Source organism: Leguminivora glycinivorella, chromosome 2 (assembly GCF_023078275.1).
Source record: "Leguminivora glycinivorella isolate SPB_JAAS2020 chromosome 2, LegGlyc_1.1, whole genome shotgun sequence".
NCBI lineage: Eukaryota > Metazoa > Arthropoda > Insecta > Lepidoptera > Tortricidae > Leguminivora > Leguminivora glycinivorella.
In genome coordinates this window covers 32,347,413-32,419,501 of record NC_062972.1, presented here as the reverse complement: position 1 = coordinate 32,419,501, position 72,089 = coordinate 32,347,413, and the positions used below count along the sequence as shown (strand labels likewise).

Below are 72,089 nucleotides of genomic sequence, written 5' to 3'. Positions count from 1 at the left end.
CGTAAATAAATAGTACCTACGCGAGTCAGTCCTGATTTTAAAGGTATTATTACTATGAATGTGTAATAATGGTGAAAGTTTAAATTAAATCCTTCCGCTTCCGTTGATTTCAAATTATTAATTTCCGTTTATTTCCGTTGAGTTAAGTGCGTAGAATAAGAAATATACATGCGATATACGAGCGCTTTATCCGCCAACAAACTGTCCTCAGTTTGACGGATTGTTTCTTGTAAAATAGTTGTAAGTTTCTTGTTATAAAAATAAAAAATAAACAAAAATATAACAAAAGCCTAATGTATTACAAAACAAAAGCAACATTTACATTAAAACTAACGCGAAGCAGACTTCAATCAGGGAACACATTCTAAAATAGGAATCGCATATTAAATGAGAAACTGGAAATAGCCTACGATCAATATTGTGTCCAGGGTGGCTAGCCGAATGGCACAATCGCTCACGAAACGCTCACGAAACGAAGCGCTAGTAGATATCTATCTCTATCGCGCTTGCGTATTGGCGCGACAGAGCCAGCGGCGTATCGCTTTCGTTTGGCGTCGGAGAAATGCTAGCGCTTCGTTTCGTGAGCCTTTCGTGAGCGATTGTGCCATTCGGCTAGCCACCCAGGCCCGTAGCCGAATGGCATTTCTACGAACCGAAACGCCACCGAAACACCGCAGAAATGCAGTCTAGCTCTGTCGCGCCAATACTCAAGAGCGATAGAGATAGATAGCCACGAAAGATATATTATCGTGAGCGTTGCATGCGTGAGTGTCATGTGCATTCGGCACATAGTACAGATACTATTATTACACTTTGCCTATGGTCAGGAAAATGCATTCTGTCTCGAGCTCGTCTATGCCAAAGTTTCATGTCTAAGTGAAACTTCCGTGCAAAATTTGCTCTCCTTACAAAATAAGGATCGTCAAAGCGTTACACATAGTAGAGTGTAAGATGTACTGCAAACAAACTGAATTTATAAAGACTAAAGTCGCCGTCAATAGAACTTGTGAATAATGTAAACAAACCTTGCAGTCAAAATGTCTTTAATTTCCATTCTAACTCATCAGATACTGGCTAAATCCATGTGTTATTTAATCAATTCATATCACATTATGATCCTCAACCTTTAAAATAATAAAATTGTGCTAGAATATGGATATTTTATATAATGGTTGGTTTACATTGGTGACAATTTCTATTGACAGCGATTTTATATTAATTAACGGAATACTATACATACAAATCATATTATAATGCAATTGGATCAACACAGGTTTAATTAACTAATGAAGTTAACTCAACTCTGCTAGAATTCGCAAACAACGACCCAACATATCTTAAATGGAAGGATTTTTAAATATATTCAGTGGCCTGTGGCGACAGGTGTATTAAATATATTGTTAATAAATAATAAATATTATGTTTTAAAATGCTGTTACGCTTCGCGCGACGCAAGCGCGGCGTTAAGGTACTGCCTTATCGCTCGGGCCGCTCCGCCGCAGATCGGCGGGCGAGCGCGCTTTCGTGTGCGCTCGGAAATCCCAGCCAGTCGGCAATTTATCACTCTCGAGGCTGGATGCATGCGCTCGCGCCGCCCGAGCTAACGGTTAATGCTTACGCGCCGACTCGCTTGCATTATAATATTCGGTTTGCTTGTGCGCCGCTTAATGCTTTAAGCTTACGCTTTTAATGTGTGCTTTCTTTATGTACTTTTCCTATCTTCTGTGCTATTTCTGACTTCCTCTTTTTCTATGCTGTGCTGTGCTTTGTACTCTTATTTTCTCTACTTGTGCTTGTGACTCTTGTGTGCCGTTATTTGACAATATAACTTATTAATGTGGAACTAGCTTGTTTTACTACGGCCTAGCCACGACAATGGTCTAAGGCGTCTTGCGGCAGCGGCAAGCGGTAAGTCACAAAAACAAAAACGCAGCGCGCGCGAGGCATGCCACGACCTTGCCGCTGTTCGAAATCGCGCGCGGGTTTTTACGGGCCTACCCGCGGGAGCGGCGCGCGGGGCGGCGCGCGACGAGAACAACTGTAGCGCGCCGCGCCCGCACCGCCACGACATTACAGCGGCGCGACCGGCCTAGGCGGCTAGATGGGGCTAGCGATTCCGCGCGAAACAAAACATTTTGTTTTTATTATGAGCGTCTTGAACCCGAAACCTTTACGGCCTAGCCACGACAATGGTCTAAGGCGGCGAGCGGGGCGGCTGGGCTGCGCGGGAAACGCGCGCGGGCGCTAGCCATGCCACGTACTTTTAGAATCGGCGGCTAGGCCTAGGAGCGGCTCATATTTTTAAAAACATGTTTTTGACTGTTGAATATGACTCTAAGTGCATAGAATGCTTTAATTAGTCAATTACGTCTTGTACAAGAGAATACGTGTGATGACTAAGTACATGGAATTTATTTTATGGCTAGTTAAATGATACTTAACCTCTCGTATGCTTAGGAGCAGATCTGCTCCATATTGTTTCAACTTTAACATGTAGTTATTATGACTAATATATTAATGACAATTTTTTGACAGACGCATACGAAAGGTTAATATAAATAAACACTTAGAAAAAAATTAAGAGTAAATACGAATAAATACTATACAAAAATATGTTTGAAAACATTATTACATACTACATACGCGAAAGTACAATTCAATTTTCATTGAATAAAGGTTTCGGGTTCAAGACGCTCATAATAAAAACAAAATCTTTTGTTTCGCGTGGAATCGCTAGACCCATCTAGCCGCCTAGGCCGGCCGCGCCGCTCCAATGTCGTGGCGGTGCGGGCGCGGCGCGCTACAGTTGTTCGAGTCGCGCGCCGCCCCGCGCGCCGCTCCCGCGGGTAGGCCCGTGAAACCCGCGCGCGTTTTCGAACAGCGGCGCGTGTCGTGGCATGCCTCGCGCGCGCTGCGTTTTTGTTTTTGTGACTTACCGCTTGCCGCTGCCGCAAAACGCCTTAGACCATTGTCGTGGCTAGGCCGTTATTTAATGAAAATTGAATTGTACTTTCGCGTATGTAGTATGTAATAATGTTTTCAAACATATTTTGGTATAGTATATATTCGTATTTACTCTTAATTTTTTTCTAGTGTTTATTTATATTAAGTATCATTTAACTAGCCATAAAATAAATTCCATGTACTTAGTCATCACACATATTCTCTTTACAAGACGTAATTGACTAATTAAAGCATTCTATGCACTTTAGAGTCATATTCGACAGTAAAAAACATGTTTTTAAATATGAAAACGTTCTGGCCGCTCCTAGGCCCTGCCGCCGCTTCTAAAAGTACGTGGCATGGCTAGCGCCCGCGCGCGTTTCCCGCGCAGCCCAGCCGCCCCGCTCGTCGTGGCTAGCCGTTAGACCATTGTCGTTAAGGTTTGAGGTGTTGTATGCACGCCATTTTTTAACTCTCTCATTCATAAACTTTTACTAAAGTTGAGAAGCTGATAATAATATTTTGTCCCTTTCTGTCATATGAATAGGTTGGAAAGGGAGAACGATTATAATTATCAAAACGATTAATAAGGTTGTACGTGTTTCAATGTAGTGCCGTGACCAGGATTTTTTTAGTATACATTAGATAGTGAAACTATTTAAGTATTTATCACACTGATTGATCATTGAGAAACGGGTTCTTTTACACTTATCTACCATCTTCTTTACTGATATTATATTATATATTACAGACGACCGGTCTGGCTCGGTCGGTAGTGACCCTGCCTGCTGAGCCGCGGTCCTGGGTTCGAATCCCGGTAAATTAAAAAATAAATAAAATAAATAAATATTGGGGAACACCTTACACAGATCAACTTAGCCCCAAACTAAGCAAAGCTTGTACTATGGGTGCTAAGCAATATACATACTTAAATAGATAAATTCATATATTTTTATACATAGATAAGGTAAGGTAAGGTAAGGGTATATACACCGTGTCCAATAAGTTTGAATACAGCACAAATAGCCAATAAAACAAAATGAACAAATAGTTACTACATTATTATTATATTTTATGAATGGCACTCTTATTTACTACATTCACAAAAAATGTTTTGGAATAACTCCAGCATTAACTTGTTTACCAGCCTCAAACGCTTCTCAAACGGATCACACGCGGCACGCACTGTTTTCTTCACATTTCATCCCAAATACTCTCGATAACCTTTTTGAAATGATCTAGGTTTATGATTTTATAAAAATTTAGTCTTCAAAGCATGTATGACAATACAAAATAGTCTAATACGCCTAAACCTGGAGGCCTGGGTGGCCACTCATATTTCGGATAAAAAACTGCCAAATTAGTCTGAAACTACGCTAGAATACCATTTGCCGAATGTGCTGGAGGTGCGTCTTGTTGGGACACATGATACTCATTCCCAAGCATCCTTTTTAACTTTAAGGCATTTTTTTCTCCAAAACCTTGGTTTTAAAGAAAAAAACGTTGATTTTAACGCTTTTATCTGTAAGTACTGAAGGTAGTTTACCTCGCTTACATACTGCATCCCACACCTGGGCCGATGATGAGCTCTGGAACCTAGGCACATTTTTCTAGTTGCCCGGAACGTTATCTATCCTCGGTACCCATAATAGTTTATTTTGGACACGTGGCGTCTGTTTTATCACATACAGATTCTCCTTATAAAAAATAACTCGTCACCTGCGTGCCGAGCAAGTATTTTGTTGGCACTTTACCTCTTTGTTTTTCTTAGACACTTCGGAAATTTCATGTACTTTGTGCTTGTATTTTATTAAGAGGAATATACTCTTTAGTTTAAATAAGAATTTGATGGCCTGTGATCCCTATATCTTTAGAACTGAGGTAAAATGTGAGTATTCGGACTTATTGGACACGGTGTACATAGGTGGTAAGGGCATTTATTTGTGTGATGAGCACAGATATTTGTTCCCGAGTCATGGATGTTTTCTATGTATATAAGTATGTATTTATCTATTTATGTATATCGTCGCTTAGCACCCATAGTACAAGCTTTGCTTTGTTTGGGGCTAAGTTAAATTCTGTGTAAGGTGTCCCCCAATATTTATTATTATTTGTATGTCTTTCGTTTATCTCGGGACCGTTATTATTATATTGCATATTGTATTCTTCTTTAGGATGATATAGAAGAACTCCTCCCAGGGGTAGTGTACCACACACAACCGCTCATACAACCATACCCCCCACCTCAAGCGAAGGCCGAGCGTCTCATCGGCGAACCCGATGTACCGGTTGAAGCCACGTAAGTTTATGTAGTCTAGCTATTACCGGATATATTGATTTTTAATTTTTTATTCATTATATTATTAGTTGGAATAACTTGGTTAATTAATGTCTTCGTTAAGGAGGTCAGTTTCGATGTACTGAATTAAGAATCGGCCACACCAGTGTTTAAATTGTTGACAATAAAATATAACACTTGCCAACTGTAAATATAAATTTTACAACAGATATAAACAAAAAAACAACGTATTTTATGCTATTGAATTCTTGTGCGGTCGATGCTTTGAAATATGATGATTTGATGATTGTTTTTTTTACATTACTGTTAGGATAAGCTTAGGATATGTAATTTTAGTAAGACATTACACATTGATTCATTATACATAAATATTATACAGACTTAAATTACCATACTTAACAGTTTTTTATTGATTACATATTATAATTTATTTCTCACCATTGAGATCATATTAAATGTAATTTTTAGACACAACTGGACTTTTTTCTTTAAAATCAACACACAAACGTCGTCAAAAGCAGTTCGCAAGAAGCTCGACAAAGAAGTTTGAAATTTTCAATATAGTTAAATTCAAAAATTGTTACGATTCGAGAATCTAATTCACCGTCAATATAAACAGCATTTTGTTAAATCAAATGACCTACACTTGTTTTGCATTAAAACTTTCCTAAAGTCCAGTTATGATTAAAAACTTTATTTAAATTCCGAGATTTTGAGGAATTTTCATCTATTGTAACGTGTCTCAGTCATTTCCGTTAAAAGCTCAGAGTATTTTGTTGTTGTCTCTTTCAGCAATTACAAAATATTCTTTGCGTGTGGCTGGTTGTATGTAAGGTATTGTACCTGCGAACGATCAAATTTTTAAAGGTTTCACTTTTCAATTCAAAATAACATCACACATTTTTTACAATGAATGACATTGACCCCTCCATCAACACAGTTCCGGCTAGCTACTGTTATGTTTTCTAGCTTTTGTGTATCAGCAGTTGCTCAAAAATGGTCTAAAAGCCAATACAATACTCATTTTTGAACAACTGTTCTCACGGTAATATAATAGTGGTCTTAGAATAGATACAGAAACCTGAATGTAAATGTAAATAATCCTGAAATGTCTAGATGATTTAGCAATTTAAGTGTTCACTGTAAATACTGTACAGAATAAAAATAAAGAAAATCCTAAACGACGTCCAAAATCTGCACATCCCTGACCAATAAAATTCAGACCACTAACTGTCACTCCATCGCTTTCACATAAACCTACAATACTTGTATTTTCAACTCTTGCACTGCACATTAAAAATTTAAATTTCCTTGCACACTTGTAGTCAACACTGTGAGGATTTGTCTTGCATTTGTTTTTCCTTTCGCTTCTACACTTTTCCAATACTCTTTACTCTACATTTCTGGCACCCACACAGACAGCTACACTGTTTCTAAAAGATTGACTCACAGAGTTACAACACAAAACTTTACAGAGCACTATAATTCTAATTTAAATGTAACAGCTTTAAAATTTTCAGGTGAAACATACAATTGGTGGACAGATAAACATATATACACTGGTGCACATACTTCTACATATACCAGCCAGAATTGATGAAATGTAAACAATAGGATTAGTAGAATAAACCCTTCAGCACCTAGCATGATGAGACGTGTGAATTTCTATAGTATTAAATAGTATAGCAAATCTAATATGAGATAGACAATCTTTATACATATTTAAAATTGCATACGGGGCTTAATCGCGTATTATTATGTTGAAAAACCGAATACCGCGAGTGTTGTGTGTCGACAAGGTGACATCCCTAGTCCAGTGGTTGGTCCTAACCAAGTGCAGGTAGTTCGAAAAACGCGTACAGATAGAAGAGAGGAGATGTCAACTTAAGCCAGTCTAGAGCAGGCTCCAAGGGGATGTTCGTTTGCAAAAATAGCGCACCTTATTCTGACTTCAGATACATAATAATATTTTATAGATCCCGGACACCATAAAAACACATGTTGCCAACCAGTTTTGTGGTCCCCTTCCCCGCACCCCGGCAATCAAAAATCGCATACAAAGAAAAAAATAATTTCATCAAACCATGCCGTGTGGGGTATCAAATGAAAGGACTTACTGAGTAGTTCACAAATATATAGCATACTATAACATTTATTATACTTCCTCTAAGAATTTTTTTGAAAGTTTACTAAAATGCTCGATTTTCGAGTTAACTTTATACCACTATTTCTTGAGAAGTTATGAATATATTTTAATCATTATTATTATAAAAAACTAACAATAGTCCATTGTTTGCGAACCAATAGTTCGTACAGTGAAAAAGTTGCATGGAGGAGCGGGGGAGCAATCAAAAATGGCGAGTTTCGATGTTTCAATATGGTTTTAAAATTCGGTTTCTGAGTGGAATTTCATTGCGGGACAATATAATTGACAGATTAAAGTGGGAGGAGGAAAGCAGGAGTAGAAAAAATATCTAAAACAACAGTTATACACGACGTTTGGCCACGAGAGAAATATCGAAACTCGCCATCTTTGATTGCTCCCCTCGCTCCCCCATGCAACTGTTTGACTGTATTAACTATTATTTTGTATATAATGGACTATTGTTAGTTATTTAAAATAATAATGATTAAAATAGATTCATAACTTCTCAAGCAATAGTGGTTTAAAGTTAACTCGAAAATCAAGCATTTTAGTAAACTTTCAAAAAAGTTCTGAGAGGAAGTATAATAAATGTTATAGTATGCTATATATTCGTGAACTACTCAGTAAGCCCTTTCATTTGATACCCCACACGGCATGGTTTGATGAAAAAATTTTTTTTCTTTGTATGCGATTTTTGATTGCCGGGGTGCGGGGAAGGGGACCACAATACTGGTTGGCAACATGTGTTTATATGGTGTCCGGGATCTATAAAATATATATCTGAAGTCAGAATGAGGTGCGCTATTTTTGCAAACGAACATCCTCTTGGAGCCTGCTCTAGTCTGTTCCCAGACCACGAGAACTATGCCATTCTTGAAATGTCGGAGGCCAGTGTTGAAAACATAATAAATACGCGATTAAGCCCCGTGTTCATTTTAAATACGTGTAATAATCGTGTAAGTTTAAATCAGTGAATCTTAATACAGTAGTTAAAATGCTTTTTTATTTACTAGCTACATCAAGGATGATGAATGGGGGCCATGCAGTGTATCGTGTGGAGAAGGTTGGCGGAAGAAAGAAGTCCATTGCAAGATATTCCTGGAGTTCAGTAGGACTATAGCGAAACTGCCGGACAGTAAATGTATGGGGCCGAAGCCGATGGAGGACACTGAGAGATGTGTGATGGAACCTTGTTCTTTGGCGTATGGGACGTCGTTTGGGGATTCAAGTGTACCTGCGTATGGATCTGACAGGTATGTCTTAATTCTGGAGTAAATGTATCTTATTTTAGCCGTCCTTGAATAATTATTACCTTTAAAACTCCACCGAATATTAAAATAAAATAAAACCAAGAGATACAAATGGAAGCCATTTTAACTATGTATAAGTGTCATTTTATGTATAAAAGTCAGGCATTTATAATATTTTGATAAATATATTTAATTGAATGATAATACGTATTATTAGGAAGTAAATATATATAATATTCACCTTTTAAAAAGGTTAACTTCTATGTGTGTGTGTTCAAAGGTGAGTATCCATACTGATATTATAAATGGGAAAATGTGTGTGTCTGTTTGTTTGTCCATCTAAAAACGGAGCGACGAATTGGACAGTGTTATGGAATAAGCGATCAAGCGACAGTTAGTTGAAATCGAGAAAATGAGCTAGAAAGATTTGAAATTTGAATCAGTTGTTGTAAGTTCATTTATAAAGTAAAAAAGTTAATTTTGACATTGAACCTATAAAAGTGTTCATAATTTAAATAGATAAAAAAAATAACACCATACCTATTCAAGTTTCGAAGTTATTAACGTTTTTCCGCTTGATTCTTTATTGAACTAATACTTGGATGAGGTTAATTTATTTCGTCGTAGCGTACTATGAGACATATTTTGTCGCTTGATTCTTTAATGCAAATTGTTAGAGGTAAAGTGAATACTGGAATAAAATAACATTCCATATATTTGAGTAAATAGTGCTATTGTAAATAAATGAAAAACAATGTTTTCCTCCACAATGATTAGGACTAATCCGTCTAACAATTTAGTTTTGTTCTCCAATCAACTTTTTTTAATAAATGTCAAAAAAATCAGCATATATGGCAAAATTGGCATTGTAACTAATAATAATTCATTAGTACTAGCCAGAATTACACACATAAGATATTATGATATAACAAAACCTCTTGATACTTAGTTCTCATTAAGCGAAATATCCTGCAATTTCAAATATGTAACAACGAATTAAACGACACTATTAGGGCGGTTAAATCGATATTGCGTTTATAAATCATCAAAACTTTAAACCAAAACGAATTAATAACATTTTTATGGCGTTTAACTCGATTTTGCGATTTAGAATATACGCTTATTATAATTTGTAAAAGTAAATTTGGCGTTCAATTCGTTTTTACGTAACGACTTAGTACACAGGGCCATACAAATTTTAACGTGTCGCTTGATTCTACCCCTTAAAATAAGGCTGTAAGCATGATTTTTCAACAAATAAATAGTCAATACTATAGATTATCACATTTATATCCGAACTGCATTCATAACTTTTTTTTCGGATTTTGGCGCTTAGTTCGCTATTCCATAACACCGTCCAATTGATGTGATTTTTTAAGTGGAGTTGAAGGGCTAGAGAGTGACATAGGCTACATTTTGTCTCTTTCTAACCTCCCACTTCCCTAAAACGGGGGGTGGAAGTTTGTATGGAGCATTCTGCAATTTTCAAATTTAACCCTTAAATGCATGATTTTTTTCTTTTAACTAGAAATTAATAATGTGATAGACAATGGTTTTCTGACTCTAGGAAAAATAATAAAAAAATATTTAACATCGATTTTAATACTAAATCAGTGTTAGAAGTAAAATAGGCTAAATCTTACTTATCCATACTATCCATATCCATACTATCCATACTAATATTATAAATGCGAAAGTAACTCTGTCTGTCTGTCTGTCTGTCTGTCTGTCTGTCTGTCTGTCTGTCTGTTACGCTTTCCCGCTTAAACTACGCAGCCGATTTTGATGAAATTTGGAACAGACAATCTTTAGACCCTGAGACAAAACATAGGCTACTTTTTATTTCGAAAAAAAGGGATGAAGGGGTTGAAAAAGAGGTTGAAAGTTTGTATGGGATTTCTTAATTTTAAAAGATAAAACCATGAAACTTTATATTTTAGCACTTGATAAGAAATCATTAAACATATATTTAAAGTCACATACAGGTCGAACGCGATTAATTAACATTATTTTTACCTTTAAAATAAACATGGTGGGAAATAAAAATTAACTAAAAGCGGGTAGATTATATTTATTTGTCTACCCCGAACATTTATATAAATTAATATCGGGTAGTTTTGTGTTGTTTACATCTCCGGTGACATTTTGCTGGGACGTCAGTCTTCCGCGACCACGGCCAGTGCAACCTGGCCGAAACGTTGGGAAAAAAGGTAAAAATAATGTTAATTAATCGCGTTCGACCTGTATGTGACTTTAAATATGTGTACAAAGCGCGAGAACTTAAAGTGTTATATCATTAAACATCTTGATAAGGGATAGGGATAGGGATAGCGATAGGGATAGCGATAGGGATAGGGATAGCGATAGCGATAGCGATAGCGATAGCGATAGCGATAGCGATAGCGATAGCGATAGGGATACGGATACGGATAATATGGGTATCGTTAGAGGGATACGGATAATCGGTCGGCGGTCTCTTACAATCAATGTGCTCTAAGACGATCGTTGTTTGCTTGCTTGAAGATTACGTTTGCGATAAGTATAAGCAAAATGTAAAAAATTGTAAGGGATAATAGAAAAAAGTACTTTTTACCCACCGATCATAGTGTCGAAATACGGGCTATGTGGGATGTTTATAAAGGTTTCCCCAGCGTATATAGAATTACCTACGCTGTGGTCGATGTGTAATATTTCTACAATCATTGCAAGCAAAAGTATTATGTGCAATCGAAATAATCGCAGATAAATATACCTACAGAGAACCCTAAGGATTCAAATGAAAATCTTAATGAATACTTTTATTACGCGGGCGAAGCCGCGGGTAAAAGCTAGTATAAATATATAATTACTAGTAAAATTTATAAGAAAACTTTTACTACTATTAAAAAGGTACACTATTTGAGAAACCCCTATGATAAAATGATTAAACATAAAATAGTTACTAACTCTGAAAAAATCTGCCTGTATCATGTAATAAAAATCACCATCATCCAGTTTTTTCACACTTTTCCGCCATATTTTCTAAAATGGTTGGAAATAATGTTTTTATTTAGTAATTGAGATGTAGGATCTAGGAAAAATAAATAAAGAAGTCCAGCTTATATTTTGGCTATAAACTAGCTAAATATACATACATACATACAAAATATACAAAATATACATACATTGTTGCCAAATGGCAACAATATGCATTTAAGGGTTAAGACGAGCGAAGCCGCGGGTAAAAGCTACTAAACTATAAAATACTGAACAAAATCATGTTTAATAACTAAACCTAGACATTTCATCGATCAACCTCTCTATAGTACCGTTATTCGACGCTTCTTTTACCACATCATTGATCCTAATTTTAAACAGCTCATTGTCATTCGTTGACAAAGTATTCAGCGAAAGATTGGAGCCTCTCAAAAAATCAATATCCTCTGCTGTACACGAGACTATCCTCAACTCTATGAAAGCTATCAAGAACCCGAAAGGCAAACTTCCCCTCACATCCTCGTAAAAATCCTCCTTCGGATAGATTAAACTTGCATCTACGTTGAATAAATTGGAGAATGTTTGGAAACTTTCGTAATATGCGTCTAAGAGGTTTTCTAAATGTTGCGATCTGAAGTTGGAGTTGGTGCATAGGTACAGGAAATGTAGAACGTCGGTGGCTGGATTAGCGTTTCGTAACGCCTGGAAGTCTAGAAAGCATAGTCGATCTCCGTCTTCCTGAAATAACAATTAATTTGTTTCTTGAAAACTGTAAAAAAAGTTAAAGCATATACATAATTTTTATAAAATGTGGTCAAAAATGGCATTCTGTTTAGTCCGTCAGTTAGATCGTCCAAAAATACTGACATAATAAAAAATACAAAGATATAGAGCATCAAAGTTCCGGGGTGGCGGCTTGTGACGTCACTTCTAAGTAAAAATTTTACCTAGGCGTGACGTCACGCGAAACTTCAACGCACTGTTATGTACCGTCGTCATTTTTCGTTTACGAGAAAAAATAAAAAATACTTGTCTAAAATTCTTTGATAATCTAACTGACGGACTAATTAGTTTTTTTTAGTCGTCTCGCCTATTATCATTGTTCCTGAAATAACTGTGTACATTATCAATATGCACACACCCAGTCAGATTGTATGCTACGTCATAGTGTAGGTATCTTATCTTATCAATTTGACAGTGAACACATCAACTGGATCACATCGGAATTCGGACCGTACATAAGGCTTTTAGAGTTAATTGGGTCTTACTTAAGTTTTGTTACCACAATCTCTAATGCATCGTCAAAACGCTAAGGTCAACGCTAAGTCTGTCAATTGTCTTGATAAAACGTTAATAAGTTTCTGCCGGTGAGTAAAGATGCCAGTACTCAACAAGGGTGCAGTGGGTTATGCTGCGCCCACGGTGGCTGTTTACAATGAAGCGGGCTTTATGATTGTTTTCTACCAACGAAAGATAAGCATAAGAAAGTGAATTTTGTGTAAATAATATAAGAATCCTTACCGTCTTTTTAAACAGCACATTATTAACCCAGCAGTCACCATGGCATAATACATTAAACTTCTTTGGCGAAGTATACAGTCTTAACAAGTCTATTAGTCGCGTTCCTATTTGTTCTAATACTTTCTTGAGTTCCACATCCTCAACAACTTTTAATGACATCTCAAAAGAATCCACGAAATACTTTCTCAAATTGCTTTTGTTCAGAAATCTGTTATCAAACATCAAATCTTTAAACTTACTCTGTAACTTTTTAAATTCTTCGGGCTCTTTTTTTTGACCAATCAAAGAGAGTGCATGAAACTTTGCTAACTCCTTTAATATTGTTTCGATTTCTTCAAAAGATAATGACTCAAATTTAGCCACCTTATCACTCATTGCATAACCTTTATCTTGCATATCTTCAAGTATCAAAATCTCTTGTTCTTCTTCAAAACTCGATAATAAACAATCTGGAAATATCACTCTGTCATCGTCATTAATAACTTCTTGTATTCGATTAAACATGGGTAAAACTTTATTATAAACTTTGACTTCTCGTTTGTGCAATTCACTAAATGTTTCTTGTCTTGCTGTATTTATAAGTGTTTTCACAATAACATTAACACTATTTGTTTCATCTTCAGTATTTTTAATGATCACTCTAAATAAATTTGCGATGTAGTTGTCTCCTTTTCCACTAATAGTATCTACATGATATTTGAAATCCTTTATTCCTTTGATAAGAGCGGCTTTTTCAATAGAAGTGTGTAGTTCTTGGCAGTTAAATTCTTCAGGTTCACTAATATTGACGTCTAGAGACATTCTTGCTTCGACAAGTACTGTAAGAGTGGTATCTGATGTTTATTTAAAGTTAATCATTTGTGATAAGTAATATCGACAACGCCCGATAATACTTATCAATAAGATGACATTCATGTTTCAAATACGTTATCTTGATATAACATCATACACTTTTAGTACATACACCGTGAAAAAAATGGTGCGAGGATGGATTAAAAAAAAGCGACTCTTTTACTGAGAAAGTGGGTGAACAAGAATAATATTAACAAAATTGAAATGACCACAAAATAAGGTGTTCTTCACTATCAAATTATTCTTATCGACTTTATACACGCGGAAGATAAACGACCTATATTTTTGTTATCAGAGTAGATGTTATCTACTAATAAAAGTATTTATAACGAGATAGGTAATTTCTAAGAGGGATCAAATATCAAAGTCTGAATTTAATATAAAAAACTTCGAAAAACAATAAAAATTGCCCAAAATATATTTTCCTTGCACATTGGCATGAAGCTCTTCACACTCTAAATTCTAAAACATCTCATCCCCCGCAGGTCCCTTACCTACGGCACGTCAAGCAACATCAGGGTAGCGCCGGGGTCTCCTGGCAAGTCCTACTCCTGGAAGGAGAAGGGGTATACAAGCTGCAGCGCGTCCTGTCTTAGTGGTGTCCAGGTAAGTTTCTAGTGTTTCTAAGAAACCATCTAGAGTGGCTCAGCGACTCAAAGGCTTATCGGTTTCCAAAAGAGAGTGCCACTTTCCTCGATATTTATACTCAGCAATTTTCTATAAACTGATTTCAGAAACTTTGTACTAGCTTTTTGAGAATTTGATAGAGTTGAAATTTTTAAACTATACTTAACACCTTGGCGGAGTCTAAACGCCTATAGGCATAATCCCATTGTACTTTCTATTTTGTATATAATAATGTCCAGCAAGTTGCTAAGTTTATACTCCTTTAGTTACAATTGACAATTAGACACTTAACTAGTACTTTCGGTTCTGCACAAATTCTTCCTTCTTTCAACTATCAAACATTCATATCCAGGGCTTATTTGCGTTCAGAAGTAGGTGACTAAATAAATGTTATATTACAGGAGCTGATAATCCAGTGCGTGAGAGATGAAGATGGGAAGAACGCATCGCCATACATGTGCGATCCGCTGACGAAACCTGAGAACAGAGTCAGGACTTGCAACGACCATCCGTGTCCGCCAAGGTTAGCAAATCATGTGTGGATTGGGTTGTTATTACTAGATTTAGCTCTTCTCTGAGGTTATCTTCTCTGGGTTCAGTTCTTGCCTTACCTACATATATTATATCAATTATTTTTCCAAAATTTTACTGAACAGAATTTCCCCAAAGATTAAGACCATAGTTAAGTGTAGAAGACACATAACCATAGTAAGTAGGTTGTAATAGCAGCTTCCGTAGACACCGTTTTTGCAAGTCGCCATAAACCATAATTATACAAACTAAATAAATATTACTTAACTTCATCATCATCACTGGCCTTCGAGTCTATAACTATACAAGTATTGTCAAGTGGGCGACAACGTTTTTCATGTCTGTGTAAGCCAATACGGGAGTATGTCTTGCGTTATAGGAAATGTAATGAAGTACTAAATTGCTAATTATTTATTGTTTCTTTCAGATGGAACTACACCGAGTTTTCCCAGTGTACCAAATCCTGCGGTATTGGTATACAGACGAGGGAAGTCTCGTGTATTCACGAGGTAAGACTATGTTATTATAGCTACTTATTATAAGTTTGTCCATTAATTATGAGCAATCATGGCATCACGCATTGGGATTCTGGTGATTTGTATAAACGCCAAAATTTATGGATGCCTCTAAATCCATTAAATTATTGATGCAACATGTAAAAGGCAACGAAGAGCGGCAAGCGACGAGGAATACGAGTATAGCCTTTCAATTAATATCTAGTAAATAGTACATACTAAGTAAGTGAGATTATTAGTTGTCGTAATTATTTTATTTTTATTTATATTTCCACTGTGTATGTATCTAACTTTGAATCCATACGTTGTATAGATTGAAAAGTCCCTTTTCCTATACAGGTAACCCGCGGCGGCACAAACACCGTAGTCGTACCAAACAGCATGTGCCCACAACCGCCGCCCCCAGACCGGCAGTACTGCAATGTGCTTGACTGCCCCGTCCGCTGGCATACGGGAGAATGGTCCAAGTGCTCCAAGACTTGTGGAGGGGGGATAAAACAAAGAGACGTGAGTGTCGTACTTTGTCTTCATACTCATTCTCATAATCTTTATTGTTGATACGCTGGATTAGAGAGGACCGAGACATTTTACAATATCGCATTTTTAATAAAATTCTCCGTCTTTGTACAGTTAGAATTCTCTAATAGTGAAACTAATATAATGTAAATAAGATCATTGAGAAACATACGCGAACTGTCCGAATGCACCTTTCTAGATATGTCATTTAGGGCGGCAAATACTTTTAGCGAGTTGTTTTAATTCGATACTATTGATGATAACTGTACAAGCGCACCCGCCTACTGCCTACTGGCCTTAGCATCTATTTCAGACGATTTATGGTGCAATGTCCGAGAGACATCGCTTTTAATGACTAAAGAGACCTACTCGTATGCGAGAGCGACATATTTTGCCACATAGCTGACAAAGGAAGCTCGCAACCGATTGCGACGTTTCGACAAGACACCATTTATGTCTTCTTTCCCTTTTGTCAGCAAGTGCCGCAAACCAGGTCTCATCGACGAACTTGCGACCATCTCCAACGCACTTTTGCCACTCCGTCCGCTTCACTCTTCTCTCAGTTTTGGTAATCAATTTTAAAGGCGCACCCGACGAACATAAAGCCAGACATCGTAGATTTTGTTGCACAGCGTTGTTCAAGGTGAAATTACAATAGAAGAATCACTTTTTGTTTACAATGTAATTTGCTACTCCTGTAATTTGTCGATATTGTTCAATTAATAGCCTGTGTGGTGACGGGTTAAGAATTTCACCACCCCCTTTCTTCCCGTGGGTGTCGTAGAAGGCGACTATGGGATATGGGTTAAATTGTGGCGTAGGCGAGAGGCTGGCAACCTGTCACTGCAATGTCACAGTTTCGTTTTCTTTCAACCCCTTATTTGCCAAGAGTGGCACTGAAGCTTTAGTAGTTTCATGTGTTCTGCCTACCCCCTTATGGGATACAGGCGTGATTGTATGTATGTAATAACCACCAATATGTTTTCCCAGGTGGAATGCAAGCAAATAATGGCCCAGTCCCACGTGGTGGAACGGCCTGTGTCCTTCTGCAATTCTCCCAAGCCAGCACCAACCAAGTCCTGTAACAGTCGACCCTGTCTTCTGGACACGTCTGCTCCAGAGATCCAGCTGGACAATTCTTCTTACATACAACACGATCCAAAGAAGAAGAAGGTAGGATGCTCTGGACGTACCTAGATATTACGTTTGTTTCTAAAATATTTCGCAGCTTTATGATTTGAATTAGTTGTAGATTTAGCACGAGGGCTCCGAGGTTGTATCTCTCCAGTGACACATCTCGGACACTGGCGATCAAATGTATGAAAGAGACGCGTTCCTAGCACACATTCTAAGCTCGTGTAGGTGAACGCGTACCATGCTTGTATGAGTGAGATATGACAGGTCGATTGTTCACGTTTTTGACAGGCGGTAACTGTGAGATAACCGAGAGGGGGTGGGCGGCGCTTTCAGCGGGGAGCGGGAGTGGCCATACTGTACGATAGTACTCTTTATTATACTGTGCCAGTGACTACTACTACTGACTAATTAATAAGATTTTAAAATTAATAAAAGCTCTAATCAATAAGATTTCAAAACTGTTTGGTGGTCTTTCAGGATCGAGATTCCGCCGTGGAACACTTATTGTTTAAGTTGTAATAAATAAGTCTAAATTACAGAAATATTATAAGTATTTACAGAAAATACCTACGCAACTTTTGAAACGAAATGAAATGAAATCCATCTTAGACTCTGTCTTCACTTTCCATCATATCGCTGATCAGTCTACAATAAAAAAAAATTACACTTTTTTCCCAACAGTCAAGTCCCAAGGTCACTTACAAATCTCATTACACATTTCCTCAACCACCTCAACTTAAGTTTAACAAGCTGTCGCCGATATTGTGCTGAATATGTGAAATCTTTCTACGGTTTTTTTATTAGGCAACTAGCTTTTTCCCGTGGCTTCGCCCGCGTAATAATCTAATCTTGTTTTCCTATACAAACTTTGGACCCCCATTTCACCCCCTTAGGAGGTGAATTTTGAAAAATCCTTTCTTAGTGCACCTCTTCACCTTATGAGGAATCTATGTGCCAAATTTGGAATCTCTGAGACCAGCGGTTTCGGCTGTGCTTTGATATGTCAATCAGTCACTCAGTCAGTTTCTTGTTTTATATATTTAGACTAACAATTTTTGTATTTGCTTCCAAAGGTGACGGTGAAAGTTGGAGGTTCAGCCACCGTGTTCTACGGGACGCAGGTGAAGATAAAGTGTCCAGTCAAAGGCTATAATCGCACCAAGATCCAGTGGGCGAAGGACCATCAGATCATCACCAAGTCGAAGAAGTACAAGATATCGAAAAAGGTATGAAGGGTTGATACAAAATAAATATTAGGGCTATCCAGTCACCATTGACGAGAGATTAGGCCAAATATTGTGTTTTTATAGAAAAAGTAGTAGTATTTTGTAGTTTTTGAGAAAATTGAATTTCCTAAAGGAATGCAATATTTACTTGTGACAAGTATCTTCGTTTAATATGCTGTAAATGGTAAAAACTCTTGGACAGCATCTGCTTAAGGCAGGAAGGTCCGAAGGAATAAACCAGCAAATATATAAATTGCACTGGATACGTTGAAGAATACTTTGACTACGTCCGCCTCCGCCATACCACTTAGCGATCTTGCCGCCATGTTTCAGAACTATTTCTGCCCTTAAAGATTATGTCATACTTTTCTCCTCAGGGCGCTCTCCGCATAAACTCCCTATCGCTCCGAGATCACGGCATCTACACATGCGTTGCCGGCCGCTCCAGCGCCAACCTGACATTACTGGTCAAGCCGCGACCAGGCGAGTTCCCGTCCAGCGAGGAGATAGAACGGCATAAAGCGCTGGACGAACCGTCCTCGCCTTTAGCTGACAGGTCAGTGCTGCTCCTTTAAACAATGTTTGCATTGTAGTTAAACTGGACTAACTATAAAACTGGCGTATAACCACTTGCACCACCACCACCACTTGCTTGAAGAACCACCCACCAATGGCTAGATCAAAATACGTAGGTGCGGTTTTGAATCCAAAGGGCATTCGGGTATATTCGAAGGGACCTTAGAATGCAGTTTTTGGGGAATCTTCCATTATTTGTGAAATCTATGACCACAGCGCTACCGCTGTGATCTTAGATTACACAGCCTATGCTCTCTACTATGTGCTGCGTAGAGTTGTGCGTAATTTCCCTATAGGCGAATTTGTTATAAATCACTACATAGTATAAAACAAAGTCGCTTTCTCTGTCCCTATGTCCCTATGTATGCTTAAATCTTTAAAATTACGCAACGGATTTTGATGCGGTTTTTTTAAATAGATAGAGTGATTGTAGAGGAAGGTTTATATGTATAGTACCCGTGCGAAGCCGGGGCGGGTCGCTAGTTTGTTATAAATACCTCATGTTAAAAAATTTTATTATATATTTTAAATGGGCTTACTCTTGGCTGTTGGGCTCTTGGCTTTTAGCTTGTCAATTTTGCTGTAAATGTCGTTTTGCCTACAGCAGAACCGATGGCCGCTACCGAGCTATGGTGGGGGGCAGATCGGATGACCAATCCCACGAGCAACGGCCCGGCGACACGCGGAAAAGCTTTAAAGGGAAACAGAAGGGTAAGTATTTTTAGTACTTTTGAAAACGAATAATACATTTTAAATAATAATAAAGAAGTTACTATCCTAAAAAAATCAAATTATTATTTCTTTAGGTAAGATCACGGTCACTAGATTGACAGCATCTGAGCTACTAAGTACTATACAGCTACCGGCGTGCCACTTAATATTGCATGTTACCCGGTTTCGACGCTCCACCCCTACTATACTTTTTTGAATAAAGCAGAACGTCTGCAAACAGTGCTGTTTAGTTCAATGGCCGTTATTATTGACAAATTAATATTATTTAAATATTTAACAATTTTTAACAAAGATTATTAAATGTACAACTATGTTACTATGAACATATAAGCAGGGCCGGATTAAGGGTAGAGCGAGTGGAGCGGCCGCTCTAGGCGCCACATGGTAAGGGGGCGCCAAAATCGAGAATGTGGAAAAATCCATACAAAAAAATTATACATTGTGTGGGCGCGCACATTTCACAAAATGGCGAGAGGAGTCGGGAATTAATACACCTATTGAAAATCTAGATTTGTAATTCAGATTAAGTGGAAAGTTGCACCACATAGCCAACATATACCAACATTCATTAAGTCGCTGTTGCTAGGGCGTCGTAAAAGGAGGATTCTAGTCCTTGACGAACCACATTGTTTTGCGGCCCAAAGACAAAGCTACGTCGTTATCCAAATGCAAAAATATGAGTCTATCCGATAGTCCAAAGCGGAGTGCCTCATAAAGCCAAAGGCGCGAAAAGTCTCAGAGAGGCGCAATATTGTAAGTCACAGGAGATGAGCGAACTTCAAAGGAGGAAGGAAGGAAGGAAGGAGGAGGAGGAAGGAAGGAAGGGCACTTAGTAGCAAAATAATTACAACTCTCAAATGGGCATCCTGATGTTGACGATAGAATTCGCAGTTAATGTCTTAATTACAACTCTTAGTTCTATAAAAATAATAGTGATGGCGAAATATAAGGCCTAATAGTCGGGAACATAGGCGCCCTGTGAAGTCAAAATACCCCAAAATATGCCAAAGACCGCAGCTCTGCAGTTCATCAAAGCTTGGAAACTCGCTGCTTCCCCGCTAGCGGGTTGAGTTTTAATAAATTGCGTCAATAGGAAAAATAATCGCGCTCGCTTCGCTCGCGCTTACTATTTACATCAGGGTGGCTAGCCGAATGGCACAATCGCGCTTACTATTTACTTCTCTATCGTTCTTGCTTTGGCGCGAGAGCCAGCGGCGTACTTACGAAAAAATGCCATTCGGCTACGCGCACAGCTCTAGCGTTTTCATTTCAAGTCTGATTTCTTGACTTGGCCACTATAGTACTTTTGTTTGTTATTTTATGTACCTAGTAGTACCTACATGATATCGACGTTCAGCCCCACGTAACTATACTAGGGTGCGACTGAGAAAGTTCAACCCTTGTCCCTTTTCTGTATGATGAAATCCATAAATTCTGTATTGCCTTGCGGCATTACTATGAAAAAAATTTCGCGCTCGCTACGCTCGCGATTTTTTTATCTACGCCGTAAAGCTTCATCCCAAGGGCGCCAAAATTCAAACTCGCTCTACCCAGATCGAGTGCACGGGCCGGCGCTGCATATAAGCACAATGGCTCTTTTTATTCGAAAGGAATAACATGAAATATGTATTCGAGAATTTTACTACAAATCGAAGTTATTTTATTGGAAGCAACGAACTTTCACGTTTGTAAAATATTTTCCTTGCACGAACTACTGATATTATTCCAACGATATGTCTATAAAAGCGAAGATACCAATGTATCGTCTGAGAAAAATAATATTCATAAAACATAAAATGATATATGTTATGAGACCAAAGAATATTCTTGTATTTTCTTTTTTGTAAAATAAATTTTAGATAAGAAAGAAGTGAAAGGAATAATACCAAATAAAACATAACTGTCTTAAAAACCCAAACATACATCAATTTACACAAAATCTCGCGCAACAATGATTGTTATGAAAATCTAGCTCAATAATCTTAATTAAAACATTTCATGACAGACTTGAATGTCGCAAAAGAAAGAAATATGCTAACGTCTAAGAAGAGATTAAAATATACATAGTAGTAGTAAAATATAACAAACTTGTTTTTTTTATCTTTAAGAGCAACATTAAAATATCTGACTATACCAGAATGATTGCGTAATGAATTGACTAAGTGAAATTGAAATTCAGATATAAAAAACTGGGAACTCTAAAAGTTACTTCAAAAACGGTAAGAGGAAAAATCATTTCAGACGTTTTTTCTTTTTCGTAAAATCTTTCTGAGCTTCGCCTAAATTGGAAATTCAAAGATAAAATAGTAAGCAATTCGTTAACTCAAACTGTATAGTGCTAATGGAAATAAAATGTCTGATTGAAACACTCGATTTTGCTCCAAAACTACTGGTGACTGATTCTGATTCATAAATCTGACAAAAATAAAATATTTGTTTTGGGATAATCTTACACAAATAGGTACAGTTGTGTAAGATTATGGTAAAGATGAGATAATAAAGATGAAACTTGTAAGTTGTAACAAGTGTTGTTGTTGCAAGGAATTAAATTTTGACGAAGAATATAATGTTAATGGCTGTTAATGTTAATTTAAGGAATAAACAAATAAATAATAAATATAAAGAATAAATAATTATTTTTGTTTTTGATTCAAGCGAGTAATATTATTTTAATAATTATTTTAGGGCACTCAAGGTCTATTAACACATCATGTATTTTCATTTTATTGTTTGTATGACTGTTTGTTGCCTAAATTTTTTTTATATATATAAGTATTAAAATGATATTGGATATATAAAAGTCAATTCCTACCAGTTAACTTAAAACAACAAGTCTATTTCAGCTTATAGTCAGTATTTCAGTTTATGTAAATTTGTTATTTAATAAATCCTTTTGTTTATAATTAAAACAAGAAGTAAAATTTTGTAAAAATGAAATTAATTATACACATGTAAGTTGATAAAATCAGACTTACTCATCCGTTTTTGAAGTATCAAAGGAATCTTTATCATTTTAGTAGAAATAAACGTCCTATTCTGATAAAGAATTTCGTACATCGTGCCAGCAGAATAGGCCCCCGAGAAATAATTCAAAATGGCCGTTGTCGGAGCTCCGTGCAGTCGGAGCAAATCTTAATTAATCTGAGAGATAAGCCGCTGTTAAGGATGCTCCAGCCACATCACGTTTGTAGAGAAAAGTAAACCGAGTTTTTTGTAGATTTTGTTACTTTCACGTGCAAATTGTTTTCGTAATAACTTTGTTGACGAATAAAAGGCAGCAAAATGTTTAAATCCACTCGCTTTACTATTTAAAATTTGAAAAATAATGGCAAGAATACCATCATTTTGTCATATTTTTAGAAAAGTACCAATGTTAGACACTGTACATATCTTCGGTGCGAATAAAAAAAAATCGCCATTGTATTTTTCAGCTTCTTTTCATCCAATATCATTTTAATACATAGCGATTGGAATTCGGTTCACTTTGAAAATTTGTTAATATAACAGACATAATGAAATAAGACGACTGTACCTTAAATTAGCAAAATAAAAATAAAAGAATGACATTTGCCACTGTCACTTAAGCAAAGACTCATGGACATGTGCATACTTCCAATTCTCACCTACGATGCACAAACTTGGTCTTTGACGGCGAGTCAGAGGTCCAAACTCGGGGTTTGTCAGCAAGCTATGGCGCGCAGCATATTAGGTGTGAACTGTGAAGTTAACGGATCGTATCCGGAACACCACGCTGCGCTCCAAAACAAAAATAGTCGACGTAGTTCGGAAAGCGGCCAAGCTGAAGTGGGACTGGGCCGGTCATGTCTGCCGAATGCCGAACGAGCTATGGGCCAAGATTACCACAGAGTGGCAGCCAAGGCCAAAACGGGGACACGGCATACCACGTATGCGATGGTGGAACGAGTTGGACTCCTTTTTGAAGGAATGGTCGAGGACTGCTCAAAACCGGGAGGAATGGAAAAAGCTTGGAGAGGCCTTTGCCCAGTAGAGGGACATCGCAGGCTCTCAGTAATAATATTAATAAAAACAAAATGTTCAATTATTACAATGATATTTCATGTCAATAAATTGCAAAGCTTACTTGAATACTTTCACTAGGCCTCTATCGCGAGAATCTCGGTACCCATTTACGAGTTTTATGACAGCCGTAATTTATTTACATTTTTCAACACCCGCCCAAAGTGGTTTTGTTACGCGCTACAAAAAACAGAATAGATGACGTCGTAAAATAATTTAGGAAATGGCATTTTATACGAAGGCGGTTTACGTTTTAGGCATAGTTTTTTAGCTTGAGATGAGCAGAGATAAAAAGGAAATAAAGTGTGTGAGAAAAACGCACAATAACATGAAACACATATTTTTTTATGAAAAGGTACTAGAGAACTATTAATATTTTCATCAATTTTTTTAAAAGAAGAAACTGACTGACTCACTGACTGACAATGACATATCAACGCACACTCGATACCGCTGGTCTTAGAGATTCCAAATTTCTCACGTAGGTTCCTTATAAGATGTAGAGGAACACTAAGAAAGGATTTTTCAAAATGCACCTTCTAAGGGGGTGAAATGGGGATCCAAAGTTCGTATGGGAAAACAAGATTAGATTAGTATCTACGCGGGCGAAGCTGCCTGGAAAAAGCTAGTATTATTATAGTCAAGCGTAAGCTTAACCGGGTCAACGTCAAATATCAACATTTGCCCAAATACAAAAAAAAAATTCTTTGCAAATAATTACTTTCACAAAAAGAGGTATTTCGAGAAGAATTCGAAAAATTGTTTCACATTGTTGTTGGCCACGTAGATCGTAGACAAATATGACTCTGTCATGATACTAGGATGACAGATTCTATCAATCGATCAAAGACCAGAGTAACGAAAACGAATAATATGAGTTCATTATGTAAAGTATTTTGGTCGTATATTTTCTCTTATCATATTGTTTGTTGAAACAGGTAAAATAGACAAAATCCGAGACGCCCTGCACAACCCGGTGACGACGAAAGCATCTCCGTCCTACAACTCCCAGGCCAGGGATATTTATGACGAAAATGAGGTAAGAATCTCCAATTTCTATAATCGAGGTAATAAATATATAATTATGTAGACAAAGTGCCAAAAAGGTGTATCCACAACCTTACCGAATAAGCAATAAAATCGTGTATAAATATTTTTGACACTCTGTTTCCATTTAAGTTCGCACCTTAAGGACTGACTACAAATAATTGACAATGTTTCAAAATTTTCAATGTCCCTAAATCGAAAACCATTTCGAGATATACGTCTGTAGATCACAAAAATATATTTTTTAATATTTTTTTTCCATATTTTTAGTAAAAAATTCTTAAAAATAGTTTAAAGGGGAAGTAACGTTACATAGTTGTTCGGAGCTGCCACTATAACCAAAAAAATCTTCCGGTTTGGATGTCACTTTGACTGTGATACTTATCACCGCTCGTAGTATGGAGATTAGAGGTAAGGAGCGAAAGCTTTATGAGTATCAGAAGTGCACATATAAAACCATAGATAGATGGCGCTGCAATCGCATACACATAAGCACAGACGTCATTTTTCGACTGTTCTACTTTGACAGATTTCCTTCCTTATACTTCTACATTCCATAGCTCATGTTTATTCAATATTTGTTGACAGTGACACTTGACAGTCCGACATCTCGGACTGTTTAAGCTGACTGTTAAAACTTTTTTTTTAGGAAAGATTTTGTCGTTTTCTTAGGTGTATGAAACAACACGTGACGTCATTAAGTTGAGTCTTGACGTTTGTAACTTACGCTCTTTCTGCTCGAAGTAGTGATTTTCGCGTTAAAATATAAGTTTTTTTTTTAATAAAAAAAATACGTGTATCTTTTATTACTGAGTTCTTTCAAACTAAACAATAAAAAATATTAAATACGCTGCAGTCATGGAACAACAAAGGATTAATAATGTCCAAATAAAATAAAAGTAATGTAGTAAAGTAAGTTAGGTAATAATAGTTAAATATTAATCAACTTGGCTTTCCATTCTAATCAACTTGGCTTTACGCTATTCCAAATCAAATAATTTTTCATCAGTTTTTTGTCTAGGGCTCGATTCTGATCAATTAATTTGATAAATGTTTTTTTGGAGCCTTAATTGTAAGGCCAGGTGCCGTAGCCTAATGGCATTTCTGCGACGCGAAACGAAAACGAAACGCCGCGAAAGGTAGTCTGGCTCTGTCGCGCCAATACGCAAGAGCGATGGAGAAAGAATTGATATCTACGAGCGTTACGTTTCGTGAGCATTTCGTGAGCGTTTGTGCCATTCTGCTACGTACCCAGGTGCCGTAGCCGAATGGCATTTCTGCGACGCGAAATGTAAACGAAACGCCGCGAAAGGCAGTCTGACTCTGTCGCGCCAATACGCAAGAGCGATAGAGATAGATATCTACGAGCGTTTCGTTTCGTGAGCGTTTGTGCCATTCGGCTGCGTACCCTAAATGGACGCTCGGGGCGGAGCGTTCGGCGGGGCGTGAGGCGTCGACTCGGGATAATTGTGTGAGCTTCAATTGTTTGACATGCCTGTACGTCCAATATGAGCGTGCAGTCAAGCCTTCCACTTACAATTCTGATCCGAGAAAATGGAAATCCCCGATAGCGCACTTCTTTCTCTTTGGTGCGATGCCCAATAACACGTAGTCTTATCAAAACAAGGTGATATCTGTATCAAATTGTCAATACAGAATTAACTTCCTAGTTTATTGTGTCCATAAAATCGGCAGGTTTTATCGGCCTCTTTGAAGTTACGTCTCGCTCCTGATTATGAGATTCGGTAGACAAAGGCACCTTGGCAGTAAATTGTTTTATCTACCTTTAAAGATTGGTCTTAAAAATGCTTTAAAACTGCCATTTGATTCGTTTACTACAATGTAATTGAACAAAGAAATTCAAGTACATTTAAAAAAAAGTTTTGTTGTTTCTACTAGAATCCATTTAAAAAAAACGTTAAGTATCCATATTAATATTATAAATGGGAAAGTGTGTTTGTCTGTTTGTTTATCCGTCTTTCACGGCAAACCGGGGCGATTAATTGACGCGATTTTTTAATTAAAGATAGTTGAAGGGATGGAGAGTAACATAGGCTACTTTTTGTCTCTTTCTAACCCCCACTTTCCTAGAAAGGGGGGTAGAAGTTTGTATGAAGTATTCCGCAATTTCCGAATTTGACGCGAGCGAAGCCGCGGGCAAAATCTAGTGATAAATAAATAAAAAATGACATGTCAAAAGTAACAATAAAATATTATGTAGAAGAAAGGAATGATAAATACAATAATTAATAAACATTCAATAAGCACAATATCAAAATCACAGAACAAAATTCGAATTACATTAATCTCTCTATTTATTTCATGCTGAATCACCTGAAGTCACTAAATAGATCGAGACATTGACAAAAAGTTAACTGTAGTACAATCCTACAGTCCTATAGGAAACAATTGAATAAATAATAAGGTAGAAACCAATAAACTAAACTATCCATGTCAATGAGTTCCAACTCGATCACATTTTCTCCAACTCAACACATTCTAATCAACTATATCTTCCAACGCTGCTTGGACTAAAGGAGAGCGCTGTCTCCTCCCAGATGCTCCCTCCAAAACCGAGCAGTGGCTCCCGTCTGCTGCCCTGCTTCCACTTCCTGGTCATGCAGATCCAGGTGAGAAGATTCCGAATTAGAGACCTTTTAGCGTCTTTGGTTTCGTTTTAGTAGTGTATTCTCTTCGGGTGTTTAATTTTTTGTTGGTCTTTTGTTTCAGTCTTCATTTATTAGTTATTTTATTTGTAGTTTTACAAAGTTTCATATCACCAATTAACAAGGTCCTCATTTATGGGTTCTTTAGTTTAGGTGTTTCATTTACGTAATATTTCTTTATCTTTATTCAAGAGGAGAGGAGGAGGATTTATCGCTTACCTATATTTTTTTCATTTATTTGTATGTCCATTTATTTCAGGTTGATATGATATATTTTAATATGGTTGTAGTTTTCGGTTTCTGTTACTATTTGGTCGTCATTATATTTCGTTACTTTCACCAACGCATGTAGTTATGGAAGAATAATACTTTAGTACCTACCTATGATTCATTGATTTCATTGTAGTAACCAGTTATTAATATATTTTTGGCTATTATTGTTTTTGAATTATGTTCTTCAATCAGCTCAAAAAGGACACATATAATTGATATGTTCAGATGTTTTGGAATTTCCAGGGTTTTGGGAACTCAAGAGGACAGCGGATGGTAGACCCGCTCATAATGTACCAAAACTACGGGACTCCTATCAAAGCCCACATAATCAATTTGGAAGATAAGCAAATTGTTTTCCCTGAAGATGATGATTCTGACATTATTATTGTCAATGAAGATTATGGGAAGAATACCATTGATGAAGTTAGAGTTGAGAATTTGAAAGATGATGATCTAGAAGTAACAACGGAAGTCAAGTAAGTTAAAAAATATGAAATGAAATCATAAATTGGTAAAATACTCTCATTATTGATGATATTTTTCATGAATTGAAATGTGACGTTTATTCAGAAGTTTCTATTTTTATGAACCAATGAACATTTTGATTCGATTCAGAGCAATTAAAAAATCTTAAAGTAATATTTCAATGAAACGTCCTTGCTTCTCAAGGAAGTGTGTCAAATGGAATGAGCTTATCTGAAAATCCGTCCTTTTGCAGACGAGTGGAAGCTGTAGATGCCAAAGAGTACGCGTGGAAGACAACAGACTGGTCTCCGTGTAATGCTCCCTGTGGACAGACGGGCCATCAAGTTAGAGGAGCTGTTTGTCAGGTAAGTGGATACACTCTTAAGTGTTATTCTTCTTCTTTTCGTGTCGAGGTTCCTCTCTTTTTTATACGGGAGACGCCCAATAGGCAGCAGCATTAATAGCCCTGGCTGTCGCGTCTGTTATTGACAACAGTAATTATATTGGTTGCTACTTCTCTTTTCTAAAATAGACTCTGCGATCTGAAGACTATTATAGTTCATGTTTTACGTTCTACGAGGTTTACTAATCTTTTTCTTACTGAAATTTAATTGTAGGAATATGTTATGTTATAAATTCAACAAATAGTGCGAATTTAATACAAATATTTTTATCAGCACAAGAAAAACAACTCAACAACAACAGTAGAGACAGACGAGTGTCTCTCGCGTGGCTTATTGCCACCCTCCGTCTTGCTCGCGTGTTCGACCGGCGCTTGCGCATCATGGAGAGCGTCACCGTGGTCGGGAATACGTTGTCTCGCCAGTGGCGCTGGTAATTATATGATTATAGTACAGTCCAATGAATCTTGTCAACAGACCGAACACAACTCAACAATGACTAGAAACAGACGTGTCTCCCAAGTGGCTCGTCGCTGGGTCTCTTAACTTATGTTGAAGTATGAAATATATAATGAACATGAATGCAATAAATGATGATATGAAATAAAACTACTGAAACGGATTCTATTCTATGGCGTATACTGAATTTAAAGCGTTTTTTGTCAACGGGTGACTCACCCTTGAATCATACCACCATTAATCTGTCGTGCTAATTAAAAACAATTCTAAAATCCATATACACTATTCTCAATATCTTTACAAAAAAAAATGTTTATCAAATATGTTATTTCCATTCAGCTGTCGTCCGCCGCCGAGTGGAATGCGTCAGCGCGAATGGTACCGTTCTTGCTGCAGAGGCGTGCGACGTCAGCACGCAGCCAGAAAAGACTAGACGGGAACCCCAGCCATGCAAGGCTGCTTGGGCCGTTGGGCCGTGGAGCAAGGTAACTATTCGTTGGTATATTTTTTTAATAAATATGATTTAAAAAATAATTCATAAAGAAAAAGATGAGTCTTTTTGACTGATGTCCAACATAGACAAAGAAGACCATGGTCGGTAGACAATTGATTTATCGCCAACGCTTCGTAACGAACGATTTGCAACTGGTTCGGTCGTAATATTTTAGTTCTTATACGGAAGAGCGATAGAGAGAGATAATTGAGATACGCTACGTAACGTGATCCATTGGTCTCTTGTCTGGTCGATTAGTCACTTGTTGTAATCGATTGGATACGATTGAAGGCTGCTGCTTCTGTCTTTGATTCAAAGTGATACTTTTAGATATTATATACCCATGTGTTTCTATCTAAGATTCACATAAATTCTTCTTCCCCAGTGTATAGGACCCTGCGGCACACCAGGCCGGCAGCACCGCGTGCTTCGCTGCGTGTGGCGTCACAACCAATCACAGAGGCGCCGCAAGGAGCGCAGCGCGGGTGCAGCCTGCCAGTTCCTCAGGCGGCCTAGCGTGATACGTCAGTGCGACGTTGCATGCCCGCGAGGTAACTGGGTCACTGATACAGCTTTATCGATGATGTGCTTGGTGAGAACTGTGGAGGGCTGGTTCGCTTAGTCAGGTTCATAATTAGCCTTCTAAAAAGTGCGACGTTGCGTGCCAGTGCGGTACCTGGCTCATTTCAAGTTTGTGAGAACTGTGAAGAACTGATTTATTATAAAGAGCTATGGAGGCCTAACGTGGTACGTCAGTGCGATGTTGCATGCCCGCGAGGTAACTGCGTCACTGATACGGCTTTATCGAAGATGTGTTTAGTGAGAACTGTAGAGGGCTGGTTTGCTTAGAGCGCTCCAGGCAGTCCAAAAAGTGCGCGTGGTTCATAGTTTTGTGAAAATTGTGAAAATCTAATTTGTTATCTAGTAAGATGAGGCCAATCGTAAAAAGACATTGCGACGTAGCATGCCCACGAGGTGACTGGGTTACTGGTACAACATTATAGTTAAGTTAGTGAGAACTGTTATGTTTACTGACGAGGTCTTAAAGAAGGCCACCGTTATTAAGAAAATGTGACGTTGCATGTCCGCGAGGTATGAGCAACCTGTTTCGTGTAACGGAGCGGACAGCGTCAATTTGAGTGTGACATCCCTTATTAGTTTGTGTTAGTTTTATATTGACGCTGCACGTCGTTTTAGACTCCAGAAATGAAATTACGTGTATTGACGTTGAAACTCAGATACATTCCGTTTTGTAAAGATAAACTAGTATATTTTATGTCTCAAAATATTAAATATCGTCACAAAATGGAGTCACAAAATAGTCAATGTTAGAACATTATTTTTAACTGAATTGTTAAGTACTATTACCTCATTCTACTTTAATTAATTTTAAATAATTTATTTTAGCTGTCTGGTGTGTGCAATGAACTCTTATATTTTATTCATGGATGACTTTTAACTCGATTAGTCTGGCTCTCTATTTGAACATGGTTTCTTGAGTGATGTTAATTTAATTTTACTTTAAGAATAAGAAAGTCGTCTGCCACATTAATTACATTAATTTTAATAGAAATTGAATTACCTACCTAATATTTCAATTGTAGCAATATTCCTACAAATATACAAAAAAAAAAACTTTAGTTTATTTTCAGTTGTTCTACGTCAAAAAAACACAAACCAAACAATTATTCAAAAGTATAGCTTTTATTTGCACGTTAGTTTTGATCTCAATACAATTTCTATCCGGATCATTCCTGATCCGACCATAATCATGAGATTATGATCATGATCATATGATCGTTATTCTATTTATTAATGATGAATTCAATAAATGTCATTTAAAATGCTTTTTCTTATCATGGCTCAATAAAAACGCTACTTGTTCTATGCAGATGGCGTGTGTCGCGACTCGTCGCGTTTCTGCGAGAACGTGCGTGCCATGAACATGTGCGCCCTTCAGCGCTACAAGTCGCAGTGCTGCAAGACATGTAACTATTAGTTCAAGTAATTTAACAAATATACATACACCAAATACGCGGAACAACTTAGTACTAGTTTGCATTGAGGAATTACAAGTCCATGCGATGAACATTTTATGAACGCGTGCGCTCTCGAGCGCTACAAGACGCAATGCTGCAAGACATGTACTAACTATTAGTTCAAGTACTTTAAACAACCAAAAATGATATAAATAAATCACGTACGCTATACGTTGAGTAATTTTGCGTCTGTACTGAGAAATTATAAACCTGTGCGCTCCAAGACGCAATGCTACAAGACATGTAAGTATTAGTTCAAGTACGTTCATAAATATAATACGTGCGCGGACAGTTTGCTGACCGATACAATTGTACAAACGACATTAGGAACTTAGAGATGTTCTTTGAATACATTCGCTGACTAATTATACCCGTTTGCTGACGGGTACCATCACGACTGTGCAAAGACATTTGCATCAATCGATTAAAGTACCTAACTAAGATTTACAATATTATTCGTCTGTTTCTGTTCGTTTGTTCTGTGAATAAAGTACTCAAGGTCGACTGTTGATATGCAAACAAAGTTACGCTGACGGATTTATACTGTACTAATTTTTGATAATAATAATAAAAACAGAAAAATGACATAAATGAACTAAAATGAACGGAAATTCCATTATGAACTAATTAGAGGCAGTGATTTTATTAAGGCTATGATTTGAAATAAGAACTGACTTGTAATTAATGTGGAATTGAAACTGGAATTATGTTTTTAAAAATCTATTAATGTGAGACGACTTTCCGTATATTTCCTAAACAATCAAATGCTCCATTGAAATTATTAAAATTTATAGTTCAACCACAGAATATATAATAGTACAAGTACAGAAGGCTCACTGTTTTGATGTTCATGACATGCCGCCTTTTTAAATGCCTACAAAATTCTAACAAAGAAACGAGCCGCACGTGCGCGGCGTTCGGCGATAGGGTTGCCTATGGATTAAAACGAATTAATACTCAGATAAAATGTTATACTATTATATTCAGGTCTTGGGTATTTTCTAGGTATATATAAAGTATTTATATATTTCTGTTTAAGTTCCAACATCACAAGCCTTATTGAACCTTTCCGGGGGACTTAATCAATAGTAGATCTGTGTAAATATGTCCTATTTTATTCAAGATATTTATTTAAGTATACATTATTAGCCATTCCACACGCAGACAACGCATATGAACCTTAAAAAAAAATTCGCGACGTAAAGTAAGAATATAAAGTGCGAATGTGGGTTCCGCGAGAACGCGCGCCCTGATTAGGCCGCGAACTCGCGGCCGCCAGCATGTACTTGTAGCGCGGCGATGCAATCGCGGAGTGAGCCGCCCCTGGTTCAACAAATTCTATTATTACATTTGTTTCACTCAATTTCCTTAAATGTAAGTTACAAAATAAAATGCCGTTTAATTGTAAAAGTTGCACAAATTGAAAAAAAAAAATAGATCTAGTCTTAAAGTGCACTGATTGGATACTGAACGAATGAATGTAATATATTTTTAAATTAACGAAAGAATTTCTGAAATCATTATGATTTAGCATTAATAAAATAATGATTGAACAATTAAAGTTTCAACAATAGTCCTCGAATTGATTATTATGTAAGTAGGAATCAAAATATTTAGTAAAATGTTTTGTACTATATATTAAAATATATGTAAATATATAATAAATATACAAACGCAGCACAATATTATGCTTAGCTCTGTCTTGAAGCACTATTGAATAGAAAAATGCAATATTCATATATAGACAAGGTAGTTAAAATGCCAAAATGAATTCAAAATCAAATTGTTTATGAGTGCAGTTGTTTCATATATATAGAAAAATAATTATTAAATGTCAATTTAGTAAAATTAATTTAAACTTAAGCTGTCTTTAGATGGCCTTATTACGGGCATTATGTATGTATGTAGTTAAGCAAAATGTTTAACATATTCAATATGTATATTGAAAAATTTAACTAGTATTCTTTATTGAAAGCAATACGAGTCGCTTACATTAAAACATGTATATACTACCATTAACTATAGGTATGACCTGTGGAATAATAGGAAAATAATAATCAATTTTGTCTTATATTAATTTTAACTATTATTTAAAATATTGTTTGGAATCGCCTTAAGTAAATTATTAAAATTAAATTTTAAAAAATCTGAGTTATCAGTATAACTAGAAACTTATATAATAGTAATCGACAATCGTATATTCGAAGGCGATTCCAAAAAATATTTATATTCAATACCAATTATTATTTTAACTGAACTATAATATTATGTATTCAACGACTCTTTACTTAAGGGTAACTTTGTTTAAATACGCTATACAGTATTATAAAGATACGAACTATTAGGTAAAACAATTTGTTGTCAATTGTTACACGCATCATTATCCTAAATGTAAATATAAAATAAAATATTATAAATTATGATTTATGATTTCATGCATATATTTTTAGTTGTTGATATGTGTACTTGTTTATCATGCAGAAACGCCTGCGAGCAATTTCTTTCTTAAAGGAAAAATTGAAAAATTCACATCTTCGGAGGCCACCGTGGCTCTGTTGGTCAGAGGGGCTGCTGTGTACAGGTCGCAGGTTCGAGTCCTGCTGAAGATGTGATTTTTTTTTAACTTTTCCTTCAATTTAAAAAATATATTGATATTTATGTTTACATTCAAAATTATTGGAATTGTCTGAATTTACCTAATTCTTTGTCTTAGAACAAGTACACATACCTCTTATATGTATATTTTGCGCAACGTTTTATAGTATTTTAATTTGACCCATTACCTACATAAGTCCGAAATTGTACATTGTACCGAAATTTTCAAATATGAATAAAATATATTATATAAATAAGTTACTTAAACTAATTTGTTTTATTACACATCCCCCTTATTTCTTTGATGTACAATTGGAAACCATACCTACCTATAATATAATATTTTTTTGAACCATAAAGTTTCCAAATGCATAACAGGTTGTAACAAAAAACATTATCTATTTTATTTATGGGAACTATGACCTTTAAAAAATATGTAACTAACCTAATTTAAACCATTAAATAAACAGATATATATGTAGGTACCATAACGTAATAAAAAGTACGTTAATACTTCTCAATTCTATTGAAATGATTCGATAAATTATTTACTATCCAAACAGCCCACAACAACTCTAAACACAGTTCTAAAATAATCCATTCTGCAGTCTATCCGTAACAGGATTCCAGATTTAAATCCAAACGAGATATTTCCATTGCGTCAGTGCCAAACTCTGCTCTGATTGGCCGGTGCGCGCTCGCCGTGGGACGTGATTGGTCTAATGAACAATTCGGCCTGATTGCCACAGAGCACATTGTTGCACAGAGGCGGCAAACGAGGTTATGCTGATTCGGTTTGTAATGCGAGTGGGTATTGATTTAAGCTAGTTGTGGTAGTATAGTGTTTAGATGTATTTTATTGAAGGGATATGGTGACATCATATGGCAACTGCGGTAGGCCATGGACACCTGCAGCACCAGAAGGTTTGTAAGTAAGTTGTCGATAGTTATGATGGGAATACGTTTTCTTAAAAGTTTGGAGGACGGCGATTGATAGCGAACTACTTATACATAAATAAAATGTTTTAAAAATATATAATTATTCCTAGAGGTAAGATTTTATTTAGCATATAGCAAATGGTAAGAACTGAACACAAATGTGTGGAAGACTAGTTAAAATAACGCATGGATACTTACAAAATGACTCAAGAAGATTTGAAATACATGTCAATTTTAAACTTGACCAGACTTGACACAGTTATGACAAAGTCTCATGTTGACGTCAATCCGATGTCTTGTAGTGTCATTTCGATGATAATCTGATCTGATGATGATGTACTTTTGACGAAGCCTGTGGTGGATTATTAGTGATGTAGCTTGGACGAAGTTTGTTGCGGATGCTATTTTGTACCTACGCGTTTGACGAAGCCTGCGCTGTGGATTTGGATGATGGTTTGTATGTTGTCGATATGTTTTTTTTTTTACTTTGATCTAAGAGTTAAAGTTACAACTTTGTCCTTTTCCATAACATGCGATTTTTTTCTATTTTTGTACAAAAAACCCACGAAATCAAACGACAACGTGGAATTCTTTGCGTTTAAAATTACATCAAATTACTACATGTAACTAGGTTATTTTAGTATCAAAATGGTGCACTCAACCTGCATTACCAAGCAAATGTTGCACAGAATGGCAGAATAACGAGAAATTAAGGGGTAAAGTGGGGTAAATGAAGTCGACATTAAACCTGCGCGGTTCGTACCGCTTACAGAGCATAAGCACCCTTTTTAAAATGGGCTACAAAGATGAATATGTCAGCAAGTGAATGGGCGTTAAGAGGTGTAGCTTTTGTAGAGGTGTACTTTGTTTACACTAGTTAGGAGCTAAACATATCAAGTCTCCGGCCCTACCCCTTGAGACGATGGGGAGAGAGGGGTTTGAAGGTCCCTCTAAGAAGATTAAGATGAAGGATTAAATAATAAAGGAAGGTTAATTACCAGGATACGTTCGATTTTGTGGAGGACCTGGGTGCCATACTAACCAGTATGGTGCCTGGCGCGAAATCAACTATGCAACATTTTACTATAGTGACATTGACACTAACTTGAAACTGACAATTCTGTGCCTATTTTTGGTTTGATAAATAACATTATTACTAATCGTCAATATTTTCTTTTTCAACGGCGAAGTGTCACTGTGGTGAAATAGGCCTCTGGGTAGCCAGTTTTATTTTTAAACTAAGTAGGTACGTATTCGCATTTAATATTTTACTTAATTTAATCTGTCTACAAACTTCAATTTGATGAACAGAGCACCAAATTGGCAACACAAAACGCAATATACCCTAAGGACTACAGAATGGCTGGTCAAACTACTTAATGGGATTTCAGGTAATTTGATCTCGGAATTCTGATCTATTCCTTTAGACTAGGGAATAACTGTGGTAATATAGCCACAGTATAATAAAGAGTACTATCTTACAGCATGGCCACTCCCGCTCCCCGCTGAAAGTGCCACCCACCCCCTCTCGGTTACCTCACAGTTACCGCCTGTCAAAAAAGTGAACAGTCGACCTGTCATATTTCACTTATACAAGCATAGTACGCGTTCACCTACACGAGCTTTGACTGTGTGCTAAGAACGCGCCTCTTTCATATATTTGATCGCCAGTGTCCGAGGTGTGATATAGCCCACTAACCAGACCGATTTATGTATAGTCTTACTTTGAATAAAGACTATTTTGAATTTCTACAGGATTTGTTACAGGGTATGTGTACCTAAACCTGTTTTATTTCGGCGTGACGCTATAATCTGTAAAAAATTTAATAGTTCATACATATCCTCTTGAAACTCTATACGCAATTTGCAATTTTATTGGCACCTAATATTTAATCAATTTACGGTTGTTACTCACGTTATTAATATTATATTACGACTGTTGCGACATCTTTCGAGTCATTCAGTATAGACATAGGGCCCATTTCCCGAAGTTACAAGTTACAATTTACAAGTGGTAGTCAATGTCTAATATGACAAGTTGGAAAGAGACTTCCGCTTGTAACTTGTAACAGTTTTGAGAAATGGGCCAATGGTGTAAATATAGATGAATAAAGCAAGAAGTATCTAATGTGTACAACATTAGATCGACATTGTGTCATTAGTCAGTTCAAACCACTGGAAACCCGCTAACCCACAGTAACATATCGACACTACTTTGAAAAAATCTCGTATCTCACGCTGCTCCTCAGAGTTAAAACGCAATAAGTCTATATGTATTCTATACATACTTACTACAATTTTCTTTTCATTGACAGACGAAGATACAAGTTTTTCTTAAAGTATAGTGACGATATCCCACATCTCATTTTACTAATTAAATACGTAACTATACTCCAAATTCGTCGACGTATCTAATTCATCAAATTTCATAACAATGGAAATGAACATATTTTTAAATTAAAGGAAAAATGGAAAAATTCACATCTCCGACAGGACTCGAACCTGCGACCTCTGGCCTTGCCAGGGCCATCACGCTTCCAACTGTGCCACGGACACATCCAGCAGGCCTCCGTGGCAGAGGTCGCAGGTTCGAGTGCTGCCGGAGGAATTTTGCCATTTTTCCTTTAATTTAAAAATATGTAATATCGCTCGCAGACGTTTCTGCATTATAAAAAAATAAATGAAAATTAAATTTCAATTGTTACAGAATAGGATAAATGTGAAATTAGTGTGACTTATCGAAATATGTAAAGGTAGGTTTAGTGTGGCAATTAGAAGAAGATCTGTGATCTGCAGCCTGACGCCGTGGCTTGCGTGGGCGACGGTCGCGCGATGGTCGTGCGACGGCGATGCGATGCATACGAAATCAAACCTTATCGATATGGAAGTATGAGACGCGACGGCGACGGTCGCGCGACCGTCGCCCACGCAAGACACGGCGTGAGTGCACGCTCATATTGAGCGATTTGGGCGTGCATGTCAAACAATTGAAGTTCATACAAGTGTTCTGAGTCGACGCTGCATAGGGTGGATGCACGCTGACGTGTCTGTCTGTCTGTCTGTTTGTCTGTCTGTCTGTGTGTATGTTTGTCTGTACCATCGTAGCTCCCAAAGGGATGAACCGATTTAGATTTAGTTTTTTTTGTTTGAAAGCTGAGTTAGTCAGGAGTGTTTTTAGCCATGGTTCATGAAAATCGGTCCACTATGTCGGAAGTTTTTCCAAAATTTTAATTTTGTGGTTAGGTTATACCAGTCAAACGTAGCGTTTAATTGAAATTTGATTATCTACATCTACTAGGCAAAGTGGGATAAAAGGGAAAGTAGGTGGAGGTTTAGAAAAAAAAAACAAGTAAGTAAAATATTGAAATAAATAAGATTTCATGAAATACCAACATCATCCATCATTGACATCCTTATAAGTAGATTTCCTAAGTTGAACGAGGAGAAAGACTACTCCACATAAATCAAACAATACCCACAAGTTACTTATGAAACACAGCCGAGCCTACAAATGGTACACGCCTCACTATCGGTTCGCCGAAGGCCAGAAAGTCTCGTAAAGGTTGACACCACGACACGATGAACGATAGCACGAAGCACCAGAACACGATCTTCACTACACTGTCAAGTACGTACAGGCTGAAACAAAACAAATAAATTTAAATAAAACAGTATTTTATAATAATCTTAAGCGCATTGGAGATGGTCGCAAGTTCGTCGATGAGACCTGGTTTGTGGCACTTGCAGACAAAAGGGATGGAAGGCACCGTAGCGAAACGTCGACTCGTGACGTTAAAATGCCCCCAAAGTCTCAAGTCAACTTGTAAACGAACAAAACGAATGATTTTGTACTATTGAAATAAAAAAAGGTTCCTAAATCGTAACTCCGGACCTTAAGAGGGTTGTATAGGCTTGGTGGTCGTTTCTTTTTTGAAATCTTTGATATAAATAAAATAATTTACTAGCTTTTTCCCGCGGCTTCGCTCGCCTTAAATAGAGAAAAAAAGTAGCCTATGTCATTCTCCATCCCTTCAACTATCTCTACTTAAAAAATCATGTCAATTCGTCGCTCCGTTTTGCCGTGAAAGACGGACAAACAAACAGACACACACACTTTCCCATTTATAATAATTATTAAAATATTATGGATAATGCAGGTTACGAAAATTGGAAGGAAGTAACAGAAGAGGAAAACCGAAGAAGAGGTGGATGGACTGTGCGGGACATGATTATGAAACGAAGCAAGTTAATGATGAGATGACAAGTGATAAAGATGTATGGAAGAGGAAGACATACTGCGCCGACCCCAATTGACGAAGGGCAAGAGAATGGTGATAAGGTTATGAAATGAAGACTCACAATTTAAAGTAAATTCTATTTAACGGTATTTTCGAAAGATCGTCCTTCAAGCAGATAACGCGACCCGTCTCAACTCCTTTGTGGAAGTAGTCCCACATATCAAACTCTTTTGGATCTTTGTGCGTTATGTACACTAGTCGTTCTTCTTCGGACAGCGTATTATGGATAGCTTCGAAGTTGGGGCAGGGAAAATGCCATTCACGTACAGTGAAGTATTGGAGCAGCTCCAGACCTCTTGAGATTTTGTCCTGTACCCTTACCATGCTGCAAGTAAAGTAAATATTAGATACAGAACGCGTATATCTATATTTTGTATCTGAAAGGGCATAAACGAATCTAGGCACGGTACCATTCCCTTTAGATTTGCACATAATTCGTATTGTAGGTATCGCACTGACTTATAAACTTTTGACACAAAGTTGAGCAAATCGGCTGACAGTATATTTATTTAAAATGAAGATAAATGTGGAGAAAACCGTACTATGAAATATTGCGCAAAGAACGTGAGAAAACGCACGCATTAAAAACTACAAAAGAGTTCGTTGATGGTCTAACTTTACAGCTGTGCTTTACAGAGAGTATTTTCCTCATCATGAACTTTGTCCTAAAACGATTTGCTTGCTTCTTTTCCGATCTCATTATACTTTACTGCTCAAAAGTCGAGTTTGGTAAGGAAGTTATGTTAGTTGAAAAATAATTCATTATCAATATTATCATCAAAACATCTTTATCGCCCACTGCTGAGCATGGGCCTCTCTTCTAGTACGCCACTTCTCCCGGTCCTGAACTAGTCTCATCCAGTTGTAACCCGTAATTCTCCGGATGTCGTCGCAATATAAGCAAGTAACTACCCGTATAATACTGTGTTATACTCAACTAAAATAATAATTAAGTAATTTACTCACAATCTTTTCTGTCTAAAGATAAGAAGAAAGAAATCAATGATATACGCCGGGACCAAATGGAACAGAACGCGTTTGATTTCATGCGCAACAACATTGGTGGTAATATCTCCGTTGGGGTACCACAAGGGAAAAGATACGGGGTATTTCCAAGTATATTCTTTGGCACATTTTAAAACTTCACCCCATGTTGTTGGCTTTTTGTGTCCCACGTTCAAGTTGTAGATGGGTATGTTTTCAGATCTAAAACAAGGCAAAATATTTATGTATATACAGGATGATTCATGAGTCGTGAGCAGGAGTGAACAGGGTACTGGGGAGGGTCACGCTGAGCAACTTTCATAATGGGGAACACTGAATTGTGATTATTTTTCTTAACTATGACTTAATTGATAAGTACTTAATTGATAGCTAATTATCAATTACGTTCTAATTATGACTTAATTGATGATTAATTATCAATTAAGTCACAGTTAAGAAAAAAAAAATGACAATTTAGTGTTGCCCCATTATGAAAGTTGCTCAGTGTGACCCTCCCCAGTACCCTGTTCACTCCTGCTCACGACTCATGAATCATCCTGTATACAAGGTGCTCGCGAGGAACCCATATAACTTTAACGGCATATTCTTGGTCACATTTTAAGACTAAAATGTCATATAAACTTTTCTAGATTTCGTCTAGTTTCAGAGTTATGGCCAATTAAAAAAAAAACATTTCCGTATTGTTACTCAGAAAAGATCTTCTTAACGGCGCTAATGCGCAGTTGCGGAGCATAGTCTCACAGTAGTCATTGATAGATGTCAAAATGTGACAAGAAAAACTTCCAAAAAATTTGGTTTTTAGAAAAATAAATTAAGGAACTCATTTTAATTGCCAACTTCATGGATAAAAATTACTTTATATGTGAAAATACGTCCAAAAAAGTAAAAAAAAAAAAAAAAAAAAATTTTTGTTGCGAAAAATTTTAAAATTCATATAACATTAATCATCAATCAATTCATATAATATGTAATTTATTTGTATTTATTAATAATATATGTATTTATTATAGTTATCAGTATCTTAAATAGGTAAATATATTTATATAAGTCCCTATTTTTTTTATAACGTAGTCCAATAAAATCAAGTCTTTATTAGTGTTCTTTACATATCCCGCACCTTTTTTGGTCTTCTCTGTTTGGCCTAAAGGTTGACTGGTAGAGTATGCCATGTAGAATTAAGTCCGCCTTTTGTAACTGTATATTTTTACTGTGCAATAAAGTTTAAATAAATAAATAAAATTAATTTAAATATAAAACTTTAATTTATATGGTACAGATTATAATAATGTACCTAAACTCAATAATATAAACGATACTAGGACGAATAAAAAAATATTAATAAAGAAAAATCATCTACGACAAGAAGTATTTAGTGGTTGTAAAATTTTAATATTTTCCCTAATGACTATAAGGACTTTGATCTCTACACCTTAAAAAGAGTTTACTGACATTTTAATTTATATCATCAAATAGAAACGTCTGCAAATGGTTCTATAGGAGGTTCATAAATCTTAGGATAAAAACCCAGATAATGCAAACATTCTTATCCCCGGATTTTTCGGGACATTTTAGTATATTGTCACTTTAACTAGAAAAAGCCAAAAAAAGGAATCGGTGTTATACTTAACACCTGGTAATATCAATGGTTGGGTGAGGATGCCTTCCCAAGGATCCTTGTGGTGGAAACATTTGCTGACCATTGGGACCTTGATAGCTCAAATGGCAAAGTGATCTAGTGATCTAGAAGTGTCATGTTCCAGTTTTAATTTGATTCTAAGTTTCGAGAAGTAAAAACAAAGATTAAAAATAAACCAACTTTTTTGCCGCCTCAATCATCACTAGTGCTATAATGGCGTTGATAGCACCATCCACAGGAATGACCTGCGCATATATGCTGGGATCGCAGAGCATGGTTCGGATGACGCCCTTGCCGGCGCCTATAATCAGGCCCACGGGCCCGTTGAGGTTGTCCACCCAACCAGGTATAGGGTCAGCATATGCGGGGCACACTGAAAATACATAGTTTACAAATATTTGTGAATCTAAACGTCGCACAGTTCTCTGTTTGACTTTGCAAGACAAAAACATTTTAGAAAAATGAACAGTTCTGTTGAGACCTGCCGCTGCCAATTATCTAACTGGCGAAGATTAAAGTATTGTCGTGTAGACCTTAATTGTAAAAATTAAACTGATCCTTAGAGCACTCCCCGTTCATCGTCATCATCCTCCTTGCGTTATCCCGGCATTCGCCACGGCTCATTGTAGCCTGGGATCCGCTTTGACAACTAATCACAAGATTTGGCGTAGGCACTAGTTTTTACGAAAGCGACTGCCATCTGACCTTCCAACCCGAAGGGTAAACTAGACCTCTTATTGGAATTAGTCCGGTTTCCTTACGATGTTTTCCTTCACCGAAAAGCGACTGGCAAATATCAAATGACATTTCGCACATAAATTCCGAAAAACTCATTGGTGCAAGCCGGGGTTCGAACCCGCGACCTTCGGAACGAAAGTCGCAGGTACTTACCGCTAGGCTACCAGCGCTTCTAGAGCACTCCCCGTTATACACAGAAAAGATAATGCAGACGGAGATACCAACTTTGACGATTCATATCAATTCATACTAACCGAAATCTTTTCAATTATTCTATTAACATTTTCTAACTTCGATAATAGAAGAAGATGATACTTTAACAAAGCTGTTCAATGAGAGCAGCGCCACACCTCGGATACTGGCGATCAAATATATGAAAGAGGCGCGTTCCTAGCACACATTCTAAGCTCGTGTAGGTGAACGCGTAACCTGCTTGTATGAGTGAGATATGACACGTCGACTGTTCGCGTTTTTGACAGGCGGTAACTGTGAGGTAACCGAGAGGGGGTGGGCGGCACTTTCAGCGGGGAGCGGGAGTGGCCATACTCTACGATAGTACTCTTTATTATACTGTGGCAGCGCAGTAGTTGCAGTTGAAGTTGGTACATACCTATCGAGGGTCTAGCAATAACGCAGGGTATCTCCGGATGCGCATCGTAGACCAAGCTCTCAGCTAGCCGCTTCGTATACGTATATGTGTTGGGATGTTGGCCCAGCAGAGACGGTGTGAGGAGAGAGACTTGCTTGTCATCTAACCATTCGCACATACGCATGATGTCGCTGGGGTTCACTGGTGGATCGTGGAACTGAAAGAGTAGTGAAAATTGTCTGATTAAAATAATTATGAAGAGAATTAAGAAGGCATTTTAGAGAGTTCAGAAAGCATTTGCCTGTCGAGTTTAAAAAGTGCGAGGGATATGAGGCTACCATGTGTGATTGTGCCATAAGGGAGCAAAATGACTCTTATATGGCGAGGGAGTACATTTGAATCCATGATTATGTATGAAAAATAAATGAAAATAAAGTGTCAGCTTGATACCTCCTAACGGGAAAACAAAAGTCCCTTTTCTTATAGCTGATATAAAAAGGAGACCGCCTGTTGCAGCTTTCTTAACCTGATCAAGCAATCGACTTCAATTTTACTGGAAAATATTGTAAGCTAGTCAATTATTAAGATTACGTTCGTACCTTTTCCTCTAAAACTTTATACTCAGGATAACAGAAAGCTGTCGACACATGTACAAACATCACCAGATGCTTAAACCTCCTAGCGACATCAAGGGCACGCTGTGTCCCAGCGGTATTCATAGCCACGCTATCCTTCAGCGGAGCCTCCATCTTCAAAATGGCCGCCATGTGGAACACTATAGATACTTCCTCCGAAAGAATCTTCATGTCTTCATTTGATATTCCTAAATCGTCTTTGAGAACATCTCCTTGTATTGGTATCATTTTCTCGAAAGCACCTTTTTGCTCTTTTCGAAGTCTTTCGAACATCTGTAATTTTGCAAAGTGCGGAAACAACAAAAACAGTTGATAAAAGAAAGGATCAATAGACCACTGAAATGGGTCACTTATTGAAGGCTTTCCTCCCCTGTGAATAAAGGGTGTATATGCCTAAATAAAAAAGATGGGTGTAGAGATAGGGAAGGTAATATAAAACTTAACTCAAGTAGGAAAGTTGCTTTGACAACGTCCGCCATAACAGTTCGTTCAAAAGGTTAAGACGAATTTAAATTATAGTTCCAAAATTACCCTTTTCATATAAATAATTATACTCCTAATACTTAAATAATTTCTGAATACTTTCTAGAAATATTTGGAAGCAAAGAACATACCGGTGAACTAAGCATATGCTCCAGCCGCTCTTGAACGGTCTTGCCCCACTTTGGTCTTAAGACCAAGTACACACGTCCAATGTCCGGGATGGTATACAACAGCTTCTCCACCAACACCTTGCCCATGAACCCACTGGGCCCGGTCACAAGCACGTTTTTGCCTTTGTAAAACTCCCGCACTGAGGATTTGGACTCCATTTTCTGCAATAGAAGGACAATGTTTGAAGGTGACGACGTCTGTTTGTTTGTCTGTGTGTGCATGTGTCTGTCTGTGGCATCGTAGCTCCCGAATGGATGAACCGATTTAGGTTTAGTTTTTTTTTTTTGAAATCTGAATTAGTCAGGAGTGTTCTTTAGCCATGTTTCATGAAAATTGGTCTTCTATTTCGGTTTTTTAACCCCCGACGCAAAAACGACGGGGTGTTATAAGTTTGACGTGTCTGTCTGTGTGTGTGTCTGTCTGTCTGTCTGTCTGTCTGTCTGTTTGTCTGTCTGTCTGTGTGTGTGTCTGTCTGTGGCATCGTAGCTCCCGAACGGATGAACCGATTTAGATTTAGTTTTTTTTGTCTGAAAACTGAGTTAGTCGGGAGTGTTCTTAGCCATGTTTCATGAAAATCGGTCTACTATGTCGCAGTCGGGGGTTTTTTCAAAATTTTAATTTTGTGGTTAGGCTATTTATAAGCGCCAAGTTGCATATGAAATATATAGCTCAGTTAACACAGACTTACAGCCTGCCGGTCCCGCCAAAATAACAATCGTTGACCCTAGGCGCCGATCGAAATGCAGTATGATTCTGTTGCGCCAATACGGAAGAGTGATAGAGATAGCTAGTTACTATAATATATTGTTATCGTAAGCGTTTGTGCACTTGGCTACGTACCCTGGTCAATATACGTTAAAATATCAGTTTCCCATTTTTCAAAACTGAAAGTTACAAGTTACAAGCGGGTCTCTTTCCAAATTATTATATTAGACATTGACTAGGGGCCCACTTCTCGAAGCTACAAGTCACAATTTACAAGTGGTAGTCAATGTCTAATATGACAAGTTGGAAAGAGATTTCCGCTTGTAACTTGTAACTTCCAGTTTAGAGAAATGCTTGATTCGATATAGACCAAATATTTTGTGTCATATTCACTTAAATCCAAACAAGATAATTATAACAACACAGAGTTTTTTGTTTCCCGTTAAATTCGATACGTCGTTAGTTTCAATAACAGGAACCACCTGGGGCCCATTTCTCAAAACTGAAAGTTACAAGTTACAAGCGGAAGTCTCTTTCCATCTTGTCATATTAGACATTGATAGCCGCTTGTAAATTGTAACTTGTAACTTCAAGAAATGAGCTCCTGGCAATACAATTTGTGCTAATTTTTTTTTACATAAAAAAAATAACACGATAATGATAGTAAGAGTTAAGACACTAGTTTCTTAGAGAAATTAATTGTAATCGACTTAAAGATCCTTCCCTTAAAGTTAAAGGGCTATTAACCTATTTATTAATCACATAACTGTTTGCGACATACCGTTTTTAAAACAATATAAATTAAGTTTGTCACACACAGACAACCCGCAACCAACTCAGTCCAAATGAATAATGTAATGTAAACATTTCAAGATTTAACTAAAATACAATTTTAAATAATACCTTCTAAAACTGCTGAATCACCTTATTTACATATTATCGAATTATGCAAATCTGATAGATACCTTTGCACTTAAAAAGTGCATCAAACAGCCATCAAATTTGACAGATCCAGAGGTAGTGAACCCAGAGTGAAAAACAAAATTATAGGTGGTACCTAATTTTTGTTTATTGTTAGCCAATTTTAATGATTACAAATATGAACAAATGGTGAGTAAAGTAAAAGTAACAATGCTAGACCCAGTAGGTGTTACAATGACTTGAGGGAATTTCTCAGGAGCGCGCGTTTTATAAGCTTTTATTTACTTTCACCCTGTCCCGTTGTCTGTCTGAAATGAAATCTTGAGCATTTCTTTTTTTTTTTGCCATTTTTTTATTTTGTTTTTTTAGGGAATTTTAGGTCAATTGTACTCAGAATCACGAGTACTTTCAATCTCACTGGGAGACAAAAAGTGTCCCAGAATTTCCATACATTTTTGTTACTTTCCTATTTTGTTACCCCACACATGTACGGAAGATGGTAACAAAATAAGAAAAAATCGTATGGGACAATTTTTTTAACTACTAGGATTGAAAAAGCTAGTAGAAATACCATAATTTTTTTCAAAAATATCACATTTCATAAAAGTGGTGAAAAAAAAGAAATGCTCTCTTGCAAGCTAAATTTGGCCCACTTACCGGTTTCCGATTGAGCTGAAATTTTGCACACATATGTAAATCACATGACTATCCAATAATTGGTATCATGGAGCTGATCTAATGATGGAGCAGAAAGGTGGCCAAAGGAACTCCGTAATGAAATGTCATAATCCTCATCGAGGAAGGGGTTTTTAGAAACATGTCGGAGAGCATTCTCGTGCCAAAAATTAAAATTTTGCAGGAAAATTTTGTACATTTCCTGCGTGCGTAGCCGAATGCACAAAGGCTCACGAAACGCTCACGAAACGAAACGCTCGTAGATATCTGACGACCGGTCTGGCTCAGTCGGTAGCGACCCTGCCTGCTAAGCCGCGGTCCTGGGTTCGAATCCCGGTAAGGGCATTTATTTGTGTGATGAGCACAGATATTTGTTCCTGAGTCATGGATGTTTTATATGTATATAAGTATGTATTTATCTATTTAAGTATGTATATCGTCGCCTAGCACCCATAGTACAAGCTTTGCTTAGTTTGGGGCTAAAAGTTGATCTGTGTAAGGTGTCCCCAATATGTATTTATTTATTTTATTTATCTATCTCTATCGCTCTTGCGTATTCACGCGACAGAGTCAGACTATATACCTTTCGCGGCGTTTCGTTTTCGTTTCGCGTCGGAGAAATGCCATTTGGCTACGGGGCCTGGGTAAAAAATGTCAGAACTGGCTGCGAACGTGCCCTTGACGTGCCGATAATGTTCAAGCACCTTGTGATTTTGACGGCTGTCACCTGTCAATATTTAATTAATCATTTGACATGTTAATGAGAATGTCAAGTTTGTAAAATCTTAAAACATTAAGCAAGTTTGAAGGAAAGGTTAAAGGTCACTTCTACGGGTGTTTTATTTTATTTCAGGTGTTCTAATCGAAACCTACGAAAATATTTTCTAAACAGTGTTTAAAAACATTGAAATTAAGTAATATATTTTTCAGTACAGATGGGGTTTTTTTTACGCACTAGTGCGAGAAGTGGTTCATTATATGCCAGGTCGAAACTTCGGAGGGTCATCTGTACTGAAAAACGTCGTACGATACGCGTGCAAAAATGAAATTCGTAACTCGTGTCGATTTAAAACACTCCCTTCGGTCGTGTTTTAATTTATCGCCACTCGTTTCGAACTTCCTTTTTTACGCACTTGTATCGTAATGTACTATTTCTCAAACATGCAATGAAATATTGTCTTTACGTTCCTTAAAATGGGCTGGGAAGTATCGCTTTTTGGGCGCAACAACTCGAGAGGACTGTAAAGGGATTTCATATTATTTTTTAGGCCTAGGCCTGCAAAGTAACTTTTTTTTATAAAATATTGTCCTTTAGAGCATTTTTTTTTATTTCATTGTATGTTTGAGAAAAGCACTATACATGCCTCGGCGTGAAAACGGATTCCCGGCCTCGTATCCCTATCCGACCTCGCTCGCACGCTCGCTCGGCCGTATATACCCACTTGGCCGGAAATCCTCATTTTCCCGGCCTCTGATGTAATGTACTATTTCCTACTCCCGAACTGTTATTCGTCATTTACAGGGTCGTGCATAGATCTTTAAATCCCTACATAAAAGTCTATTCTCCGAAGCCAGCGTCCGCCGGCTTTCCGCGCATGCGCGCAGTAAACTAAAAACGCATTGTTTGGCTTTGTAACCATAGCAACGCATTGTTATAACGATACTGCGCGCGTGCGCGGGAAGGCTTTAGGCAGATGAGCTGACAGTGTAAGCCTTTGCGTCAAAATACAGGAAACAGTGTGAATTTTACGAAAGTTATTCAAGAAAACTATTAAAAACTAAGTGCATGGTCGTAGAAAAACTACTATGTATATGCAACGGTGTTTAACTTAGTCAAAAAACACTCGTGGCGTCTTAGTTACCCACGCCACTCGTCTTTTTTGACCTCCTTTAAACGCCTGTTGCATAAAATACTATTTCAGTAAAAAGGTTTTTTTTATAACTAAATTATTAGGACAGCTTCTGGGATTCAAATTCATCTTTTAAGAAGCATTTTAATCATTTTATAGGTAAATGTTGCTGCTTTACGCCACCCTTCAGTCTGACCAAAAATAGTAGATATTAAAAAGTAGCAACACTGTAGTGCCATCCCTTTTAACCATATAAGCCTTCAGTAATTTTATTGTGTCATATACTTGAAAATTTCGACCCTTGCCACCGTGTCCGAATGGCCGAGTGGTTTAGGCATCCGTCGCGATAACGGAGGACGCTGGTTCGAATCCAGCTTTGAACACTTGGAGGCCTTGGTCACTTTTTCTTTGTATATGACATTTATTTCAGTTATTAGTATTAGTTAAATAAATCGTAGGTATTTGTCGTTTTGCGGGCAAGTGAAGGATTTGTTACGTTAGTAAGTTATTAATAATCTGTGCCAAATTGCCAATACGGAAGAGTGATAGAGAGAGAGCTAGCTGCGATGCGCGAAGGAGCGTACGCGATTGTGTTTGTGACGTTGGGTAACCATCGCTATACTTACTTTATACTTATGTAGGTACCTATTGAAAAGAACGTAAACAATACAATAGTTAGGCTAAGAATAAATTTAAAAGTGGAAAATCCAGAGGCCGTGAGTTCAAGTCTCACCCAAGGCAGACATTTTCCACTTTTAAATTTATTCTAAGCCTAGTGGCATCGATTGCAGACGTTTCTGCTAATCAGAAGTTAAAATTTAGCATGGTTAGCGCATCGTAACTGGTGAATTTCCAATATGACTTGGAACTCCGGTTGCCGTTTAAGAAGTTTAACACTCTTACGGTAGATGTCGCTACGGGTCCCATTGACCTTAGTAGTGGAAAATTTCGCTGGCTTGGTTGAAGTCTTGGTGGCTCAGTTGGCAGAGCGCTGGAGTATCGATCCAGAGGCCGTGAGTTCAAGTCTCACCCAAGGCAGACATTTTCCACTTTTAAATTTATTCTAAGCCTAGTGGCATCGATTGCAGACGTTTCTGCTAATCAGAAGTTAAAATACAATAGTTACCTATTTATTTAAAAATATTTTAAGCGGGTAGCTCCGATCTCGCCACGGTGACGTCGCCCGCGCCGCCGACCCCCCCTGCGCCCGTCCTCAGCAGCCGCGCGCACCGAGCAAGCGCCCGCAGTATGCGTCGCGCTCTCGACATGTAAAGGCGGGGTCGCTACTCTTGAGAAAGGTTCTCGAAATTGAACCGAAACATGTCGAACGCTATATCGACTTAATACGTGAGTAACCCGCTTAAAATATTTTTAAATATGTATGAGTCTCACGGGAGTTTTATAGTTAAAGTTACCTATTTGTTTCACAAGGGGGCAAAGTTGTTTAACCGCACGTGCCAATATTGATACCCGAGGAAGTGAAAAACTTCAATATTGAACCGCAAGCGTAGCGAGTGGTTCGAGAAGTGGAATCTTGAGCGTTGCGAGGGTGTCAAGGCACGAAGGTGAAACAAACTTTGCCACCGAGTGGAACACAACATTTTTCACCACACCAACACAGACAAAATACTAACTGTAAAACATCAAACTAAATCAAATCCATCAATTTATTCAATATTTATGATTCAAAATCATCATTCATAGGTAAATTCTACCATCTAGCTTAAGACATCAAGCTAAAATTCGTGTGAAATAACTATGCACTCTTGTGCATAAAATGCAATTCTGCTATATGTTTTCAAAGAATCAAGAGAGCCTATACCAGTTCGTGTGGTAAAAAGAATATTGTACATGTTCGGGTAGTTGGGCCATTTTTTTCAAAGTTGTCCACCCCACTTTTTTTTTGGATATGGAACTTTTTATGTGGGTTCCACTCAGAATCGCGAGCTCTTTCCATTCTAATAGGAGAAAAAAAAAGTGTCCCAAGGTTTTTTTTCCATTCCGTTACCATATGTTTTCATACATTTTGTATGGCGGTAACGGAATGGAAGGTTCGAAAAAATGTATGGAAATCTTTTTCTCCTATCAGGATCGAAAGACCTCGCGATTCTGAGTATTAATCGCGTAAAAAATACCCATTTTACAAAAAAAGTGGGGTGGACAACTTTGAAAAAAATGGCCCAGTTACAACATTCGATTGACCTACCAAATACTTTTACTTGCTTTTACCAAGCGGATCTTTCACTGTGTGACCTGTCTTTAACCTTCTTATTTGGTCGTTTCATGTCATACCCCCAATTGGCATGAGCCTTTTGAGGGTAGATTTTGTTTACATTTATTGAATTACCTAAAGATACAGAGTATAGTTTGTGAAAATGGCATCTTGACACTGACTTCTCCGATCCTCAACTTCCAAATTTAAATTTGTTATGTATGCCTTAGGCACTGGTCTCACCGCGAGCTAGTAAGCTATGAGCTATCAGCTATAAAAACGAACAAAAGATAAGCACTCCCGTGCAAATAAAAGAGACACGGCGATATTGATAGCTCACCGCTGGGCGAGTAACTATAAACATCGCCGTGTCTCTTTTATTTACACCGGAGTGATCATCTTTTGTTCGTTTTTATAGCCGATAGCTCATAGTTTACTAGCTCGCGGTGGGACTAGCTAGTGCCTTAAAAGCATATGTGGGACACCCGGGTGGAAAACGTACGCGGGAGCGTCCTAGAGATATCGCTGGTGCGTAAGCCCTAAGACCTGTCCGCTCTCGGTGTGCCTAAGTGCGTTTTCACATTATCCGATCCGATATCGGATGTCGGACCGATATCCCATACATTACAGGCGCCATCTTGGATTTTTCTATTGAAATCCTTCCGACATCCGATATCGGATCGGATAATGTGAAAACGGTCTAATTGGCGTGAAATGGCTCAGGATAGGGTAGTGTGACGATCTCTTGTGTCGAAAACCAAAATCCTTTTTGGGTCACTGACCCTGTGAAGTAAATTAAGTATGCCTTAAAAGAGGAAAATGCCTTTATCCTTTTTAATTAAAACAAACCTTTCCCTGGTCTAAACGGCGATCCCTTGCACCTGACGCCATGACAGGATATTACCGGTTTCCAATTATTTTCTACGCAAAACACCAATAATAGGCTGAGAGCCAGCCACGAAGCAAGGTGAAAAATAGTACGCAGTGTGAATGTGACGTCCCTTGTTACAATATTTTAGCAGATAATGTATTCAGACCTGCAGGGCTAAGATGGCCAGCTGTCTAACAATTATGTGTGTGCGAAAGTGACGCGTGATATGACAAGTGACAAAAACGCGACCATGATAGGGTCACTGGCGTACGGTCGCGCGATAAAGCCGAAGTGATAGGCTGTCCTTCTTGCAATATTTGTGAGCGCGATAGGGACGCACCGACGACTTACATCACACTTGTGTGCCACGCCCGCAGGACGGCCATTGCAAAGAATCTACATCGTGTTTATGCATCGTGAAGTCAATTACTAGCTAGGGCATTTGTTTGTGTGATGACCCATACAACCATTTCAGTCGCAAAATCTTCAAATCAGTAACTAACTGTCAAATGTGACATAACGCGTGGTAACGGCGTGCAAACAATGCGACCGTATTGATACAATAACAAAATGTAGTCGTCGTGTGCACTCGTTACGGTAACAAAATGTGTACGAATTTGTGGCTGTCAATATCACTGTCAGAATGACTTTTAACGACACTTTATTAGTCGACGTTTGCACACATAACGGTAACAACATGTGGACGAATTTGTGGCTGTCATTGTCACTGTCAGAACGGTTTCTGACAGTGACATTGACAGAATTTGTACACACATGTGTAGGTCTGATTACCGAACTGCTCCTAAACCACTGTATCCGCAAATGACAATCTGAAATACGAAGGTTTCTCAAACTGTCTTGTGAAGTTGTGGACTGGTTGCTTTGAATCATTTAAATATGAGCGAATTAAATAATAATAAACGACGACGACCATTTAAGCACTCTTCGACATTTTATAGAAATGTGGGAAAGTTAAGAAAAGTGCAGAATGATAATACAAATAGATAAGCACTTTATAGTTACTTAAATATATAATTTTTAATTCTTATTGATAAAAATGAAGTGTAGTGTTGCTTTACACAATAAAAGTAGGAATCAAATGAAATAGAGTATTTACTGTGATATTAATAGAATTTCTGTTGCGCAATGATAGTTTTTTTCAGTACAGATGCTGCTTTTTTTAACGCAGTAGTGCGAGCAAATCAAGCAATGATTCATTTCTTGTCTGGTCGAAACTCTTAGCTTAGATTTAGGTACTGAAAATCGTCGTACGATACACGTGCGAAAAGGACATTCACAACTCGTGTCGATTTAAAACACTCCCTTCGTTCGTGTATTAATTTATTGCTACTCGTATCGATTTTCCTCTTTTCCGCACTCGTATCTACAAGTATTTTGTTTGGGTTACAAAAAAAAACACATTATTTACTCTACTACGTTTTATTTATGTCTCTTTAACATTACAAATTTGTAGACACTTATCTATACAAAAATCTTGACAAAAGAAGTACAGATCGCTGAAATGAATGTTGATAGTAATATTAATGAAGACTACTTCAACAAGTGTCAATTGTGAAATGCCGCACAATACTAGTTGCTCTATAGAAGACCATAATAATATGATCCCCGATCCTTTACATACTGGGGACGCTATTGCTATGTCTTGTATGGGAACCCTGCATTTTATGATTAAGCACTGAGACTTGGCACAGTTGTTCATTGGGTGGCCCTGAGTAGATAAAGATCGGGAGGCATCGAGAGCCCCCCTTAATTTAGGAGGGAGGAGGGGGAGAAGGCTGGCGCCTCCGCGCTTCCTTTGAAACCATATTTCTCTAAAACTATACAAAATAGGGCATGCGATATATCATTTTCGGATAAATGAAGGACGAGGAATTCATTTTTGGAACAAAAAAAATGTATTTTAGAACAAAAATACAAAATAAAATGGGAAAATCTGAAAACAACATTTTTTTTTATACATATTATTGCACATTTTATGAAAACTGTAATGGTTTTTTCTAAATAAAAAATATTATTTAATAGCTACATTTATCTTGTTTAAGAAAATGTATAATTTGTTCTAGAAATATATTATACGACGAGTGATAAAAAATAATTTACATCGCCCGATAGGGTGATTTGAATGCTCATTTCAATAAGTTTTGTCAATGATTTCAGGTATAATCACTATTTAACACACGAAAGCCGTAATCATTGTCTTTTATGGCTATTTTAGTGATTAATGTACTTAAAATAAAAAAAATACAAAAAAAAAAAAAAAGTGATAACTTTTTTATAACATTATCCTATTTTGTTCTTTCTATACAATGTATATCTAAAAGCAATAAATATGAATAAAAAGCCACATTTATGTAGTTTATAAAAATATATAGTTTGTTATATAAATATATTACGAAACGCGAGATAAAAAATAATGAAAGTGACGTGGCAGGGCGACCTTGATGTACGGTACGGGTCAGCTTGTATGATTCGATGAGGTGAGGTAAAGGTACTCAAAGCTCTCAAAAAGTGTAGTTATTTAGAGTACTTCAAATTAAACAACATACTCCTATATAGTCTGAATTTAACTATTTATATTACATGAAATGATCGATTGATATGATAGGTCAGATATATACATCTGATCCTAATACATACATCTTGTGAAATAGTAGTTATCTATATGATTTGCATAATTTATGGATAATTCTTACTTGACATATTTATTATTCCAGATCTGCGTCATGTACTTTGGTTAACGAGTGCCGAAAATAGTTATTAACCAAAAAAGACCGCCAAATTAACAGCATTTCACCGACAAAAGCTGCCTTACACCATTTTTGTAAGGGTTATAGGTATATCAAGGTGTCCATGTATGGGGTCAACTAAACCCAATTCAAAATTTGCCATTATTTGCTACTTGTGGCTGGACGAAAGTCTGTAACAATTGGGATTTGGGAGCCTACTTGCCCGCAACGTTGCCTGTTGCTGCAGAAATATGCCTCGAAATTGTCGGATGCAGGTGTAAAAAAACAGTTCCGCGTAAGGTGCAACCGTAAAAAAAGACTTTTTAAATTAAATGTTCGGAGCTGATGTGCTTATGCAGTGGATGTTGTGATATATACATAATTAAATTCAGACTATTCATGTTGTTTTATTTGAATAACTCAAAATAGCTACACTTTTTGAGAGCCTTGAGTACTAGCCCCGATACACATGTTTTCGTCTAGTCAGACCATTTTTTGAGGTTCTCCTTTGTACAAAAGCAATGTCTTAGTTCAAAAATCATTAATGCTAATACGAATCCAGTTTATTTTTTATGGCACTATTGCGCAATAACTAACTGTCATTGATACTGAAAGGAAGAATATGACGATTTTTATTTTATCTTTTATGGATGGGTAAAACCGATCTAAGGGGGCCCAAAGGAAGTAACTAAATTCTGCTAGTAAGCTAAAAAATCTTCAAGCCTATGCATGCAGAACTGCTTTAGGAGAGGAGAACGTGATTAAGACATTTTTTTTGCAATATAAGTCACATGCAATTTTATTTTACAATCAAAATAAACTATATTATAGGACTTTTACAATTTTCTGTACTGGGTCGTGATATACTTACATGTGTAAACGTTATTAGAATAAGTATATTTCTGTATTACTAGACGAACTCCACTGCATAGCGGGTAGTACCTTTACCTCACCTCATCGAATAATGCAAGCTGACCCGTACATTAAAATTTTCATTTTCATTATTTTTTATCTCGCGTTTCGTAATATATTTATATAACAAACTATATATTTTTATAAACTGTATAAATGTGGCTTTTTATTGATATTTATTGCTTTTAGATATATATTGTGTAGAAAGAACAAAATAGGATAATGTTAAAAAAAATTATCACATTTTTAATATTTTTTAAAAATTTTGTATTTTTTTTTATTCTAAGTACATTAATCACTAAAATAGCCATAAACTACAATGATTACGGCTTTCGTGTGTTAAAAATAGTGATTATACCTGAAATCATTGACAAAACTTATTGAAATGAGCATTCAAATCACCCTATCGGGCGATGTAAATTATTTTTTATCACTCGTCCTATAATATATTTCTATAACAAATTATACATTTTCTAAAACTAGATAAATGTAGCTATTAAATAATATTTTTTATTTAAAAAAAACCATTACAGTTTTCATAAAATGTGCAATAATATGTATAAAAAAAAATCTCGTTTTCAGATTTTCCCATTTTATTTTATATTTTTGTTCTAAAATACATTTTTTTTGTTCCAAAAATGAATTCCTCGTTCTTCATTTATCCGAAAATGATATATCGCATGCCCTATTTTGTATAGTTTTAGAGAAATATGGTTTCAAAGGAAGCGCGGCGGCGCCAGCCTTCCCCCTCTTCCCTCCTAAATTAAGGGGGGCTCTCAATGCCTCCCGATCTTTATCTACTCAGGGCCACCCAAGGAACAACCTGTGCCAAGTCTCAGTGCTTAATCATAAAATGCAGGGTGTTGTGCAATAGCGTCCCCAGTAACAACCCAGCAGCTCGGTACGCACGTTACAATTTTTTTTTAATCTTCTTTAGTGAGGGCAACTGAGTACGACGGCATATTTAATTGTTTATAAAGTTTGAGGATACCTGAAAAAAATGAATACAAGAAGCCATTCTGCTTTCGGTCACGCGTGTACGCTGCGACCATTTTGCGACCGTTTGTTGACCGTTTGGTGACCGTTTGGCGACTGTTTTTTACATGGAATATTACCGTCTTAATCCATATTTTAACAACTTTATTGGTTTTCTAGGCATTATTTTTATTATTTCAGTATAGTATATGCACCAGAGCACTAAAACTTCACCAATCAATATACATAACACGCAAACACCGAGTAGTCAATAATATTATTACTGGTTAAACTGAGGTAAATTGATGGCGCGTTGATAAATTTAGACTTATTTTATGAAATCACTCGATCAATTTAATTGGCCATGGTAATTAGCCCACATTATAATACAAATGCAAACAATATTTATCTTTAACAAATTCTTACGCCATTACATTTTAATGTCAAATGATTTTATTTCTTTTTTACTTTGACGTCTCTGACAGTCGCCATTTGAAAAGAATGAAATGAACGAATGATTTTGGGAAAGTAGTCGCCAAACGGTAACAATGTGTGCACGCGTAGTGCACACTTCTGTCACTTCTGTGACCATTTGTGCCTGTTACCAATCGTCCCCATTTGGGACGCCGCGACTAAACGTCGACCGTACTGCGACTAAGCATTGAGACCCGAAGACCTGTGTGTACACAAAATAGGAGGATTTGCGTAGGAACGGCGACCGATTATGGTTATATGGGGAGTACCTACAGACATTTGTTTCTGAGTCATGGATGTTGTCTATGTATTAAGTATTGGTATATTACTCATTGTCTTTAAGTACCCGTAATAAAAGTCTTCTTGAGTATACCGCGGGACTCAGTCATTATTTATTTAATAGAAAAAAAACTAGGAATTAGAATGCAACCTTCCGTAGCTCTGTTTGTTAAGACGGATTTTAGCTGTGTTCCAAATGACCAATTTCCGTCGCCAGCTCTCCGAGTATAAAAATGGAGATTTCCTCCCTCCGATTCCAAAATTGTATTGGATACGATACAAGGAAGTAAGAATTCGTTTAGTTAAAAGGGTAGGTACAAATTAACTGGAGAATTAAAAGTATTTGGGTACAAATTGATTCGTAAAACCTTACTGTAACAAAACAATAAGTAAGGCTGCGTTTTCACTTAGTGTTCTGAATGAAACGAAACGAAAACGAAACGCCGCGAAAGGTAGTCTGACTCCGTCGCGCCAATACGCAAGAGCGATAGAGATAGATATCTACGAGCGTTTCGTTTCGTGAGCGTTTGTGCCATTCGGCTACGTACTTGTTCAGAACACTAAGTGAAAACGCATTATATCAAAGTAAAAATGTGTATGTGGGCGCCGTAAAGTAAATTTTTTACGATAGTTAACAATATATTATATTCAGATAGACAACGACAAAAAAGACAGTAACAAATATAAACAAATAAACTAAAATCCCTATTTTATAATAGAGAAACAATATAATAAACACGTCCTAAAACCTACGCCGAGTGTATTACAACACCTTTTCCATATAAATGGAAAATCGTCACTACTTTAAAAAAAACTTGTATCTTCGTCTGTCAATGAAAAGAAAATTGTAGTAAGTATGTATGGAATGCATATAGACTTACTGCGTTTTAACTTTGAGGAACAGCGTGAGATACGAGATTTTTTAAAAGTAGTGACGAAATGTTACTTACACTAAAATACCCTGCAACTGGATAGGCACCCTATTTTTACTATCTTAATCCTAAAATCTGCAGACGATTTTCAACCTTAATTGTTTGTGGTGAAGTTTATTTTCGTTGAGTGGCTTTGGGCTATAACATAATGTAATAAATTTCTTACTGAACAGGGTATTTGGTACATTGCCTAGTTGGATAAAGGCAAAGACTAAGTTAAGTTGAAACAGAGGGTATGATGGTAGCATGTAAAGTTTACAGTGAAGCATATTAAATATCGATACCTTTGGGTTCAATTGGCGTAAAGGACAAAATGCAGGTTTTCAGGAGAAGCAAAAAACAACTTTTTTTTTAGAAAAATGTTTATATCTTTTTTGTTTTTTGACCTATATTTGTGACGTATATAGAAAAATATGTAGATTTTTAGTATCCTTCACCTAGTGTAGCAACCGTAGTGATAAACTAAACGATTTAGAAGTTAGATGGTTGTAAAGGACACGTCAAAATGCTATGGACGTCCTTTACATCCACGACTTTTTTGAACAATTAGAGTTGATAGGGTCGTAAATGACGGTCTTAGATGATTTTTATACAAATTCGGGGCGTAAATGTAACCGGAATGGTACAAATGGCAACTGTTTTAAGCTTAGTTTACAATTGAGAAACTTGAAAAATGTATCAAAACGTAGTTAATATGGCATAGAATAGCCACATTAGTGTTACAGTGTATATTTATCTAAATATTTAGCAGAGACAAAGAACAAGACTATTTTATATCCAGTTTTGCAATAAAGAAACAACATTTGCTTAAAAACTATCTAATATTTTGGAAAGTTATTATTTTAGTACTCGCCGCTCGGCTGTCTCAATAAGTTACGCATTCAGTATTTAATTCTAGTAGGGAAACGCTTTCGTAGTTTAAGTAAAACACTAATTGTAATCACGTAAACTTTAATCAGCAACTGTGAATAGTAGACTATATTAATACGACAGTAATTTTAAGTCTAAAGTAGAAAGAAGTTTTAAGAACCACTAAGAGTTAAGTACTTATTTATAAACGCAAGTTAGGACGCGTATACAAACTGTAGTCAAGACTAGTTACCTACTATGTGGATTCATATTTTTGATAATTTTAAAACAGAAGATTGTTATATAGCCTTAAACCTGTTAAATAAGAATAATCTTAATTATGAGTTCAATCCTAGAAATATTATAGTCAATGCTTTAAGTACCTGGGTACATAGCCAAGTCACCAAACGCTAACGCTCATTCGTTAGCGAAACGCACCTGTTATTGTCGCACTAAATGTTAGTATAGTCTACTGTTAAAGTTTACTGCCGGCGTAGCTGAATGGCAATCGTCGACGACAGACGCCGACAAAAATGCAGTCTGTAGGCCTAGCACATGATGGCCGCGGGATTATGTCGCCGCGAGATAGATCACACGTCTTTGTCTAATCGTATTAATGACATAAGGACAGGTAGTCTATCTCGCGGCGACATACTCTCGCGGCCATCATGTGCTAGGCCTGCTGGTGCAATACGCAAGAGCGATAAAGATATATAGCTACGAAATAGATATTATCGTGAGCGTTTGTGCATTTGGGTACGTACCCTGATTACCATAATGTTTTTTTTAATTACCTACATCTCGCCGCAGTATAATAATACTACGAAAGCGTTTCCCTGCTAGAATTAAAGACTGAATGCGTAACCTACTGACTATTCAGACAGCGGCGAATACTAAAAAAATAACTTTGAATTTGTTGCCAAAGTATTAGATAGTTTTTAAGCAAATATTGTTTCTTTATTACAAAACTGGATATAAAATATTAGTCTTGTTCTTTTTTGTTACTAAGATAGCTTAGATAAATAATATACTGCATTAAACTGATGCCATATTAAGTACGTTTTGATACATTTTTCCAGTTTTTAATTGTAAACTTAGAACAACATTTGTACCATTTCGGTTACAATTACGCCCCGACTTTGTATAAAAATCATCTAAGACCGTCATTTACGACCCTATCAAATCATGGGTGTAAAGGACGTTATAACATTTTGACGTGTCCTTTACAACCATCTATCTTCTAAATCGTTTAGTTTATCACTACGGTTGCTACACTAGGTTAAAGATACTCGTAATCTGCATATTTTTCTTATACACGTCACAAATATAGGTCAAAAAAACAAAAAAGTGGGTTTATCTTTCTCTTGGAAACCTGCATTACATGTCCTTTACGACAATTGAACCCAAAGGTATCGATTACAGTTGCGGATAAAATATTTTTAGTGCTGGTCGTAAAGGACGAAGAACAAAAAACTTGTCCTTTACGCCCAACTTTATCACACTACTATAGAAAGTGATCCTTAGAAAGTAAGGGCTTATAGGGCAACAATATATAACAAGGTGACTTACGACTATATTTTTATTTGTAGATTTCCTTTACGACACAAATAATAATTTATAATTAATGACTTGATATTTACGCCCCTTCAGAAAAGCTATTTTTGCAAGTCCATAGTAGAAAATCTTGGTCGTAAAGGCAACTTTTTAAGAGATATCGAAATTTTAACTACACAGATCGATAGCGCTTGAAATTCTGAACAAAACTGTATATATAACTCATTTTCGCCAAAATGTCCTTTACGCCAATTGAACCCAGAGGTATCGATATGCTATATTCTGTAATCAGTGATGAGAATAACATAGATTTGAATAATTAATGAATCTACGGTAGTACACACGTTATTACATCGCTATTGCTGCGACATTTTTCGGGCCAATTTGGATTTGGGATATAATAAGGTGAGTACAACCGCAGATTTATTAATAATTTGAATATGTCACACGAAAGTTTAACGTGTATAACGGGTAGTGTATATGATAACGGGTTAGTGGGCTGTCATCTGTCGAATTCCATATAAAATGGTGGGTTAACCCTCGGGTTAAGCCTCCATTTTCATTGGTGTAAGTGGCCCTAGCAAGGAAACGGAATAGCAAAGGAGAATTGTCAAATTAATGGCAGTTTAAGCGTCAAAGGGATTAACACAGGGGCTATTATTAGGATTGCAGAAGACCGTGCTAAATGGAGAATGCACAAAATGGTGCAAAAAATAATGACGATCGGTCAAGCGGAGTCAGTAGTGACCCTGCCTGCTAAGCCGCGGTCCTGGGTTCGAATCCCGGTAACGGCATTTATTTATGTGATGAGCACAGATATTTGTTGATGAGTCATGGATGTTTTCTATGTATATTGTATATACGTATGTATTTATCTATTTAAGTATGTATATCGTCGCTTAGCAGTCTTAGCACCCATAGTACAAGCTTTGCTTAGTTTGGGGCTAAGTTGATCTGTGTAAGGTGTCCCCAATATTTATTTATCATTCGTATATAAATTTAAATTCAATATTTATGATTCGTATTTAAATGTTAATTTTTGACAGTTGTATACGAAAGGTTGTCATAAATGTGTCCTATCTGTATTAGGGCCCATTTAGACGGTACGAGAACTCGCATACGAGTTTTATTATATTGCGGTATTTGATGGCTGTGCAAAATTGCAACAGCCCGCAATGTAACTAAAATCGCATGCGAGTTCGCACGCTGTCTAAATCAGGTCTTAGTTTATCTTTGCCTGGGCGCCACTCAGTCGCCTGGCAGTCAGTTCGAGTCGCAGTCGCGGCAACTGGCAGCTTAATTGTCTGTAAATATTTAATGCTGCGGTCATGCAACGCTAATAAATAACATACTACACGGCATAGAGCTGTCAAGGTCATAGACTAACCCCCTTCTTTAGAAAATATCATTATCATCCTCCTTGCGTTATCCCGGCATTTGACACTGCTCATGGGAGCGTAGGCTCCGCTTTGACAAATAATCCCAAGATTTGGCGTAGGCACTAGTTTTTACGAAAGCGACTGCCACCTGACCTTCCAACCCGAAGGGTAAACTAGACCTTATTGGAATTAGTCCGGTTTCCTCACGATGTTTTCCTTCACCGAAAAGCGACTGGCAAATATCAAATGACATTTCGCACATAAATTCCGAAAAACTCATTGGTGCGAGCCGGGGTTCGAACCCGCGACCTTCGGAACGAAAGTCGCAGGTACTTACCGCTAGGCTACCAGCGCTTCTTCTTTGGAAAATAATGTACATAAAATTGTGCCTGTATTCCCAAATGGGGCAGAGCGCATGAAACACTTAGCCAATTAAGGCGATGAAAAAACAGGCTACACTTTGGCTACCCAAATGCACAAACAAGAGAAAGGGACACAGCTTTACCAGTTGTTATATAGCTCCGTCCCTCTCTCTCAACCGAAACTGAATGGCTTTAGTACTTTACGGTAACCCCCAGTAGGATTCTACCTCAAATTGAGCTCAATCAAATCGTAGTTGAAATACGATTCTCAAATTTTTAAACTACAAATTTAATATTACTCAAACATAGTCCAGCACAAAGCTCGCAAATGAAAATCATGTCGATAAAATAGTGTTGTGACGTCGACAATGGACAGTCGATAGCCGTGTTTGGTCCTAAATCCGGTACAATTTACTGAATATTTCATCTCTGCGATGCTCGCTTGCTGGCTGTAAAGTTGAATAGTGCTGGGCGCAATTTTTATCGATAGTTATTGTAACATTTGATTATATTTATAACTAGGTATGTACAATACAATACAAAACTCTTAATTGCACACTTCACACTGTTTACAAGTAATACACAAAAAAAACACAAAAACGGAATATTTACTATCCTACCAACATACTAATAACTTTCGAATGATTAAGCAAGTATCGTAAATACAATAAAATTAAATAATTACTCAAAAACTTAAAAATTGGCTTCATGATCGTAGTTTCTATACCGCACATGAGTTTATGAGTTATACAGAAAACAGAATGACAAATAGTTAAATGTCTAATATAATATATATTGTATAATGTAAGCTGTCGCACACAAGTCAAATTTTATGATTGTATTTTGTATACCATTTGTAAATATTTGCATACTGTTTAAAACAGTCGGAAAAGGTGATACAATTTGTCTTTTACACTGTCACGTAATTTATACCCTTTTCCTGTAAATAAAATATTGTTTGTTTGTTAAAAAAAACAATACTATTGTAACTTGACGAGCTTAAGACTAGTGACTGTAGACTAGTGATACTAGTGTCTTTGGAACTTTCAGCGTAATCTCAAAAAGAAAAGACACAAGTGTTCCGCCATGCCAAGTCCATAATAGTCGAAATTAAATTTTATCCACAATCGTCGGGTCGGTGGTTACAGGCGTCGGTACGCGCGCTCGTAAAAGATAACTGCTTGTAAATCTCAGAACAAACGCACTGCGACGATGCCAAAGAAGACAATTCAAAGTTAAAGTGTATAGTGGGCTGCAAAATTGTATGGGGAACTTATGAATGAGCTCATTGATTTTGTCAGTCACTTTTGCAGATCACTGTACATCAAAATAATATCCTTAGGAAACTTATACATCAGTTGAAAAAATCTGTTTAGTGCTAGCCTGCTTAACTTATATTACAAAAAAATAAAAATAAAATTATAGGACGCTCCTACATACTTTTTACTTAGTAGACATCAAATTGTAAGGAAAATAGGTCACCTTTTCCTGTATCTATGACTAAAAATTATCAATTTGTTAAGTTAAAGAGATTTATACAACAAAAATACAATTAAATGAAATTATGTACCTTCATTTATCCATGCGTTTTGGTAGCGCCTTAAAAATTGAGGCACGAACAAGTTTATTTGAATTGAATAAGCCAATGATAACAGGCCTCCGTGGCTCAGTTGCTCAGGACGGCTGGACCAATCCAGATCTGGTGCCGCAGCTGAATGGCACTTCTGCGACGCGAAACGAAAACGAAACGCCGCGAAATGTAGTCTGGCTCTGTCGCGCCAATACGCACGAGCGATAGAGATAGATATCTACGAGAGTTTCGTTTCATGAGCGTTTGTACCATTCGGCTACGCACCCTGATGGTCGCAGGTTTCGAGTCCTGCCGGAGATATGATTTTTCCGTTTTCCTTTAATTTAAAAATAATGTACGTAATATTACTCACAGACTATTACTTACTTGGTAATGAACTTAGATTAGAATTGTGCCTGCTAGTTAACTGGAAAGATCGCTCCCAACTAGTACGATCTCCGAAGTGTACTAGCTCGTTCTTTTAGGACATTTAGTAAAGTAGTACACCGAGAGAGCGAGACAAAAATTGAGCATATGACGTACAGTAATGCCCCCTCGTAGTAGCCGAGAGCTGATCGACCGTTTCGAGACCGGTCCGAGTCAGTCGGTTCTAGTTCGGTTGCGGCACAGAGTTACGCCGTGTCTTGCATCGCCGTTGCGTCTCATACTTCCATATCGATAAGGTTTGATTTCGTATGCGTCGCATCGCCGTCGCCCACGCAAGCCACGGCGTTACGCTCCCATTCTGTTGCGCGTGTGTGCGTGTACTAAATGTACTAGAGAGCAGAACCATTTGGGAGTAGTTCGGTCTAGTACAGTGCAGGGAATCGTGTCTTTCGTACTATTTGTGCATTTACTACCCAAGCCTAACTTAGATATCGTTTTCATTTCAAATGTACGTTCGAATAGACTTCACAGTCAGAGGGTGGTAATGAACTTTAATGAGGAGTATAACGTTCTTCGATGTCACTTGGAAATGTTCTAATGAAGAAATAAGAACGCTTTGTAATATTGGAATATACACAGTTAATACACTACAATATCCCGACCCTTCTGTTTCTTGTTGAATGCTAAATTGACTTTTTAAATCTTTGCAAGGTTATTGTGGTTTTAGTTAGTTAATATATTATATATATATTTGTTTAATATACAATCCATGCTAATATCATAAATGGTATGTGTCTGTTTGTTTATCCGTCTTTCACGGAAAAACGGAGAGACGAATTGACGTAATTTTTGATGTGGATGTCCACAGTTGAAGGGATGGAGAATGACATAGGCTACTTTTTGTCTCTTTCTAACGCGAGCGAAGCTAGTTAAAAAATATTTAAATCGTATACAAACTGCATAATTGTTATATAGATATCAATTGGTTTCAGCAACCAACACATTGCATGTTGTAAATACATACAATAAAATTGTACATAGGTATACTAATCCATTCAAAAGAATGAAAATGACGAAGAATTTTCTAAATTTTAGGTTTTGTGTTTAAGTGTTTTGCTTTCAGGAGGGCGATTTTTGAATCTCGCATACCTAAGGGATTTTGTCACTAAAATACCGGTTGAAAACGGTAACTTGCTTATTATTTTCAGTAACAATTTTCTGAATTCGAACGCCTAAGACTCAAAAATCGGCCCGCAGTTTTTAATTGCCTATTAATAGCAGCGTTTTACCTTACAATAAAACGCATATTAAGCGAAATACCTTATTTGAAGCCTATTTAATATATTGAGAGACAGCGATACTGTTTGTAGATGCGTAGCGGTTCACAGCAGGTACCTACAGCTGAACACCTGTAAACAACTTGCAACTCCAGTTTTACGATTCAGGTTTCCCCTTCCCCCAGGCGACCCGTGCCGTAGGGACGGCAACGATGTTTCATCATTGGTTCTCAAAATATTAATTTAACCGAAGTTGCAATATACCACTTACCAAACGGTTGCATCATTTATAAATTCAAATGTGAAATGAAATAAAGACGTATCTTCGAAACTGAATAGTCTAAAAATGTTGTTTACTAGCAGCGAACAAAAAATACCCTCAAATGGGAAAATAAATGTGCCTTGGTTTATTGCAACTGAGTGTTGTAGCCACAGGCGTAGTTAAAAATATAGGCTTCAAATAAGGTATTTCGCTTAATATGCGTTTTATTGTAAGGTAAAACGCTGCTATTAAGCTTCTGTACCGTTATTTGAAGCCTATTTAATATATTGAGACGTGTCTGTATTCGCCTGGTGGTCAAGAAACGCCAATGTGATTAATTGAATCGCCAATGGAAATAACAACTTCAAGTGCACTTCACACATCAGATACCTTGTGTACCTATATGGAGGAATGTGAATTGCAGCTGACAGCAGCTGCAGTGACTGAATTGATAAGTGCACAGTGACCTATTTTTCTATTGTAACTTATTATTAGTCGGTAAGGAATGTTTGAAACATTTTTAAATTTTATCTATATACCTATTATGTATACGGATTACGGACCCATAATGATATTAAAATAAATTATGAAAAAACCTGTTACTTTTTTATTTCATCCCCCTAACAAGGTCAGGTCATGACTTATGTTTACGTTTATTTCATTATTATATCCAATCTTAGTATGTTTTTAATGTTTTGACCCCGACTCTGCAATTGCCTCTGCAAGTAAGTAGGGTTATTGCAGTATCATTTCTTTTAGGGTAAGTATAAGCGAAAAACTTAAGTTTTGGATTGTGTGTCCAATTCCTCGCAACTCGTTTATCTCTTTTCAGTATCATAGAATAATCGACATGACATAGGTACATTATATTAGTATATTGATTTGCATGACATGATATTATTACATATGATATTATAGAAAACAGTTAAGGAACTGATCCATTCATTAATGCCTTATCCAAATAGTCACTATTTATTTCTGGCAATTACAGCATTACATAATAGACAGTGAATATTATAATTACTGCCTTATGGCTATGACATGGCAAAATTTGGTAGCGAAGAAAAATTTCGCTCAATCGGCTACAACTTTAAAAGTGTATAACACTAATGTGCGCAGCTATTGAAAACCTTAATACCAATGGTATGACTAATGTTCCAACAATCATGGTTCTTTCGTGATGTACTTAATTCGTTTTATGAAGTCTAATTTTAGTAATTTTCCCGAGCATTCTAGTATGCCGGAAATATTCTTGGCCTCTTGAGTATAACCCATACTGAACCCATGTGTAACGTGGTTCCAATTTTATTAACGGAAATAATAATCTGGGCACGTTTGGTAAGTGCTAAAAAAAATAATCTAATCATTCTAAAAAGTCTTATTATCATATAGTGAGGATAAGCACACTTGTGAATTTTTCATCATTGAAATCTCCTAAGCATAAGATACTCTTTTGGTAAACGAATCTATCATCCAGAAAGGAAGTGTAAAGTATATCAAGTAACAAGACTATTGAGGCTTTGTATAAGTATAACTTAGTCATTCGTTATACATTATGAGTATACGTATTAAGGTCATTGAATCCAAGTATGAATACAGTCCTAAACAAAGTACCTCCTGTGCAATTGGTAGTATTTGTACTACAACAGTTCAACTTTTAATTGCCTTGGTTAACAGGCTACAACTTAACCTTAGACTTTTTGTCTGGAGAGTTCTCTCCCAGTTTTCTAATATTTTTTGTTAGCTATTTACCCAATATGTATGTACTTTCTGTTAAGCCAAGGATTGGCCATAGGCTAACAACGCCTAGGCGGCTAGACGCGCGTGTGCGAAGCGTTTTATTTGTAATTTGTACACATGTAGTAGCCAATGCTGATGATAGAATTTTCTTCGTATATAAATGCCTTTTTGTTTTGGGTAACCAGCTTATGGAAGCGCAAGATGTTACAATCAATTATTTTTCTCCTTAAGGATACGTATGTATGCGGGTAAGACCCGTGATTTTCGTTGGAAGCATAAAGATATATAATAATTCCATTATATGGCATGACGTAGCCTTCTGGTTTTGTAATGAAGAATATGATATTGAGGTTAAGGTACCTAGATCTGTAGTTCCGAGATCTGAGCTCCAAACAAAATTTTGAGATACTCATCAAACCCCATGGGTCATGGGTCATGGGCTTATTCGGCATAGCTTTAAAAATTGTTTTGACGGTCCATCTTTATATGAGTATTAAAATCATTTTGAAACCACATCAAGTACTTATCCTGCAAAATATTGTTACCAAAAACAATGATTAGGTATGAGAAATAGTTTTCCGAATACCCAATGAATGTGATATATTTATTAACCATAGAGGTTACTTTATTTAAAATGCTGATGAAAAGCTGTAATATGACAGCGTTTTAAGTTTGTAGGTGGGTTTATTACCCCATACATTTTATCACTTCTTACATAGGTGTCCTTTTCCCCTCTTTTATTTTTAAAAACGTGTTATGGCGGTAATCTTAACTTAAAACTCATAATTTAAATACGTATTGTTTCATTTAGACTAAATAATGAGTAGACGAGTCACCCCGTGCTACTTTATGAGGATGTGAACACATTTTAATGTAATGGTTCTTCTTCTTTGTAACATTGCTTCAGGTCGTTCCTGGAGCCTTAAAATATGTAATAACATATCACAACTGCATTATTACATAGCGAAAAACTATGCAAAAATTTTTGCTATTTCATCCACATAGCCAATTCCTTAAAATGTGTTCAACCCACGTGGGCTTAACTGAACAAATGAATGACCTAAAACAGTCCAAAGCAATCTGATCTTTAGATTATTGGCCTCATGTGGCGCCGGAGCGGCCAGCGGGCTAGATAACTATTTGATTAAAATAATAGATGAATAACCCATTTAAGATGTTTGGGAAACGGTTAATATCCTGAACCAAAGAATACTGCGGCCTTGATATGCATCAACACTATCAACAGGTTTACTTAAATGATTAAATGACCTCAAATCCCACTTTAAAACCTAAATCAGTAGGCTGATAAAACCGTGGTTAATTTTGAATATTATCGTGTCAACCCACTCCGCGTCAGCGTGAGCTAGGTGTTTCAAACGTCGTTAACGACAAGGATAAAATATGTAGTAGATAACTATATAGTGGAAAAAGTTCCCACAAAAAAGGAAACCACGTTTATCAAGTCACCAGCAATAACTGTGATAATCTTTTTAGTCTTCACCAGACTCATCATCATCCTCCTTGCGTTATCCCGGCATTGGCCGCGGCCTGTGAAGGCCTGGGGTCCGCTTTGACAAGTCTTCTCGAGACTATTTATTAATGTTTACTGGGAAGTGATTCCGCAGTAGAAATATATAACCACTGTCAAAATGACTTGGTAATTAACAAACTAAGGGCTTGGTACTAAGCTTAGGAGGCGTTATCATCTTGTGTTGTTTCCTCCATCACAGGTAAGTTTCAAAAACGCCTTGCGTAGGCCGACAAAAACCGCTTTAGAACCATGCTAATTGTATTATACCTATTATACCACATCTGCTTGATCTGCTTGTGACGCAGGATATGTAAACACGCACCTTGCGAAGGCGGCAGGTTTTCAGCAGGCTAAATAAAATATTTAATCGCCTTGCGCAGGCAGAAAATTGAGTCATGAAAATTGCAAGCCTTGCGCAGACTGCAAAATTTTCAGCTGTCTTAACAATCATATTTTTCACACGCCTTGCGCAGGCGGGAAATATGAAAATTGGGAGATGCACGTCTTGCGCAGACGGCCGGTTTATTATCTAGATAAATAGTAATACTCATAAGCCTTAATAAGCGGGAAATTTATTATCGGTACCAAAATAAATAGACATTGGGGAATCTATTTTTCCAAAAACTGAGGAAGGCTTGTACTATGGTAGCAAGGCGACATAATACTCTTATTATAGGCATATGTATACTTAAATACATAATAATACAACCGTAACTCGGGAAAAAATGGACGTAGTAAAAGGAAAAAGATCCAATTCACAAACATATTTGAATATAATCTCAACGTAAAAAGGGAAAAGCCATTCAAATAAAAGGCTATTTTCAGAGGATGGCTCTCTTTCGTTCAACTACGTCCAACATATTCCCATACTGGGATTCGAACCCAGAACAATAGGCTCTGCAGACAGGGTCACTGCCTACTGGATCAGACTAGTGCTTTTACACCGTCTTAACACTTGATAATTTTTCCACTCATGCCTGCTTCCACAGAATAATAATTATTATACCAGCTTTTTATATCCTTATATGTGTGTGTTTTTATTTTGTGTATAGTCCTATACACAAAATAAAAACATACTGGTTGTAAATTTCTTCACACCTTGCGCAGGTAAGAAGTTTTTAGTAAGCTAGTGCAATGATGCACCCTTTTACTCTGCTTAAGCAGCAGCCAAGTAATCAAATTAATCAAATACGCTCGCCTTGCGTTATTAAACGCTATTATTATAGTTAAGAATTAAAGAGTGACTCTCTCGTATGCAGATTTTCTCAATTATCTTTAACCGGTATTTGGTAATTAATACAACTCTCCACATACCCGAGTTTCACTTTGTAATCCTTTACTTCCACTGGCAAGCGGCTTAGATTTGATTAAGGCATAAGAACATTACCAAACTACATGTTTCAGAGGTATCCCTGACGATACCGTACTGTGCATTTAAAATTGCCCATATTTATTTACGGAACATTTTGTTCCACAAAGACGCTAATGATATAGGTTTGTTAGTTACCTTTCTTTAGAGCGGAAAGTCGATTTTAAGGCACACAGGGATCGGATATAAAAGCCAACATGACACTTAGAATCAATACATATTTATTGACGCCCTTGCCAAGTCCGGCAGTATAGGCTTTACCTTTCGACTTTTGATCTATTTCTGAATTCCGTTACAGAATATCGATCTATTTAAAGAGATTGTAAAGGAATTTTATCCCGCAGCACAGTACCTACCACAATGGGCACGCACGGAAATTATCAGGTCACAGCACAGGCTCATCTTCGGCCGCAAGGCAAAACAAACACTGATCGCGTCAATTACGACTTTAATAAGGACTGTTTTAGTCTCAAAGAGGACAATGAGATCATTTTTCAATTTTTACTTTCTTGACCTGTTCCGTGCTTAAGACGAATCGATTCACTGAAAAAAAAAAAACTGAAAAAGAAATAAAAAATCGCTTACTTACGCGACACGCTGCGCTCAAAGTGAATCGATCAGGTGCTCAGCTTCTAAAACATTTAATTTATAATAGTAAACGAACGGTAAAACCGTTTTCTAAAACGATATTTTTGATTAAACTTACAAAAAATTCCAAGAATTAAAGAATTCTAAGAATTTTTTGTAGTGAACCGAACGTTCCGACAAACAGAACGCCAATGATGAAACATCGTTGCCGTCCCTACGGCACGGGTCGCCTGGGGGAAGGGGAAACCTGAATCGTAAAACTGGAGTTGCAAGTTGTTTACAGGTGTTCAGCTGTAGGTACCTGCTGTGAACCGCTACGCATCTACAAACAGTATCGCTGTCTCTCAATATATTAAATAGGCTTCAAATAACGGTACAGAAGCTTAATATTGTATTGGAGAGAAGCCTTACTAGATAGCGCTGATATGTCCAAGACCAGCTTTTGGCAATGTTTTTTCGCGCTCAACCAATAGATGGCGCTCAATAATCTTCCAATCCACTGCCACTTCAGTTCGTAATAACTTCACACTAGTGACGGAGGCCATGTTGTTCTCCTCTGGCTGGAAACACTTTGGGCTCGACACTGGTGCGGTGTGGTTGCTTCGAAATTCGTCACTATTTTGTACGGGCTTTCATTTCGGTTGAATTTGATTTAAAGCATCGATTTGTGTACACATGTCAATAAATTTAAACTACTTTTGTAATTTATGTGTTTTTTCTGATCTCCTTGCTGATTATTTTATACTGTTCTCTGAATTTACTTCACCTAGTAAAACATGTATAGCATAAATTATCGATAATCATTTCCCTTCACTAGCCTTTACATGACCGTAAAATACCCGAGTGTACGC

General features: G+C 36.9%; 3 protein-coding genes across 9 annotated transcripts in view; 1 reads left to right on the top strand and 2 right to left on the bottom strand.

Moving 5' to 3' along the window:
- LOC125239451 (protein madd-4) overlaps window positions 1-31,702 on the top strand; it is a 699,588-nt gene extending 667,886 nt beyond the window's left edge. Inside the window, exons 12-29 of the mRNA XM_048147057.1 lie at window positions 5,118-5,242; window positions 8,402-8,641; window positions 14,473-14,593; window positions 15,016-15,137; window positions 15,573-15,654; window positions 16,000-16,167; window positions 17,167-17,349; window positions 18,387-18,539; window positions 18,917-19,095; window positions 19,720-19,826; window positions 24,824-24,924; window positions 27,470-27,562; window positions 28,097-28,347; window positions 28,590-28,701; window positions 29,014-29,170; window positions 29,536-29,681; window positions 30,075-30,240; window positions 31,582-31,702. Of these exons, the coding sequence (XP_048003014.1) occupies window positions 5,118-5,242; window positions 8,402-8,641; window positions 14,473-14,593; window positions 15,016-15,137; window positions 15,573-15,654; window positions 16,000-16,167; window positions 17,167-17,349; window positions 18,387-18,539; window positions 18,917-19,095; window positions 19,720-19,826; window positions 24,824-24,924; window positions 27,470-27,562; window positions 28,097-28,347; window positions 28,590-28,701; window positions 29,014-29,170; window positions 29,536-29,681; window positions 30,075-30,240; window positions 31,582-31,688 (2,613 nt within the window). The 3' untranslated portion in view covers window positions 31,689-31,702. The remainder of the gene's footprint in view (window positions 1-5,117; window positions 5,243-8,401; window positions 8,642-14,472; window positions 14,594-15,015; window positions 15,138-15,572; window positions 15,655-15,999; window positions 16,168-17,166; window positions 17,350-18,386; window positions 18,540-18,916; window positions 19,096-19,719; window positions 19,827-24,823; window positions 24,925-27,469; window positions 27,563-28,096; window positions 28,348-28,589; window positions 28,702-29,013; window positions 29,171-29,535; window positions 29,682-30,074; window positions 30,241-31,581) is intronic.
- On the bottom strand, window positions 11,747-13,942 carry LOC125234109. Its single transcript, XM_048140297.1, has 2 exons — window positions 13,136-13,942; window positions 11,747-12,352 (listed from the first exon to the last, which is right to left on the bottom strand). The coding sequence occupies exons 1-2, from the start codon at window positions 13,934-13,936 to the stop codon at window positions 11,900-11,902; spliced, it is 1,254 nt and encodes a 417-aa protein (XP_047996254.1). The 5' UTR covers window positions 13,937-13,942; the 3' UTR covers window positions 11,747-11,899.
- Window positions 31,703-38,623: 6,921 nt separating the features above from the next.
- Window positions 38,624-64,499, bottom strand: LOC125240796 (putative fatty acyl-CoA reductase CG5065). 7 transcript variants are annotated; one of them, XM_048148942.1, is made up of 8 exons: window positions 64,472-64,499; window positions 44,778-44,978; window positions 44,128-44,436; window positions 43,550-43,745; window positions 42,382-42,574; window positions 40,527-40,766; window positions 39,622-39,885; window positions 38,626-38,901 (listed from the first exon to the last, which is right to left on the bottom strand). In XM_048148942.1, the coding sequence occupies exons 2-8, from the start codon at window positions 44,973-44,975 to the stop codon at window positions 38,745-38,747; spliced, it is 1,557 nt and encodes a 518-aa protein (XP_048004899.1). In that variant the 5' UTR covers window positions 44,976-44,978; window positions 64,472-64,499; the 3' UTR covers window positions 38,626-38,744. The 7 variants fall into 7 exon arrangements, with proteins under 7 accessions (XP_048004906.1, XP_048004899.1, XP_048004872.1 ...); XM_048148915.1 differs by lacking the exon at window positions 64,472-64,499 and adding an exon at window positions 63,496-63,608; XM_048148896.1 differs by lacking the exon at window positions 64,472-64,499 and adding an exon at window positions 47,101-47,249.
- Window positions 64,500-72,089: the final 7,590 nt, after the last annotated feature.

Coding starts and splice junctions, on each gene's coding strand:
- LOC125234109 (XM_048140297.1), bottom strand. CDS start 13,936: ATGTCTCTAGACGTCAATATTAGTGAACCTGAAGAATTTAACTGCCAA. Junction 12,353..13,135: donor ATGTGCTGTTTAAAAAGACG/GTAAGGATTCTT, acceptor TTGTTATTTCAG/GAAGACGGAGATCGACTATG.
- LOC125240796 (XM_048148896.1), bottom strand. CDS start 47,133: ATGTGTGCAAAATTTCAGCTCAATCGGAAACCG. Junction 44,437..44,777: donor AGCATATGCTTAGTTCACCG/GTATGTTCTTTG, acceptor GCAAAATTACAG/ATGTTCGAAAGACTTCGAAA. Junction 40,767..42,381: donor ATGATTGAGGCGGCAAAAAA/GTTGGTTTATTT, acceptor GCCTTGTTTTAG/ATCTGAAAACATACCCATCT.